General features: G+C 41.0%; 1 protein-coding gene across 1 annotated transcript; it reads left to right on the forward strand.

Annotated features, from left to right (window-relative positions):
- The first annotated feature begins 29,983 nt into the window (after nucleotides 1-29,983).
- On the forward strand, nucleotides 29,984-55,787 carry MMD (monocyte to macrophage differentiation associated). Its single transcript, XM_081317271.1, has 7 exons — nucleotides 29,984-30,230; nucleotides 40,911-40,992; nucleotides 43,439-43,599; nucleotides 47,236-47,310; nucleotides 48,437-48,538; nucleotides 50,163-50,232; nucleotides 52,801-55,787. The coding sequence occupies exons 1-7, from the start codon at nucleotides 30,202-30,204 to the stop codon at nucleotides 52,999-53,001; spliced, it is 720 nt and encodes a 239-aa protein (XP_081173397.1). The 5' UTR covers nucleotides 29,984-30,201; the 3' UTR covers nucleotides 53,002-55,787.
- Nucleotides 55,788-72,089: the final 16,302 nt, after the last annotated feature.

Genomic DNA, 72,089 nt, shown 5'->3' on the forward strand with positions numbered 1-72,089 from the left:
GTCTCACCACAACGCAAAACCAGAAGTCTTAGCATGATGAAAATTCTTTAATTTCACAACTTAAAGACACATTTAACCATAGTTTCAATTGGGAAAATGTGACAATCCTAGACCAGGTCAAATCCAAAACTGCCAGGGAATTTCTAGAAGCATGGCTCTCTGACAAATCAGCCATCAATAGACACATAGACATTAACAATGTCTGTAGACTATGCAAAAGACACAATCAACCAGCCCAAAAGAAAAAAGACTCCAGCAACTTTCCACCAGTAATCAGCACTCAGATCAGCATAGATTAACTCCAAGGTCAACTTCAGACCAACAATCAAGTAAGCAATACCCCAGACAAGAAATTGTCAAAGAGCCATCAGGAAACAGCCCAACCAAAGAATCCCTAAGACCGCCCTCACCCACCCAGACAGGTAAGACACCAGAATATAAACTGAGAGTAATCTGCGCTCCTTACTAGCACTGATGATGTTACCTAGTTAGGGTAATGAAACGTCTTCAAGAAAACAAGCAAGCTCAGAGAGCACCTCATCAATTAAGACTGTTCCTTAACCCTCAATCTCCAAAGTGTTTTTTAAAGGATAAAATGTACACATTCTGGGCCCTACGAAAAGTGAGACACGCTGCCTGAAATATTTTAGAAGTGCTAGTGAGTTAGTTTTCCATGGGTTCATCCCATGATTTGATAAAAAGGCTGACAACTACCTGGATCTTGTACAATTTCTTTCCAAGCTGTCCCTGCTGGCATCACTGGGAGTCCTTTCTTAATTGTTACACTAGATCTGTGAATCGAATAGAAACAAAAGCAGCATAACTAGTTCAATTGCACAATTCAGAAGGGTGAAAGCAGCTAGGTATTTCTTCATCCCCAAAGCATCTTCAACTCCTCGAATGTGTTTCCTTGGACCTTTAATTGCTCCCTTTGAAATGGATAATGGGGGCTGTTTTGTTACAACAAACGTTTGTATGTTATTCTCCACATATTGTTTTGTGCCACTACTGCCTTTCTAAGGCTGTAAGATAAAAGGATGGCACAATTTATCACCCTTTGCAAAGACTGTCACTGTCTTATTACATTTAAGACAACAACAACAACAACCCAAAAGTCATACTGAAATAACAAGGACCCGACAAGTCCACCATATTTCAAAGCACATTTCCTCCAGAGCAGTAATACAAACTGTAGTACAAATTTCTGTTCTTTTACAATATCCCTGTTCCCATTTTTTAATCTGCAATGGTAGTTGATGTGTGAGGCAATATCCTCTTCAATATCCAAAGGCAGGGCTTTTTTTCTCATAGAACGCTCAGAACGGAGTTCCGGCACCTTTTTTGGATGGAACCTTGTAGGGTAGGCAAGGCGGGTTATATGACATGTGTGAGTTCCGGCACCTTTTTCTTTCACAAAAAAGCACTGTCCAAAGGAACTCCTTACCAGCAAAGACAAAGAATATATATTACAGGGATAACCTAGTCACTCTGTTGAATGTGGAAAATGTTTACACATTAATTTATTAAATATGTACATCCCTTTTGGAGACAAAATAATGTTAATAGCTTGCACCGCTAACATCATTAGGTTCTTTAGAACAGGAGTCCCCAACCCCGGGTCCATGGACCAGCACCGGGCTGCAGCATGCCAGCAACCGGGCCACACAAACAATCAAAGCCCCATCCGCAGGATGCAGGGAGTACGCACAACCACACCCCCTCTGGTTCGTGGAAAAAACTTTCTGCAAGGCACCGGTCCCTGATGCCCAAAAGGTTGGGGACCTCTGCTTTAGAACTCAGATCAGTTGGGGTTAAGTGTGCCTGATTTTGTCTTGGTTTATCAGCCTTGTGAGGTAGTCCAGACAAGTAGCCCACCCAGGAGTACTAGCTTTAACTTTATTGTAAGGTTACATTTACAGAATCTTGCAAGTCTTAAAAGTACATCTCTCCGCCATTCCCCTCACTTTTACAGCTCACGAAAGTAGAGAGGATCCCTTCTAAGAAATTTGCCATGCCCTCATTTCTTCTGCGGGTTCAGCTGCCTCTTGTCTGACTATTGTCTAGTCTGTGGCTCCTCCTCCTGCCTCCCAAGGTCATTCCCTCATACCATTACAAGGTTCGTAAACTCTAATTTATTTTTTGTCAATAACAGAAATATACTGGGTCATATTAACACATGTGTGTTTTCTTTTGAGCCTTAAATGTGTCTTTAGAATGCTGGTTCTTATTCTATCTCCTTCCCTTGTCCTTTTTCTTCCCCCTGCTGAAATCTTTTTAAAGGTGCTACCAAAAAAAAGCACCTTTTCTCAGTCTCCTAGGATAGAAGAGCAATTGCTTTGCCTTCCTCCACCAGCGCTTCGAGGCTTTGTTCCCTTGTGTAATTGTTTTCACAGTCTCTGTTGTTTTGCACACTGCTGCCTAAATACTCATTTGTCCAGCTAATTAACTTAACTAGCATTTTGAAATGTGAATGAAGCCTCATTAGGGGTAAAGAACACTTGCAGAGTGAGACACAGGGCTAGATACTGTATAATCAGTGTCACTGTCTCGCACACAACTGCATTGGACTAGGAAATAATTCAACAATAGACTGAGGCTTTCATTCTGTGCACATGTTCTTGGGAATGAACCTTAACTGAATTTGATGGGACTTGCTTCTAAATAAGCAAGCATGCATAGCAGAAAGGTCCAGTCCTAAACACATTGATCTGGGAATCATCCAGCTGAAGGCAACAGAGCTTACTTCTAAATAAGCTAGGCTCAACAAATTGGATGTTTCTTGAATTATGTTGATGAGAAAGAAGCAAAATGGCTTCTTGTTTTGTTTGTTTCTTCTTTACTCTTGCACTGTTTCCTGCTCCATCCACCCTGTATTTGTGGGTTCTCACATCCTCCACAGAAACATCCCAGAGCTATTTGCTGTTCCTATTGACTGCTCAGAATCTACATGTGCATCTTTTGGGGCTATTAAGAATATGTTCTCTCTGATTTTATGGCGGTGGTTGGGATGGAGGACACATTGCTTTGGAAGGGAGCTTAAAGTAATAATTCAGAGTATATTTAAAGTCTATCCCAGTCGCCCCAAAATTATTTCCCATTCTTAATCCCAAAGTTGCTTTTTCAAGAGGCAACTGGATTTTCTTGGTGTTTTTTTTTTTGAAGATGTTTCACTTCTCATCCAAGAAGCTTCTTCAGCTCTGACTGGATGGTGAGGAATGGAAGGATTTATGCACCTTGGAGACAGCTGGTCATTTGCATTCTTTTAGAGAGTCATTGAGGTCACTTAAAGGTTTATCTGTATCCTCCAGGTCTCCTGAGTGGTGCAAATGGGTGTGGAGCCTTCTTGGAATTGCTTTCAGTTGAGTTGCCTCTTGAAAAAGTGCCTTTGCGACAACCATGACCTGGATGATTGAGAATCTCCACAGTGTCCCATCCTTAATAGACGCTTGAAGAGAGTGTACAGTCATCTATACATTTCTTGTAATAGATAGATAATAGCATTTTAAATTGCTGTCTTTGTTTATTACAAAATAGTCCATTGTGTAGATATTGATCCTGGTATGGACATGATGAGACCAATGGGGCTTGCATTTAAATTACTAGTAATCCTCAAAGCCCTGAGAAAAAGAGACGCAACTTGTGAAACTGAACAATCAAAAGGGCTGGGTGTTTACTCTCCTGTTTCATAGCTGAGGATATAGATCAAACCAGGATAATGTGGTGATGTAAGGGAACATCCAGCAATGCACACCGTTCGTTGCACTCTTCCGTTTCATTATTTATCTATAGCTCATTTCTCAACATGGATTCATGATTTGCATGAACTGCTTTGGCTTGCCATATTAAGCAGTTGTGCCAATGCCACAACTTATACAACAGTGTACACTGAGAACGTTGAAGGGGTTCCCTTTTTTTAAAAAAAAAAGGTTGAAAACGTCATGGGTACATGTTGTTTCTCTAACTGAGTAGGTCATTGGATAGATATTATGTGACAAGCTGGTGCTGAGCCAGCTTAATCTGCCTTCCCTAAATCTTGCTGTGGCTAGAGCTTTTTTTCCCCCCAGATAACCGGTTTTAAATGCCTACGTCTTTACAATTCCTAAAATGAAAGGTGTAGAGAACATCTTATTTCCAAAAGTCACTCTCTGACTTGCTTTCTTTGGCAAACTCTGCCTTGAGAACTGGACAATTGCCACGTGAGGGTAGGAGATTTCAAGGCCAAATGAGGTTTATCTCTGTCCGGTGGGGCACACCTCCAAAGGCATGGCCTCTTTGTCTCCAGTGGTTTGCCTGTTTTAGCTCTGGGAGAGATTTGGGAGAAATCCTCCAGTCCCGGTGAGAGAGGTGTTCCAAAATTGAACATCGGTGCAAAAAGGGCCCAAGGCACGACCATGACAGCCTCCTTCCTTCTTTCTACTTAGTTGGCTTCACGTGGGAATCGGGGACTTGTGGGGGAAAAAAGGAATTGGCTTTGACAGTTTTAAAGTAGTCATCAGGGACTGTGTACAGGTAGTCTTCAACTTATGACCACAACTGAGGCCAAATTTTCTGTTTCTAAGCAAGAGACAGTTGTTTTTGCCCCATTTTACAATCTCTCTTGCCACCGTTGTTTAAATGAATCACTGCAGTCGTCAAGTTAGTAACTTAGTTGTTAAGTGAATCTGGCTTCCCCACTGACTTCGCTTGTCAGAAGGTTGCAAAAAGCGATCACATGACACACACATACACACACACACACACACACACACAGAGGACACTGCAACCACGTTTGGTCAGTGGCTAAACGCCTGAATTTTGATCACGTGACCATGGGGATGCTGCAATGAGCGTTAAGTGTGAAAAATGGCCATAAGTCATTTTTTTCAGTTTCTGTTGTAACTTTGAATGGTCACTAAATGAATGGTTGGAAGTGGAGGATTACCTGTATATGGATTTTTGCAGGTACTTCCGGAGAGACCATACAGTGCTATAAAACTAATTAAATCATTTCGGTTGCCAACAAAGACTAAGGAAGAATTTTCTTTGGGATTGCATGAAATCCAGACAGCCTGGATACAAACTGCACAAATACTGTATGCCTAAAGTTCTCCCTTTTACAGTATTCTGGCCCTAGACACAGTAGTCCCAGGTACAGAGAGTATGTTAGTGTAAGCAAGATCCATGGTTGGGGAATAACCTTCTAATTGTCCTTCAGATGGCCACGTTAATCCTCTCCACAGCAGTCCTATCTCCCCTGCTGTTGAGGTCAACTATTCTGGCAGTTTTTGCAGCATCTGGCACTTCTTGATTAATTTCCATTATTATAAAACAATAAAAAAACTATAGGAGGAAGTTGAGATAGGCGTTCTCTCAGTTCCTTGATTTTGGAACAAACTGCCCTGTGCCTTTAAGGGACGACAACTACAACAAAAGAACAGCAGCCATTATAACCAGAATGACACTTGTGAGGCAGTTTGAGGTAATGGTTAGGCCATTACCTGACCAGGTCCACAAAAAGTCCAGATTCAAGCTCATCTTTAAATGTAGAAATTCACTGGGGTGACTTTTAGGCGATCTGTTTCTGTCAGCTCATCCTACCTCAAAATTATTGCTATTATCATAACAGGGATAAAACCAAAGATGGGAGTTTTACAACTTGATCTCTTGAACAAAAACTGAGACATGTGATAAATAATCAAGTTGGTTTTATCTTAGTATGTATCTAGTTGTGATTTATGATTGTTTCAATGATGTTTTTTTTTCCAGTAGCCATGCCTATGATGTCCTTGTGGATTATCTTTCTGGACTAGAGCTAGGTGGAACCATTGATTTAAGAGGACTATCATAATTTTGTATGTGTAGAAAAAACTGTGTGGGATGTCTTCTGAAAGCAGAAGATGAAATTTACCCAGAGAATGATACTACCCGGCTCAGTGTCTCTTTTTTATTCCATTCCGATGAAAGATACTTTTAAATGGTAATGGACTAATTGGCACTATAGAGTTATAAATAGCACTTATGAAAGCCCATCGTGTCTTTCCTCTCTGTGACTAGCATGACATCCAAATCTATTAGTGAAACATACTTTTATCTCTGTTACCCATATTTTTATCTCTGTTACTCTGCCAGTGATCCTAGAATTGTTAAGGAAATATGTCAATTAACCAGGTATCCTTTGTTGCCCTTATTTAACAAGTATTTTGTGTTAAGATCACAGGATAGTTGTTAAGATCTCAGGGTTGGTGGATCACACACATACACACAAAACCTTACCAAGTTCGTCCCAATAGCTGTCTGTTTTCATGGAAAATTCCTCAATCCCTTTTCTCAATGCCTAGGTTCAATGACCTTAATCTTTGTTTTGTTTCAAAATCAGTATCAAGTTCTGTGTGACATTTATGGTTGATTAGAAGCGTAGGTGTTACAAGCAATGCAGGCATTTGAAGCTGTAGCTGAATGAGTAGGCATTTTTTGGCAAGGCACTACAAGATCCAGGTCTATACCTGCCTATCTCTCCTTCTTTTGCCCTTATCTTTGTGTCTCAAGAAATACTATTAGGCCAAGTCACTTGAGACAAGGACTCTTGTCTCTATAGGAGTGTCATAGGAATCCAGTGACATTTTAAATGCATTCACTGGCCTACCTAATGTGTAATGTTAACACAATACCAGTTGGTACAAATGTAAGAAACTGCCTTATTTTATCAATATGGAGCTCTCGGCTCAACTAGCTTAGTACCGTCCATAACAGTAGTAGTTTTCAAGCTACTACTACTCTTTACAAAGAGTTTTTCCAGTTGTATTGGAAAATGCCAAGACATCCTAGAAACAACGTATGTCCTGTACTACTGAATTATGACTATGAATAAACTAAATGTGTGCATCCTGATGTGTTAACTATATACATGACTGTTCGCTGTACATGTACTGATATATTATTATTGTATATTAAATTTAATATAGCTTCCCTCCCCCAAAACAATCTCAGAGGGGGGGGGGCTTATGACATTAAATATGCAACTAGGACACTTAAACACTTAGCTAAACATAGTCCAGATAAAGAACAACCAGAACAGTCAAAAGCATGACAGGGGATGCACAAACAGACTAATCACAAGCGCAGAAACAGAGCCAGGTTTTAAGAGCCTTCCAGAAGCCTAGGAGAGTGGATATACTGTATCTCCTGGGGGAAAGTAAAGGCTGCTTCCACCTAGGAAGGGGAGGCAAACTTCCTCATCCTAATGGACCAACATTTAAATGAATGAATTTGGAACGTATCCACTCTGCTTTAACATATCAAGTGGGCAGAAATTACGAGAGATGGGAGATAACCAGGCCCTATACTATGAAGTGCTTTATATCAGTGACGACCAGTGCTTTGAATTACACTTGGAGCCTGAATAGAAACCAATACATCTTGTGTAGCTGTGATGGCTCCTGGGCCTAACAAGAAATGCCTACTATTGTCCACACATCTGCATTTTGAAACAGTTGTAGCTTCCAGATGGTTTGCAAGGGAGTGTAGAGTGCTTTGTGAAAGTCCAGTTGTGAAGTGATCTTAACAGGGTCAAAATCTAATCAAGACTACCTTGTACAACTCAGCTAAAGAACAGGTAGCTTCATAACACCTTGAATAAGCTTTGGAGTGGCGCCCTCCCATCTTTTGCTTGTAGTTTGCAACAGGGGCATCCTCAAGGTCCATCAAGAACATCAAAGCTGTGGGCATGATTAGGCACTCACAGTCCTGACCAGTGGTGGGATTCAGCCAGTGCGCACCACTTCAGCAGAACCAGTAGCTATTTTTTTGTTGCCCAGGCCCAGAATGGACTTCTGGAAGCAGCATCCACACAGAGAACCAGTTGTTCACACATTTGAATCCCACCACCGGTCCTGACCCTTATTAAGATATGTCACATGTATTTAACAGGGGAGGGTTTGGATTGCCCAGTTGAGTCTCTCTCTCTCTCTCTCTCTCTCTCTCTCTCTCTCTCTCTCTCTCTCTCTCTCTCTCACACACACACACACACACACACACACACACACACACCAAAGTTGGGCCTCATTGATGCCACTACATCAATGCCAACCCCACCATTTGCCAATATTGTTGATCACTATGTCCAAACGTCTTATCCATATACTCTCTCTAGTTCCCCTTTCCCAATAAACCTCTCTTTCCATCTAAGGAATTTCTCATCCAACTCTTCCCCCGCTCCTTGCAAAACTGTGGGGCTCCATAGGCACCTCTTGAGTTTTGGGATAGACAGAAGGTTTAAGTTATAGGCTGTATATCTGGACAGGAAGATCCATTCCTGTTTCCTTCCTTTCTCCTTTTCCTAGAGCAGGGCTGAAATCCCAGATAGACTAGCTAAGAATCTCTCAACTGGAGGGAAAGCGTGTTAGGAGAGGCAGCCAGAATAATTTACTCATTTTTAACTACTAGGGAACCTTTGGAGAGGTTTTAAATTATACATCCCTCCCAGGTTGTAGCTTACATCCATTAAGGGTGGGAAAGATAGATGTAATGGCTGTGTTTTAAGAACCCATGAGCTGGTGGTATACTTAGATACTTTAGTCCCTTTGCGTTCAGTGGTATTTGGACATATGTAGGATTGTGTTGCCACAAACAAATATACTTATGTGAAAGTCCAGGTCAACCTGGTCCTGATTAAGTTGCAATATATTAATACTAAATGAGGAAGACAATAAATAAATCTAGACAAAAATGCAGGATTCCTGCTTTGTATAAAAGGCTCCAAAAAGCAGAGTTTGTTTTCAGACTTACATGAAGCTAAGGTGGGGTTTTTGTTGTTGTGGTTCTTGTTCTTGTTTTAATTGCTTTACTGCTAAACTCTAGTTATCCCATTCAAGGAATGATGCCATGAGAAATTCTGAATGTACATTTCCCCTGTAGCTTATGGGATAATGCAGTGGTTTCAGGAAACCTCTAATTGTAGATAGGAATGAGGTGGCCTTGCTTTGTTGAGAATTGGATAAGTAAAGCTGTTTTGTAAATGTTTGTTCTCTGCTCCTTAACAGCCAGAACATGTTCTAAAAACTCCCCCAGCTAAAGCTCCATTTATGTACCACAAAGAGCTAAACAGTTAAGTGCAATTTGGCTTCCAGTACAGGTTTTCTCTTCCTCCTTCTTTATCAGAAAGAAAAAGGGTTATCAAACCAGCAGAACAGATGTTCCATGTGTTCCCTATTCTGTGTCCATCTTGGTGAACAAACATTTGCTTAAATAAAGGTCAGTGAGACTGCCCTTTGGAAAAAACAACAAATGAAGTTTGGCCTTGGAGCATTTTGAAAGGCACCAAATTCTATGCAAGGAAGAGCGAGAAGAAACGAATACTCAGGAAGTCTTGTGATACGTATGCAGTTTAAATATATAGGTGATAATTAATGAAACATTTTCATCTTCTAGCCCTTATAAAGATGAATCAACAATTGCAGAATATATTTCAGTCACAGTATACCATACCGCCAAATAATGGCAAAAACTGTAAACAGCTCTTAGAGTGAGAAGGAAGGAAGGAAGGAAGGAAGGAAGGAAGGAAGGAAGGAAGGAAGGAAGGAAGGAAGGAAGGAAGGAAGGAAGGAAGGAAGGAAGGAAGGAAGGAAGGAAGGAAGGGTTGGTGGACAGGACTGGACTGGACTGGACTGGGCAAGTAGTAAACATTAGTACTAAACATGGGCAGGGCCATGTCAAAGCCTCTATTTGATTATGGAGCTGACTGGATAACTTTGAGACACTTGGTCACCCAAAAACTTTGGATAGCGAGATGGGGAGCATCTAAATGTAATAAATAATAAAAGCATAACATGAGATCTTACTCAACATGCCATTGCAGTCTAGTTTGCAACTCTGAGCCATAAAGGGTATTTCCACATCTCACACTATTACAAATCAATAAGCAAGCCATTATACATTATTGCATCATGGTTATGTGTTAACCACCAAACTCAGCAATTGTTAGGTCTTTAACCCATCTAACTTAAGAGATTGCTATTTTGATCACAGCCTCAGGGGAGAAACTCCCACCATATGCCACCATAAGATGCTGAAGGAAATTTTGGATAGAAATGAACCAATAAATATATGTCAAATGTTGATTCTTAGTAAGCTATAACTGAGTTAATGATGCATCTCAACCCTCAATTGTAGTGTATTTCAAAACACAATTTTTTGACAGAATTAGCTATCAGATCAGAACTGGCTGATGCTTCCTCTTTTTAGAAGAGTGAGTTTAATATTTATTCTGTTAATGCATATGGAAAAGGACCTGGGAGGTGCATTTAATGGCCAGCCTAATAACCTTGCCTGTTTTACATCACCAGCCCACAGTTGGGAAACTAAAGCATTCTTCATGTCCTCACAAATGGAATAGTAAATGTTTCTTTTTATATTTGAAAGAAGTGACATCAGCCCTTGAAATATATTAATGGTGCTTTTATGTTCCTTGTCCTATGAGTAATAGAGCTATGCAAATCTTCAAAAGAGATGCTTCAGATGTGTGGATTTGAATGATTAAACTCAGTTTTATATGGCCTGGAAAAAAATGCAACTGCTTTAATGATTCAAAAATGTCTTTCATGTGCATTCTTGTGATTTTGGAGCGCCTCTATCAGAGGATTTTCACAGGGTAGTAAGAGACCAAAAGGGAGACAAATAATCTTTCTCCAAGAAAACACTTTGATCTGATGATGACTGTAGCCTAGAACAGTTGTAAGTACCAGAGGCATTTGGTATGTTGCTGATAGAGCAACGTATATTTTCTATTGTGTAGCTAGCCATAGAGAGTCTAGCATGCTTATTCAGTAACACCTAAAAACCTGAGAGAGACAGCATAATGTAGTGTTTAGGATTCTGTTCTTTGAAGAGCAAAGATATGACTTGAAATCTCTGTCAATTCAGCCATATGCTTAAAATATACGTTAAGAGTTTTTCCCTCCTAAGGCCAGAGGCTTGTCATTGTTGGGCCATAGGAATAGTTAGTATATTGGTGTTGGTCTGTGGAGGAGGTGAAGTTCAAAGAAAGTTTGGAGAATTGCAGGTCTTCTATCAGGTTGCATATCAACACAGCAGAGGTTGGTGGTAACTGCCAGAGCAAACAGCAAGCAAAACCTCTGGAATGGCCTGTTGGGCACCTCGGGAGGATGAACTACTCAGCAGCCATTAGGGAACCCAAAGCTGAGCTGGGCAGCATGACTGTCCAGTCTGGGTGATGAGCTGATGGTGAGGTGTCAGTGGTGCTGCCAATCAGCACCTGGGGCTGGCCTGGAGATGCTGCCATTCAGCTGCTGAAGATGTTGCAATGCTACAGTGGCAAAAGCTAAACTCAGGTCCCAGTCAGCAGCTCTGGCTTTCAGCTGCTGCTTCTGAATTCCAGATTGGCCTGTAACAGGACATCCCTCACCCATAGTTATATAAAGGAGGAGAAGGCATGCATCACTTGGTTAAGTATGGGAGAATTCCCCACTTAGACATAAGCCCATTAGAGCTTTCATGGTGGTCACAACTGTAGCTTTAAGTTAGGGGTGGTGGAATGGCTGTAGTCATCCAATATTGGGGGCTTTCAGAGGCACTCCCCCACAGATAACTAACTATGGGACCCTGCTGATTAGGGTCTAGGGATCAATGGGATTGCTACTATTGTCATAGTCTCTTTGCAGCCTATTGGCTTTCCTAACCAAGCTGGCAGTTAGCTTCCCCAGACTAATGGTTCAGGAGCTTTAATTTGCCTTCACTGAGTACAGAATCAGAAGCAGTTTAGGAGTTCATAGCCAGCAGGGCAACCATAGATTTGACCTGAATTTATCAAGGGCCTTGCTCACAACAGACAGCACACATTAGATCTGGGGGGTTTTGTCTCAGGACACTGGCAACGGATCTAGAATTGGGAGATGTTATGATTAATCCTTTGCCATGATCAGAATCAGAGATCACTCTTTATTAACCTTGGAGTTCTCTGCAGCTACTCCCTGCCTCAGGGAAGAAATCCTTCTTGTGGGTCTGCCCCAGGTATCTGACGGGCCCTGATGGATTTTGGAGGGAACTTGGGGTTATTTTGCTGCACAGAATATGTTATATATTTACACACACACACAACCCCCTCACAACTATAAGGAATCCCCGGCAGCCGTTGACAGCCGTCAAAAGGCTGCCGCGGCATTCCCCCCCACACACACACGCGGCAAGCGGCCGATTCTGACAGCTGTCAAACTGCCGCGCATGCGCAGTACACTGACAGCTGTCAAACCGGCCGATTCTGACAGCTGTCAAACTGCCGCGCATGCGCAGTACACTGACAGCTGTCAAACTCCAGAGAACCGCGCAAGCGCAGTTCAGCCGGAGCTGTCAAAGCTGCCAGCTGGCCCCGGCAACAAGCCGCTGACAGCCACGCCTACCTTTAGCCGGTCTCCTTCTTATTGGGCGTCCTTGTTAGGCGGGAGAACCCCGCCTGTTTATTGGTTCTTGATGTTGTTGTTGTTGTCCCTGTCCACTATAAATACGGGAGATTCCCGGCGGTGTTTCACCCGGGACCTCTGCCCAATAAACGAATTGTTTGGACCGTGCCTACTGTCTCCTGTCGTCCCTCAAGACACTCCAGAATAACTGAGGCCTTAGTCACTAACTAGTATTCTGGGAGATGAAATAGCAGAACAGAAGCTTAGAGTGCCACTGAAGGAGAATGAAGAACAAATCTGATCAAGCTAAAAGTCTTTATTAAGGATTACCTCATGACAACACGCATGGCAAAACATAATTATTGTTCTACACTCATCCTACCCACATATAACCAACTAGCAACCCTGATCAAGGTGATCCAGTTCCTCCTGACTAGGGAGGGGTTGGAGGAATCTCTTTAGGACTGCTGTGAAGACTACTGAAGGCATCTGTCGGATAAAGTCACTCGTGTCTACTCTGTGTTGAACTCTGACTGTTGAGGTTTTTTGAGATTGACCGAAGCACAGTTTGGCTTGGTTATCTGGAAACAATTCAAGTGTATTAGTCTCAAGAAAATGCCCTGGGTCCTCAGACTGTAAGCACAACCATTTTTGTGTTAATCCACATCCCACATGGCTACTTAAGGCCTCGTGGGGGGCTTTATGTAGTTGGATCCAGGAATTGCTGAATGCACCTTTGAAAGAAGAGATTTATTTTATTTTAATTCCATTTATATCCCGCCCTTCTCCGAAGACTCAGGGCGGCTTTACAAACTTAGATGTCCTGTCCTCAAGAAAATGTTGTTAGATCGAACAACATTGGACAATTGTCTCCAACTTTTTCTTTTCGGGGAAGTTTGTTGAGAAGGTGGTCAATTTGCTACTTCAAAGGAAATAAATTACCTGGGGCCATTTTCAGTTGGTTTCATACCAGGATAAAAAACTGAGATAACACTGAATGTGCTTGTAGGTAATCTCTAGAAGGATCAGGATAGGGATGGTGCATCCATTTTTGCTCTCCTTGATTTCTTAGTAACCTTCAAAACCATAAATCATGGTTTAGATTTCTGGATCAACTTTAGGGCTGGGAGGGGGAATGGTATTGTGATAGTTTCCAGTCTGGTTCAGCTGATGATGGTAGGAAGGGGCGCCTCAGGGCTCTTGACTCTCTCCATTCCTATTTAACATCTACATGAAGCAACTGATTCTATAATCATTAAGCAAATGATACTCAGTATGTGTCTGGAGGGGGAAACATCAATAACCTGCACTAAGTTGATGGCACCATTACAGTAGCTAAAATGCGGGCACAGATAAACCTCAAGGACTCTCAGAAAGACCGCTAACGACCAGATGGCTACAAGGAATAGAACTCTTTCTATTCTTCACCATTCTGTCAGAACTGAAAAGCTTCTTGGGTGAGAAGTAAAATGTCTTCAAGAAAAAACAAAGTCCAGTTGTCTTTTGAAAAAGCACTTTTGGGGCAACCATGACTTGGATGACTGAGAGTCTCCATAGACCTGAAGGAACAGTTAGAGCAGAGGTCCCAAAACGTTTTGAGCACCAAGGACTGGAGAGAGGTTTTCTTTGGATCGGAGGGGGTGTGGTTTCATGTACTGCCTGCATCCCGCAGATGGGGGCTTTGCTTGTTTGCACAGCTCGGTTTCTGGCATACAGCGGCCTGGTGCCGGTCCCCAGCCCGGGGGTTGGGGACTCCTGAGGGGGGGACAGATCATCCTGGAAAAGGATTATCTAGGTGGTTGCTAGGAATTGACACTAACTTGATGGCACCATTTTTCCCCCCAAATCACTGAAAATCTCTGCAACAAAGGGAAAGTGATGATCTTTCATGAACCCCCAAAGCACAAGGAATAGCATAGCTGACTCAGGAATTCTGGGAGTTGAAATCCATGAGACATAAAAAAGCCGAGGTTGCCTACCCCTGCTCTAGAGTAATAACTAGATCATCCTAGATTCAAACAAAATGGACCTCTGCAAGCTCAACAGCATTTGTAAATCAGCTTCACTTTGCTCCTATGACTTTTTCTATTTGTTCTTTAGATGAAGTGTTTACACTGACTCAGAGGTAAGTTACTCAGCATTTAAAACAATAGGCCGTATTCTCACAAGCTAGTTCCTGCTTAAATTATAGTTTGCTACAGATGGTTGTGAATTTCTTGATCAGTGCTCCAGTATCTGCCTTCTTATGCAAGGCCCATCAATAATGCATTTGTTTTTTTTTTCCATTTTAGGAGCCGTTATAAAGAGCTGTTAAACTGAATTCATTGCTGATCAGCTTTCCACAGCTGTCTATTTGATATCTGGGTTGCCAGGATAAATTCCTCCATGGAAATAATTTCCTATATGTGCAATTGGTCCCAGGTCACTTCCACAAATTTCCAGACAAAGGCTGGGGAAAATATTTGTCCAGACTCTCGACAGCTACTGCCAAGGGTTGTTTTGGGGTTGTTGTTTTTTTGACTACCTAGGGAAAGCCAGGATATGCCCTGAAACAGAGCGGGGTCCACCTAATACAGAGGTGTCAAACTCGCCACGTCACGTGACATGTCGCAACATATTGCAACTTTTTTTCCATTTCCGACAATGGAGTGGGTGCGGTTTCACCATGACGCATCCGGCCTGTGGGCCAGCAGTTTGACACCCCTACCACTGCTTTCTCAAAGTACACTACTGTATATCATTGCCTGCCAGTCATGTGTGGCATTTCAACATATCCTGGAAATACCTGGCTTCCATTGTTTGATTCCTTTTCCTTCGTGGCAGAACCACGGATAGTTGGTAAGAGTAGAATCTGTAGAGTTTGGAACTCAAAAGAATAACATCCAAAAATGTCCCAGCAGTCTGTACTTTTGGCCCTCGGGTTTTTACCCTTGAAGAAATATGCATTGAAGATACTACTTAATTATTTATTTGATTTCTACAGCCACCCACCTCAATAAACGGCTCTGGGTGGCTCACAGTTCAAAACACATATTACAATTAAAATTAAAAAAATATTTTAAAACAATGAAACAGTAAAAATCATTAAAACAATAAAAACATTAAAATGTCCATTTGCCATCACAAAAAAGTTGTTACCATGCTGTGGCCCTAAGACAGCAATGCAGAGGAATTCATGACTGAAGAATAAGGACTCCAAAACAGGTATTGATTAAATGATACATTTGCTGATTTAAATATACCAGCCAGAATTCTACAACCAGGTCTTTGCCACATGATGAACGAAGTGAGGTGGAAGTAAGTTGGCCAAATACTGAGTTTGGGAAATGTAAGCTTTCAGAAAGCAGATGGGTTTATAGTGCTCCCCTAGGCGTTTGTTTAAAAAATCAAACGCTACCAAAACAATAATGGGGCTTCCATAATATGTTAGTTTTGAAATGGGACCTGCCAATTGCGATGTGCCACTTGACTGAACCAGCATTTCATTATACTGCTGTAATAGGACTGCTTTGTAAACTATATAGGGTATTCCTAATGGTGGGATTGAGATTCAAAGATAGTGGTTTTCCTAGTAGAATCCATGTAATAGCAGCAATGAGATGCAAATTGCATCTTCTTAGTTCAGAGCCCAGTTTCCTTGCTACTTTAGTATTTTTATTAATGACCCTTGCCATGAAAACCTTTTCAAGTGCAGTATTTTGTCAATACAGAGTTGGACTAAAAGATGTGTAGCCCTACATCAGACACAGCAAGAGACTAGGATGGTGCCTCCTACAGCTTTAAAATACGGACAGAGCTGATTCGCTTGCTTGATTAAACCTGGCCTTGAAGACTGTTGGAAGAGATGAAGGCTTGTCACACAGAAGGACGAGTCATCTTATTTTCTATTGCCTCAGGGAATGCAGGGTGGATAGGGATAAAACTGTTGATTTAAAACTTCAAGGAAGTGGATTCAGGATAGACATCAGAAGGAACTCACTAATTGTGTAAGATGTCAGCCAGTGGAACAGGCTGCTGCATGATATGCTGAGATTTCCTTTGCTTGAAGTCTTTCAAAAGAGGCTGGATGGTTATCTGTCAGAGATGCAGAGAACGGGTTTGAATTAGATACACTGTGGATTCTCTTCAAGTTAATTTTAGATCAGCTCAAGCTTAAACAGGGGACAAAAATAACTTGCTCGGATGCTGCTGTTGATGCTCTCAGACTTAAGAAGAAACAGGTGAATAGGAAACAGAAGCAAACGGGAGCCTCAGCAGATGCAAGAGGCTCTAAGAACTGGCAGTCAGAAATTTGCTATTCCGTAGCCATCCTGACCCAGTTATCCCTGTTGCATCTGCTCCTGAATGATATGTTCTGATTATGCATATGATAGGCAAAGGATGCTCATCATGTAAGAATGCCCATGACTGCTTTAATTATCTGGTCTTATTAACCTCTCTTTTTGATAGGACATTGACCATCAGGGAAAACATTAAACAACCATGCAATTTCAGCAGGAATGGGATGGCATTAACACCAGGACCCTGGTTGGGTGTCTCTAGCCGGCATCGTCTGCTCTTCCTCCTCCATCCCATTCTGCCTTGACGCAGGTTGGATGAAGTGAGGAAAAAAGGGATTGAGGAAGGAATGCAATCTCCAGGAGCAGATCTTTAAGGAAGAACATTTTTTATTTAAGATTGCTCCCCAGTTGACTTTTCCTTATCTTAGATAGCCCACCAATTCTGATTCGTAAATTTCTCTGTATTGGGCTTAAAACACTAGGGTTAGCCCTTTCATTTCCCTGTGGACATATGTCAGCCTTGAGCAAAAGCCAACACTCCCAGGTCGAGTGGCCTTATGCAAGTCTGATGAAGCCAGCAGAGCCAGTGGAATCACCAGCTAAGGGAGAGGGGGCAGTAAAGAGGAGAGCCAGCATAGAGTTGCTCCATGGAAGGAAGTGACATAGACCAGACTAGTAAAGCCCTTATCTACTGGTTCCCAAGGTAATGCAACCAGTCTGATGAAATTCTTGTAAATAGATGATCAACAATTTTTTTAAAAAAACCTGCGTTGGCTTATTCACTGCATTGTTCTGGTTCCTTACACTTGACCTCTGGGCTGGAACAGTTTTTTCATTAGGCAACAGCAGAAAGGTAGAAGGAGAGGCTCCCTAAGAACTAGAGGGAGACCATCCAGATCATCCTGAAACAGCCGATAAATATCTCTCTTTACACGGGTGGTCACCTCAGTATAGATCAGGGGAGTCAAACTGCCGGCCTGCGAGCTGGATGCATCATAGCAAAAACGCGCCCGCCCCATTGCCGGCAATGGCAAAAAAGTCACGATTTATTGCGACACGTCACATGACATTGCGAGTTTGACACCCCTGGTATAGACCTACGCATGCAAAGCATAACATCCTTTGTGCAACTTAAGACTGACGGTAGATATTGTTGAAGCAAGGGGACTTCAGTGCCATCAGAACTTAGGATGGCTTAACATGGACTTGGGGGCTGGGATCAGGGTGACAGTAATATCATGGGAACAAGGCAAAAAGAAAAGATGTTTGTTACATGGCTAGGTACAAATGATGTTCCAGCCACTATTGGAGCTTCCTCTAAACCTTTCGTGACATAATTGTCTCTATATTTGAGCAAGGCTGTAATTCATGAAAGTGCATCGAGGACATAAAAAAAGAACGCAAGAAGAGGCACACGGTGTGATTTTAAGATGGCCATATACGTACACCAAAAAACAAAGTATGTGCCAAAAAAGAGGCATATAAACATTTAGGAACTGACTCAACATTTACATTGTTTTTTATTTGTCTCTGGCAGTGACTTGACTGTTAATATGTCTTATTTATAATAGACTCGTGAAGTGTGCGGTCAGTGTCTGGAAATATGACAAGCAGCTGAGTAGATGGGCACCTGTCAGTCTCAGCACCTACCAATTTTTAACACCTGATCTCCTCCTCCATTGCTAGATCCCCAATTCTGCTGCTTCCTGCTTGCTCTTGGCTGCCGTCTCACCGCCTGCTCTTCAGTTGTGCAACTGCGGCAATCCTTACAGTCATAATTCTCTCACTTTTGGAAAAGTTGTTCCTCCTTTTCCAGGTTTCACAGGTAATGGTTGCCCACATGGACAAACCTGGGTCTATTACTGAGTAATTGCTTTCAGGTCTCTTTAAACTGGCCATTCCTTAAAGTAAAACATGTTGGTTGCAAGCCAAACAAATAGCTCTGAAATCAGGATAAGAATTAAATTAATAACTGTGGGTATTAAAATAAGCCATGCTATCTATATTTAACTATCATTAAAAAAAGCCCTCAGGTCAATATCAGCTTGTGACTATACATGCTCTTCTACTTAGTTTTCTTCAGACATGTCTTCTTCCAGGACGTGCAGGCTGTCCTCAGACTATGGCCGCAAGTGGTGATGGCCCTTAAGCGACACAGCCTTGCTTAATGACTCCCCCTCTTTGCTCTCCCTGATGCAATCATTAGCAATAGCAATAGCACTTAGACTTATATACCGCTTCACAGTGCTTTGCAGCCCTCTCTAAGCGGTTTCCAGAATCAACATACTGTCCCCAACAATCTGGGTCCTCATTTTACCGACCTTGGAAGGATGAAAGGCTGAGTCAACCTTGAGCTGCTCAGGATCCAACTGCTGGCAGTGAGCAGAATTAGCCTGCAATACTGTATTCTAACCACTCCGCCAGCAGGGCTCAATGCAGGTAGGTTGTTAGGTGGAGCATGGGGTGCCTCAATTGGTGGGAGAAGCCCAGGGAGGCCTAGCGCAGGCCCAGGCCCTCCTGCCCTGGGGCTCCCAAGGGCCTCCCCCCAACCTTGGTCCACCCCCTGAGACAGTGACAGCCGGGTGGATTGGGGGAGAGGGGTGGGTGGGGTGCTGCAGCACTTCTGCAAACAGTCACAAGGGCAAAAGGCCATGGGGGTGCTGCAGTGGCCGTAACTTTGAAATGGGGTCATCAGTAGCTTTTGGAGGGTCTGTCATAACTTTGAACGGGTGCTAAGTGACCAGTCGTTAAGCAAGGACTATCTGTACTGTATTTCAACTTTCCAGAGTATACTACAGCCCTGAATTTTCTTGGGTTTTCCATGCAATTTATTAACAAAGCCTAAGCTTGGTTACCCAGCCTACACAAGACTATGTCAGGCGTGTTAGGCATGCCTGGGCAGTACTGAGCACAGAGGAATTGTCTTGGGCCGCATATAAAATATATAATACAGTTAATGTATATAAATCACATTATAATGTTAAGTGTTTACAATCTTGTGGGGCCGCATTATTAGCTGTCTAGAGCCGTGGGCTGGACAAGCCTGTACTAGGTGTTGTTATCTTCTGAGACCATAACTTATGAAATGAATGGCTGGTATCTGTCTTAACAGAGGAGACGGCAGTGGTGACAGGAGGGAGAGCTGCAAGGCAATAATAGCTTTGCATATCCACATCTGGGTTGGGAAAATTTGCATTGCAAAGAAGCATGTAATGCTGGGAGGGTGCCAGTTCCAAGGGATTTCCTGCAGTTCTCAGGGCTAAACATAAAAGGAGGAGGCAGAAAGGAAAAGGCCAGGATCTAGTTGGGTAAAAACCTGAAGGCATTCTGAAGATAAATGAAAATATACACGAGTCCTCTATTTTGGGATAAAGTCCTCCCGTGTTATTACAAAACTGATAACTCAGTCAGGAGACCGAAAGCATGCCTTTAAACAGCAACGGAGTTTTTTTTTTATTTAAATGGCAGCATTGAAATACTGCAATATTTTAAAGTTTTATTATTTGACTCAGCATTTTGACAGAGCTACCTTTACATATGAAATTACAGTCTCTCTCTTCCTCACCCCCCCACCCCGTGATACCCACATTGCTATTTGAAATTCAAGACTATTCACAGACAATGGAATAGAAAGTAAAACATGTAGGAAAAACAACTTCTGTGCCCAGAAGGTATCTGTATCATGTTGCTATTCCAGAAATCCCCCTAAGGTTTTAATTCTAGTCAAACTTGTGCAAATCTATGATGATAAGCACATGTAGTTCTGTTTGTCTCAATGATGAAGCCCCAAAGGACTTTCAAAAGAGGGCACATTTGACCTCATGACCTTTCCTTGCTGAAAATAAATACAGGTAGTCCTCAACTTGCAGCCACAATTGAGTCCAAAATTTCTGTTGCTAAGTGAGACAGTTGTTAAGTCAGTTTTGCCCCATTTTATGACCTTTCTCGTCACCGTTGTTTAAATGAATTGCTGCAGTTGTTAAGTTAGTAACACGATTGTTAAATGAATCTGCCCCCCCCCCGAGTTGACTTTGCTTGTCAGAAGGTTGCAAAAGGGGATCATGTGACTCTGGGACACTGCAACTGTCATAAATACGAGTCAGTTGCCAAGTGTCCGAATGTTGATCCCATGAACATGGGAATGCTGCAATGGGCGTGTGGAAAACAGTCATAACTCACTTCTGTTGGTGCCGTTGTAACTTCAAAGTAACTTCGAACAGTCACTAAGCAAATGACTGCAAGTCAAGGACTATCAGTATAAGTAACTCAAGGCAGCAAACATGCCTAATATTTCTTCCTCCTCCCATTTTCCTCACAACTACAACCCTGTAAGGTGAGTTGGGCTGAGAGAGAGTGACAGGCTCAAAGTCACCTAGCCGGCTTTCATGCCTAAAGTGGGACTAGGATTCACAGTCTCCTGGTTTCTAGCCTGGTGCCTTAAACTCTAGACCAGGGGTCTTCAAACGTGGCCCTTTTATGACTTGTGGACTTCAACTTTCAGCGTGCCTGGCTGAGGAATTCTGGTAGCTGAAGTCCACAAGTCATAAAAGGGCCACGTTTGAAGACCCCTGCTCTAGACCAAACTGGCTTCTGCTGCATAAGCCTCCCCCCCCCCGTCCCCCCCATCCCATGAGTCAAGTCATATGGACCAGAACATTTGTCTTCTCTGGGGTCCTGGGGCCTTATGCAACATCCTGCCCTCCTCTCAATGTAATGTCGCCCTCCCCTTTTAAAATTCAGGAGGGAACTGAAAACAATCCACTTTCAGTGGTTTTAGAGTCTAATTTATAGTCCTGCTCTTGCAGCCATGTGTTACTGGCTAGATTTATTATCTTTTTATTCTTTCGCTTAAGGTTTTGTGGTTTAAGGGTTTGTTTGTTTTTGTTCACCCTCAGCCCTCTATGATTGGGGCAGTACTGAAATGCTGTAGAATAAATAAAAATATATGCATACTCCACATGCACTAATACAATTTTCTTAAACATTTTTTTTCTTCTCAGGAGCCCTTCCTACTGTTAAAAACTATGAAGGATCACAAAAGAGGTTTTATTTCTACGGGTTATATTTATTGAAATTTATCATATTAAAAAATAATATTGACACGTTTGTTGCTTGCTACCGCTTCTCGCAATTGTTTGATGGAATTTTAATATTATATTATTTTTCAATATAGGCTGGCAGATAATTTTGATTTTGAGGACTTCTGAGAGGGTCTTGAGCAGGGCTTTTCAACCAGTGGTACGGGTACCACCTGTGGTACATTGGCACCTAGCAGGTGGTACGCGACCATCCTAGAAAAGTGGTAGCGGGGGAGGGGAATGAGCTGAACCGGTAGTAGCACCGCACAAGCCTGAGCGAGAGATGGCTGGAGCTGCAGGGCTGCCAGGGCTCAATGGAAGCACCAGGATCAGTGCCAGGCTCCAGATGGAGGTCGGCACTGATCCTGGCGCTTCTGCTGAGCCCAGAAGAAGTGCTGATCAGCTGGAATGTTGCAGCATCCCCAGGGTCTTCTGAAGCATCTTTACATTCAGATGCTTGACAAGTGATTCATATTTATGATGGTCACAGTGTCCCAGGGTCATGTGAAGTGACCAAAAACTGCTGCAACCACCCAGCAGAGTGGGAGGGAATAAAAACCAAACACCCCCCAGCCCACCACCACGACCAATCCTCAACAGAAAAGCTCACAACAATGAAAACCTCGGACAGGAGGAAGAGCGCCACCAGGCAGGCAGGCAGGTGACTTGCTCGGCTGTGGCTTGGGGGGCACTTTTTTCAGTGCCATTGTAACTTCAAACAGTCATTAAGCAAACTGTTGTAAGTCGAGGACTACCTTTACTTCATCACTTTTTTCCTTTTTTTTTTTGCCATCAAGTTTTTGACACCTTGCTAGGTGACTGGTGGTACTCGGATGTTGCCATATCCTAAAAGTGGTACAATGGGTAAAAAAGTTGAAGAGCCCTGGTCTTGAGGACACCCAGGAGTTGTTGGATCACATCCTGAGAAACACTACTAATACAGAGATGGAGCAACTAATAAAAGACAATATTTTGCTAAGCTAATGAGCTCATGAATTTGTTGTTAATTTTAAAGCCTTAATGTTATATAGAGGGGGGAAAGGTCAATCAGCAATCACCTTTGCTCCCCAGGACATTTCTAGCACAACTTTGAAAAGCAAAGTTCTTTCTTAAATGCTCCAAGCTTTCTTTTCCCAGATAATTACCTACCAGAACAGTCACGTGGGTGTTACTCATCTCTTGCTTCACACTCTTACGGTGGGTGAACTAGTTTTTAAGCCTGTCAGTGTTCATGTTTGCTTTTCTTTTTCAAGAGGACTAAACAAGGTCAATCGGTGTAGGTCAGGCAGGAGAAGGCAAGGATTCCTACCTGAGTGTGTTGCTCTTGCTTGGGAAAGACCCTGCACTACGACCACCTTTTTTCCTGTGAAATGGCTGGCTGCTCTTGTGACAGAAAAAGGAATATCCGGAGTACCAAGGATCTATGTGAAAACACAGAAAAACTGGAAAAGTGAGTATTCTTGAGAGCATGGTAGCCTTTCTACCTAATATCTGGACCAGCATTTAAATAAGCACTCGAGCTGATTGCTGTTATGAAAAGTTGTTATCTTATCTCCTCTCTTCTTGTTCAGTCCCAAACTTGAAAATGTTTTGCCCCGGTTTTTGTTTTCATTTGAAGAATGTCTCTGTGTGGGTGATGATGGCACACCATCCTGCCCTGATGAAATGATTGTGGGAGTTGTGAATGCACCACCTCCTTGGAAGCTTTTGTGTGAAATGTGTAAATATCTACTGTTGTCACCAGGCTTCCTACCGGAGCTTAGTTACTACTGGTACTCAACTCATTTAGAATTGCTGTGCAGCATTGGCTTATCACATAGCAGTGTGTCTTTTCCTGCCTTTCGTCCTTGATCTTCCTTTCATCAGACTTCAGCAATATATTGGAAAGATGTTGAGTTGACTACAAAGTGAAGGCTGAAAAGTTAGCTATTGAAGGAACTGCTAGAACCTTGCCTCTGATCCTATTTCTATATATACTTGTCCCTCCAAGAATATTCATCTTTTTTTTTTTAAAAAAAAAAAGGACACATACATACATAATTCAGAGTGACTGAGATATGTTTGAAAATAAAAATCCCGACAGGTAAAACTTTGATGTGCTATAACACTGAATAATTGAAAAGATTTTTTTCCTTTGTATTTTTTCTATGTCAAGATTTCCCCACGGTTAGATATTTCAGGGGAAATAATGATGGGAACAGCATTCTGTAATTCCTTTGCCTAGAACATACGTGAAGCTGATTTGTAATCTTCTGTATTCACTCCCTCCATCCCTTTTTAAAGTTGGGATTACACTGGTTGTTTTCCTGTCCTTGGGAACAAAATGTAAGAGTTGTCACGAGGAAAAAAAAATTAGGATAATTCTATTTAATTTATATGTCTACCTATCTCAAATCCATGACTCAGGGCAACCACAATTAAAAACCATATTAAAAACACAAAACATTTCAAAATGTTTCATTTATGCAAACACTGCAAAAATACAATCAGTAGCCAAGATTAAAAAAAAAACAAATTAGCCCAACCCCTACATGGGCTCTGCCATATCTGGATCCCCAAACCAGTGACAAAACCCTGCCTTTAGAACCTTACAAAAAGCCAGCAGGTTCAGAACCAATCTAATGGGGGATAATGTTCCAAAGGGCAGGAGCCACCATAGAGAAGACTGTCTTCCAGAGCCCCACCATGACAGGACCCAGAGCATGCCTCTCTTGTCAGACTTAATGAGACAAGTGGACATTATCAGGGAAGGCAGTCCCTCAAATAACTCCACCCCACTGAACCTGGAAGCATTCAGATAACCAGTGCAGCTCATGGAGCAGAGGTACAAAATGCACTGATGAAGGAGCACACGTACTTGCTTGTGCTACTACTACTGCATTCTGTACCAGCTGTAGCTTCCAAGTGGTCTTCAAGGGCAACCTTATGCAAATCACATTCCAGTAGTCCATTCAGAAGGTGATTAGGAATGAGTGACCATGAGTAAGGATTTGCAGTCCAAGAACAGGCAGTACTGGTACGTACCTTCCTTGGAGCTGTGAGTCCAGAAGAACTCCCAAATTGTGCATAGGTTCTGTTTGGGATAGTTCAGTTCCATTCAAAATTAGTGATGGGAACTCCCCGGAACCATGGGGCCCTAATAATTAAAACCACTGAGTCTTGCTAGAATTGACCTGAAGCCTGTTGTTCCCCATATTGCCTCCAGACACTGAGACAGAACCTCTGCATCATCATTTGGGTGGTCAGGGGTGGAGATATAAAGCTGGGTATCATTGGCATATTGATGGTACGGTGCCATCAGGTGACCCCACACCCAGGGGTTTCATGTAGATGTTAAACAGGGGAAGAGAGACAACCAAACCCCAAGGAACCCAGCAAAGAATGGGCAGAGGATTGGACTTCCCCACCATCAACACTTACTACAACCAGCCCAGGAAGAAGAAAGACAACTAGCCAATACAACGCCACACACTCTCCAGAACCATTACAGAATACCTCGTCTGATGCTACTGAAGGCCACCAAGAAGTCAAAAAGAGCAAGGATGAATCCACCACCCCTCCTGCACTCACCAGATGTTATCCACAAGAAATGCTGTTTTGGTCCCATATCCAAGACTGAAACCTGACTGAAATGTCTCCAGATAACCTGCTTCTTCCGGAATTCTCTGTAGCTATTGTATGTCTACCTTCTCTACAACCTGCTCTAAAAAATTAAGGTTGGAAACTGGATAAAAATTGCCCAGCAACTATGATTTCTTAAGAAGGGATGAATCACTGCCTCTAAGAGTCACCTCCAGAGGATCTCTCCAAGGTTGGAGTCCAACTTGGAACAAATCTGAAGGACTTTGTCTGACATACAGTATGCCCAGTACATTCCTCACAATTTTGTCTTATATGTATCCATTTTACAGTGCTATCCATATTCAGTCTGTTCCAAGAGCTTTTAAACAAATCCTGCATTAGTTAAACTTTTTGTAAATACATTTTTCTTTATCAAGGCATGCTAACCCTCACAGATTGATCTCATTGTCAGTTCTGTATGAGAGGTAACACTGATTTCTTTTAAAATATATTTTCACACAAATATCTATTTCTCATTTCACAGTCTATTATAAATCAGTTTTTCAGCATGGCTAAAGTTTATTTTCTTTAAAAGGAATTTTGTTAGATTTCAGTTGCAAACATATCCCATAAAATAGTCTATTCTTAGACTTTTTCACCCATGTGAAAAATAAAATGTTTTCAATCAGAAATAAATAAAAAAATGCATTTGCAATTTTCACTTGGATATTTCTTTTTTAAAGGAACACTTTCTACATCAATTTATTCAAAAATTCAAAAAACTGAAATATTACAATTAGACGCGGTGGCTCAGTGGGTTAGGACGCTGAGCTTGTCGATCAGAAGGTCGGCAGTTTGGCGGGTCGAATCCCGAGTGCCGCGTAACAGAGTGAGCGCCTGTTACTCGTCCCAGCTTCTGCCCACCTAGCAGTTCGAAAGCACGTAAAAATGCAAGTAGAAAAATAGGGACCACTATGGTGGGAAGGTAACAGCGTTCCGTGCACCTTTGGTGTCTAGTCATGCCGGCCACATGACCACGGAGACGTCCTCGGACAAACGCTGGCTCTTCGGCTATGAAACGGAGATGAGCACCGGCCCCTAGAGTCGGAAACGACTAGCACGCATGTGCGGGGGAACCTTTACCTTTACCTTTTTAGAAGCAGTATACTTCTAAGTTACTCTCTCACAGCTAGAAATGAATAAATTTGTCACATTGATAAGCTCTTATTCCATGGATCTTCCAAACACAATGGCCCATGTTTCCCTCACTTTACTGGATGATTGGAAAAAAATATCCCAATTATCCAACAGGATAGAAAAGCTGTGGTATTTGTTCCAAAAAAGCAGTGTGTCTGAAATTGACATAGCAGAAAAGCAAGTACATTTCAGTCCATTAGGATACATAAAGGAAAGGTTGCTACATGTGTAAGAGCAGTCTAGACTTATCAGAATATATAACAGGTAATCAGCAGATTGGTTGAAAGAATGAATGGATAGAAATGGATAGAAAAGATATATAGAACAGTTACAAAAAAACCCCTTCTATTTAAAGAAAAAATCTTTGGATCCAAGTCAACATTTATTTTAAGCATTATAATTTATTCTACTTTCTATATCATTTCCTCAAATGGTTCACCTTAAAAAAAGGTCTTCATTCTGTTGAGAAGACAAGTAAAAAAATTGAAATCGGATGGTTATTTTCAACTCAAAGGCCAGGCAGATACTGCAGGTTATTTTTATTTTCTAGTTATCCTAGATGCTTTTCCTACTTTTCTCTTTAGAAGGCAATCTTTTGACTGTATGTTTGCAAAATTTTATTCAAACCTATTTTAATTTTATTCATATCTTCAATAGGTGAGAATATATGTAGCTCAGGGTTGAATTGCTGCTAAGTTGGTTCTTTGCCCACAGATGTTTCATTACCTGACTAGATAACATCAGCAGTGCTTAGTGAGTGTGGGATTTGCTCCCTGTTTATATACAGTTGCTTGCCCTGCCAGTGTTGAGTGGGAGTGTGGTTTCCTCCTTGGTAGTTCCTTAGTATCTTGTTTTCTGCTTGATTGTATCTCTGGTCTACATCCTGCTTATATAGATGTAGGCTACTGGAGAGGATGTGTTCTGGTCTTTTTGTTTCCTTGTTGGTTTTTCCCTCTTTTGAATGGTGTGTAAATTTGATTCATTTCTGTTTTTATTGATGGCTGATTTGTCTAAATGCAAATCTTCCAGGAATACTCTAGCATTTTTTGCATTTAGCTTGGTCTAGGAGGCTGTTTCCCAATTGAAACTATGGCTGAGTCAGTCCATGTGTTGTGAGATTAAGGAATTTTCATTGTGCCTTTGATTGCTACTGGGTTTATGGTCTTTTGCTAGTCTTCTGCCTATTTGTCCTACATAGTGATTTTTACAGTCCTCATACTGTTTATTATAGATAATACCTTTTTTTCTTCTTGCGATACAGGGTCTTTTGGTTTAGTTAAGAGGTTTTGGAGGCTTTAGTTGGTTTTTGTACTATAGTAATGTTGTGGGGGTTATAACACTGTTGGTTGTTTCTGAGATGTTTTTGGAATATTGTTCTGTTATCCTTTCCATACCTTGTTTTGGTTGTACTATAGTGGGTTGGGTGATCATGTATTTTTTTTGAAAAAGTTGTAGAGAACTCATTTTGTTGGGAGATGTTGTTTATTAGCATTCTGGTTTGTAAGATGTTGGCAGTCTGTTTCTTTTTTCTGGTGTTCCTGGTTGCTGCACCGTTTGTATTCATCTGAATAATGTTGTTACATAGCTCTTCTAGTGGAAGGTTGGGTGTTACTTTGGCAACAGAGAACTCAGTATCGGTTTTTAGGAGAACCGAGTTTCTAATGTGCCAAAATTTCCTGTTCAGATGAGGCTATCTAGGAAGAGTCGTATGTATGCTTTCTTCTTCCTTCATGAATTTTATTCCTTTGAAGATAATGTTGATTGTTCCATGTAGCTTCTCTAGTTGTTGCTTTTTTATTACAATGGTGTCTACAAAACAGATCCATACTTTTCTGTGTATGTGGAGAAGTGCCAGTTTCTAGACGCTGCAGTCTCTGCGATGAGTCCTGAGAGAGCAAATCCCTTGGGTGTTCCTCTGATTTGTTGGTATATTTGCCCTTCAAACTGAAAATAGGTAGTGAGGCAGAGGTTGATTCTAGGTATTTTGATCTTAGTGCATTTGTTTAGATTGGGGTGTTGTGAATATGGCTACCGTGGATTTTTGAATGAAACTGAAATTGAATGAAACCATAATTTCATCTTCTATTTTTAGGTCTTTAATTTTCTTGAGGTACTGTAGTGAGAGGTTGATAGAATATTTGCTCAATCTTGTGAGATATCCAAACTTTTGTTGTGGGTTCTCTGACTATGCGGTATGTTGGGTGATATGAGTGGATGAAGAAATTGTCAGGCTTGTGTATTTTTAGTATTCGTAAAAGCATGGGAGGATGGGTCCATTGTTTTTCACCCAACACTGTTCTTTTGTGATTTATATTGTAAGACTGTTATGCTTATTTTAAAACAAACAACTATGGTAAATTTGCAAATTTCAGAAATTTATCACAGAGCACATTTCTCCAGCAGTTAAAGCAGTAGCTGTTTCTTTTAATACTAAGAAGCAGGTTCACACACACAAAATGCTCATATACAGACACCCAGGACCAAGGGCAGATATTGGAGCATGTTCTATTTGTTTCTGATTTAGTCAATTTCAATAGCGATGAAACAGTTGAACTGGAACGGTGGAACATCACTGGATGATGTTGGGCTAGTCAGTCTCTCAGCCCAACTTACCTCACAGGCTTAGTTAGAGTTGAGAAGGAAAATTTTGGAAGATGAATTGCTAAGCACAATGGAGGTGCTTTGAAGTAAAGGCAAGCCATAAATCAAACAAAAGCAATATTTTTCTAACCAGATGAAACCAGGGCAACAGATCGTGCAGAGATGCAACAGGCCCATCTACTTCACGGGTGGGGTGTTAAAACATCCAGCGAAACATCCCCTCATGTTTCTTAAGCAAGCAAGCTTCCTCTCTGGGCGAATGACCAGCGGAGTGGCTGGGATGGCGAAGGGGGATTTTTGAGGCCCCAGCAACCGTTTTTACTATGAAAAGAAAGGGCGCCCCACAGCAGACGCGCCTCCAGCGAGCACACTTTAAATCGTGGCGCCTTTTTCGATGACAAAGGCGGAGCCGGCTCGTTCCCCCGTCGGGTCTGCACTGGAGGGACGCCACGCAACCCTCCGGCAGCAATTCGGTAGGCCCCGGCGAATCTGCCCGTTATCTGGGAGAAGCGATTCTCCTTTCCAGAGGTGGCGGAGCGGGAAAGATGAGTGGCTCCCGTGACCCACGCCTCACCGCTTTCGCCTCGACGTCCAGGGAAAAGTGAGCCTCTCGCGCGCATCAGCCGGTCCCACGTCGGCCGGTTTCCCTAGGAGGGAGGGAGGGAGGGCGCGCGCGCGCGCTTGCCTCGCGGCTCTTCCCTTTCGCGCCCCTTCCCCGCCCGGCCGCCCCTCGCGCGCTCCAGCCTATTGTTCTCCCGCCGCTTCTTTTCCCCCCTCGCCTTCCCCCCTCCCCCGCCGCCGTCTCGAAAGTGGGCGGGGTTTTACCCGGCCTCGACTGACACTTCGGGGCGGGCCGGAGCCGGTGAAAACGGGAGGCTGGAGCCGGCTGCCCGGCGGGAGAAGAGTCGGCAGCGGCCACGGCGCTGCTGCTGCTGCTGGAGGCAGCTCTGGGCCTGCTGTGCGGCGCTTCGCCTCCGCGGCGCGGGCTGGCAAGCCAATGAAGGCCCGGATTCCGGCCCTCGCTGCCTCGGGAGCCGCCGGGAGCCCCCCGTGCCGACCGCCGGCCCGACTAGGGGCGGGTCGACTGGCCCCCCCATGCGGCGGCTCCAGGAGAAATTCAGGAGGTGAGGCATGGCGGGAGGCTTCTTTTGGGGGCGGGAGGGGGGAGGGCGAGGTACTCCGTTAGCAGGCTTAAGGGTCGGCGGCAATTCTTCCTCTCTAGGAGGAAGGCAGCTTCCCGCTCATAGGTGCCTTCGCCCTCCGATGCTTTCTTTTCCTCTGGGCAGATTCCGCATCCTTCTCGTTGCCAGATCTTCTTTTTCCACCGTTCCGCCTCGAGAATAAGCGACCTCTTAAAATAAAACGTTCTTTTTTAAAAAAAAACAAAACAAAATAAAAAAAACAACCCCACGTGTCTTTCTTTAAATCCTCCCTTCTCCGGTTGGAGTTAGCGACTGAAACGTGGGGGCTCCGCTATCCCTTTCCCCCTCCGTTTCATGGCATGCTTTTTTTTGGGGGGGGGGGAGGGAATTTTAATTTGCCGATTTTAATTTTGGGGGGTGAGAGAGGTGGTGGGGGAGCGGTGTAGGAGAGAGAGCGAATATCAAGGTAGCTTAATCAGGTTCCCTTCGTCCAGTGTGTTCCCACAGGGAGGGTCTTCTCAGGGTGCCACCGGTAAAAGATTGCCGGCGGATAACACCCAGGGGTAGGGCCTTCTCAGTGGGTGCACCTGCCCTCTGGAACCAGCTGCCCGTGGAGCTCAGGACTGCCCCTGACCTGCGTTCATTCCGCCGAGACCTGAAGACTTGGCTCTTTGAGCTCTCTGGCCCAGGCTGAGAATTTTAACTGGGGTTTTATTTTCAGGGATAATTTAATCTTTTAATTCTCTTTTTAACTTTGTATTTTATATTGATGTGATTTTAAAATGCCCTGTAAACCGCCCTGAGTCCTTCGGGAAAGGGTGGTATATAAATCTTAATAAAATCTAAATTCTAAATCTTAATTTGAGTTGGCACGATAACCTGCGGTGGTCGTGTGGAGGGTCAAGTGAAAATAGATTTAAGGGCGCGAGTCGTGGATCGTGATTGATTAAAGCAGAATACAAAGGATGTAGATGCGGTTGTGGGTATACCGTATATCTCAGTCAGGCATATGTGTAAATCGTTGCCTCTTTTCTAAAAGACTGGAAACCTATAAGAGGAGCTGCGGTCTTGACTTACTGCCAGGAGGCTTTTACAAGTGCTTATGGATTTAATCTCTCCGCACTCAATTTTGAATGCCGTGAAGGTTGTTTGTCTAAAAAGAGTTCAATGTGCATATCTCAGCACAGGTGGAATTCGGGAGGTACTGATGGTTGATAGCAGGAAGATGGGAAGAGATATCACTTGAGGATGAGTTCCATAAAGTGATGTAAAAAAAAATGCACGTATAGTCATTGTAAAGCCGTATTTGGGAATAGTGAACTTTTTCAACTGCTTTTTTTTCCAGGTGAGATTTATTTTGGCATACATCATTTATTTTGGGGGTTTTTTTATCGGTAAGCTAATTTTTGCTTCTAATACTAGACCTTTGCTGTATCTCTGTTGATGGAATACAACCTTTTTGCTTAGAGTTTATAAAAGGTGCATAATGACATTTTGTGTATGATAAAATTAATTTTGTTTCTGAAAGTAAGTTCATAATGACATTTCTCTGCTGTCCAAAATCACATATAGGAATGTTAGTCCGTGCATCTGATTTTGGAAGTGGTTTTGTGAAGTACAGAAAAATTGAGAGAAAGAGTATTTATATGCAAGTTAGTTTTGTTTTAACACACTTCACTAGACATTAATTTGATCCAAGCTGTTTATAAGCATATTGCCATTGCTTTTTTTCTACATCACATTTAATTTTACCTCCTTTTTCTCCCCTGCACCATCTATTTATATTCTCTGACATTCTTCCTGTAAATACAGCTATTTTTCTAAGGAATGCAAACATTACTGGCCTGAATGACAGATGACAGAAGGTCATCTGAAATTCAAACTCTTGGATTCCTTTCCCTTCCCTTCCTTGTTCTTTTCTCCTGGTGCATCAATGCACTTTGTGATTTCCTCTCTTCCACTATAACTCCAAGTGAGAGAAGGGGGTTTATTTCTATAAATCACCTAGAATTATCGTGAGCAGCCATATACATTTCCTTAATAAATAAAAATGAATCTGTACATTGTTTGAAACTGACAACTGAGACAGCTGAAGTTACAGGGAATGTGAGTATTTGGTATTGCATATACTTGCTGTTGACAGATTCTTAAATTTATACATATATGAAAGAAGAAGGAAGTGGCTATTGTCTCTGCTGCTTGAGAAAAACTGAATAGGCATCTGCTGATGGATGAGAGTACAGTAGACGTGATTATAGTTCTTTTTTTTCAGAAAGGAAATAGATCATAGTCAGATGAAGTTTCTCATCTTCTACTAGTGGGTGAAAGTTCATGTATCCGGTGTTTGTCTTGTTCATCTTATTTGAACTTCATTTCTCTTTCATGTATAGCATATTAGAAAGCTTTTCCATTTCCCCCTTTTTATTTTTCAGAATCATTCATATAGTTGTGGGACAGATTCATCAGATTGAGGGGCAAAGAAAGGATTAAAATCAGTTTGGGAACAATATACTGAAGTAATATGGAAAATATTGTATGTTAATAGAGTCTGTAAAAATGAGTCAAGTATGTGTTAGGTCAGAAACAATAGGGCTAAAATAATAATGCAAATGTTTGTGTCTTTTTAAACAATATGTGATAAAGGGGTCAAAGTCACATCTGTTGTATTTTTTGCTACAGATATCTTGATGCTTGGAAAATGTATCAGATTTCTTCTGTAAAAATCTCAGGAATAATTGGAGTGTGATGTGATAGAGACAAGAATAGTTTAATTTGAAGCATGACTGGACCTGCCTCTATATATGATCCAACTCCACATGGCAACACATGCCTCTATTATTTACATTGGATGGATATGCTAAAGCATTGGCTTTCTTCTTTTTTATATTATCATTTTTACTTTGAAAAAGATGTAAAACATTTTTTTTCTTTTTCACATATGAGTCAAGAACAATTATTTGGGAGCAAGTTTTTACACAGTTAAAAATAGACAGCTAAAGGAGACAGATAATGAGAGTAGGACCGTTGTAAATTTTGGATCCATCCTTTAATTAAGGGAAAGTCCTTAGGTCAAACTGTAGTAGGTAGCAGTAACTTGCCAGTCTTGGCTGATCTAGAAAGCTAAGGAGACTTAGTCTGGTTTAGTATTTGGATGAGACCATCTGGGAATTGCAGAAGTGAGAGGTAAAGATGGGTGGGTGGGAAATCCCAAAAGAAGCTAGTGACAAACATATTTTTTATTACAGTATTACCAAGAATACAATATAGGAGTGTTATGAAATCTATGAGAGTCAGTCGTGAAGGAGATTTAACCTTTTAGCTTTCTTACATCAAAATAACCAAAATATTTCCAGGTGATTCAGCTCTATATTTTCAAAATCAAAATGTTGGAATGATTTTTTTAATTGTGATATGAACTTTTTATTAACCTTACAATTTTTGTACACACCAACCATTACTGTAACCATTGATTTTTTTAAAAAAAACTTACCGGTATTTCATTTTGAAAATAAATATGTAGCAGCCTGATTACCAAAGTCCCTTTTTTTAGAGATCTGGCTTGAATATCAGAGGGCACTTACCAGTTTTCCAGTCCTTGTCTCTTATCATTGAAGAGACTTGCAGCTCAGTTAATTGTCTGGAAGGATTGTTTCATACCAGCAAGATAGTGAGGTGAATTTTAACTTGTATCACAAAAACTGGTATCTTAATTATCCCAAGGTGTGTGTTTGTGTTTGTGCCTTGGAATCAGTTTTGACTTTTGGAGGCTACGTTAAAAGATGTAAGCTAGAAGTCAGCAAGCTTTGAGTTCAAATTTTGGTTTAGGCAGAGAAGCTGACTGGATGACTATGGCCCCCCTCATTGTATGTCAACTCTAGGAAGAAGACAATGGCAAATCACTTCCAACTTTGTTGCCAAGAAAATTGTGCGGATTGTCTGTCAAGTTGCCAATAAATATTAAGAGAACAAGATTAGAATATGATGTATGTTCTTTTTTATTCCTTTCAGATTTACCCTTTAAAAACTAGGCAGCATTGATCTGTGTGTTTATTAGTTTAAGATTCATTTGAATCAATTTTTTTAAAAATCCAGTCATTTCTTCTGATAAGATAATTCAAGACTGCAGTATGAGTTTTTAGTCATTTAAATAATCATATACAAATTTGACCCAATTAGGCATCTTTAGCACAGCATTGTAGAAGTGCCAGTAGGTGCATTTTAAGCTTTCAAAAATAATTAATTAAAATGCAGAAATTAAATAAATTGAAGATAGCCATATGCTAATAAGATTGCCTTGTAGACATAGCCTAAAGATAACCTTATTTTTTTAAAAAACTTTTATTGAACTCTCACTTTTATTAGTCTCTCTCTCTCTCTCTCTTTCCTCCCTCCCTCCCTCCCTCCCTCCATCTCACAAGGTTCTTGTGGGGAAAACAGAAGGAGGAAGAAATATTAAATATGTTCACCACCATAAGTGATCTATTAAAATAATAAAGGTGGGATATTAATTAACAAGTCTGCATAAGCATTTCAATAGATTTCATCATAAATGTCCATAGCTGCTCTACATTCCATTAGCTGCCACTGAAACTTAATAATATAAAGGGGGAATACAATTGCTCACAACTGTGAATAGTTGCAAAACAATCTTAGGTTAACAAGAGGAAGGCTAATAAGCTAATTTTGGGGAGCAAACTGCAATGTGGCTTCTGATAGCTATGGATCAAACAACCTGTATTAAAAGGATTGTTTCAATCTAATTTTGATTGCCCTTCAGAGCTATTTTATATTAGTGGTTACCATAAGTAACCAAGAATTACTTGCAAGCTAAGACTTGGGGTTCCATGCTTGTATTTTCATGCATATAAATGAATGGGCTGAGCAGAAGAGATGGAACACTTTACTTCTGTTCTGTAATAACTCAATATAGCTAAACTTTTTGGCTTGTTTTTAAGCCAACTCTGCTTTTAAAGGAAATATTCAAGTCATATTGTTTTGGTGAGACAGAAGAAAAGGGAGGATGGGAATATCTTATCTCAAATAGGGGGGAAAATCCACGTTCCTATTATATTTGTAAGTCGGTGTCTTGTCACCTGCATGGATTTCTGCTTTTAAATTACATGAATGCTGTTTAATACTGTAAATTATTCTACTGTGATGCAAACTAGTCGCAGTTTTCTTGACTTTTTTTTAAAAAAGAGCAAAACCATTATATGGGAAGAGTCATAAAGCGAATGATATAGAAAAAGCTTTAGAGCAGAGGTCCCCAACCCCTGGGCTGCAGCCCATGTGAGTGGTGGGCCAGCGCACACACAGCTTGACTTGCACGAGTGGCGGGCCAGCATGCTTGAATCCAGTTGTGCACACGTGCACACCAGCCCGCCACTCACACGGGTTGAGCGTGTGCTAGCCTACCGCTTGCGCAGCCCTCTTCCCCTCCAGCCCACCGCCAAGTTGCAAAGTTTGGGGACCACTGCTTTAGAGGTAGTTCAGTATAACAGATACTGAGCCCTGATACAGAAGGATTTATGACATCAAGCTAGTTATTCTTTAAAGAAATGTGTAGAGATTCACAACAGAAAATAGCAATAAAATGCATGGCTTAAGGAAATGGTGTAGCTTGGTTCTGAAACATATTGCTAAGAAACCTTGGGTTAATTATAAAATCACTGGAGTATGTGTAGGAATCTATACAGCCAAATATCTGTTGGCAAGCTCTGGTGAACCTTTTCCCTAAGAGTGCTAAATCCCTCCACACAACAGTGCCCCAGATTTATTTACAAACCTTCAGCTGACTTTATCCTGGGAAAGGGCCAGGAAGGAGAGCAGCGCACTAGTTGTGCACTATTGATTCAATGTGCCATACTTCAGTCTCCTTCTGCTAGTAGTATACTGTATTCTACTTCTCCAGCCCTTCTAAAGGAAAGAGAAGATGCCGAGTATACACTCAGAGGATATTACAAGGATACACTTAGGACACCCAAGCAGATCTACTTGTGCCCCCTCCAACTTTCCCATGTCTGTTCATTCAGAGTTTCTGGGTCATGTAAGTACTGGACAAATTTAAACTTTCCACCGAGTTTTACATTGGGAAGGCGTATTGTGTATTGTGTATAATTGCTGATATTTTCCATATTCTCACCTGTCCATAAACTTCAGAGATTACGGTAATTACTATTTTGTTATATTTGCTGCAGGATGATGCCATGGTAAGAAGAATTATTGAAATTGTTCTATTTGGAGTTATGGTTATTAAAGCCCTAAGCCTTTCTTACCATTTGCAACTTGTAGATTGACATATAGAGTAGATTATAAATAGGACTAGCATTTTTTTTACAGTGAAGGAATGGTTGCAGGGAGATGCCTGTTATGGATTACAATATTAGGCTCCGTAGTAATGATAAATCTTTCAAAATAATATGTAGCACACTTTAAAAGATACATAGGAAACAAAGAAGTAGGAATTATCTGCCTCTGAGTCTCCGCCTCTCATAAGAAGCCATCTTTGGAATTAAATGCATGTTCCTTGTGCAGAAGAGGTTTATGCATGCAAGGAATTCTAGTTTGTTGTATATCGAACCTGTAAGCTGTGCAAAGTGAGTATGAAACTTGCAAATTGAGATCGAGAATCCACTTGTATAAGGAAAATTAATGACATAGAAGAGAAACTATTCAGCAAAGCTAAATCTTGCACTTGTTTTAAAAAGTGTAGCATGAACTTGTGGAAACTCTTAAATGGCTTTTCAATTCAATGTAATAGATTTTGTGTGAACACCATTTTCGCTATTCTGAACGCTCCTCCTCATTCTCTACATTTTATGACTCATCCTCACGTTCCCCCTGACTGAAAAATTATTGTCCCAGTACAGTAACTGCTTTTCGTGCCATGTCCTCCTGGTGCTGAGCCTGCAGTGAGATACCTTAAATTAATTTTTAGCTGTTTTCACTTTTAAACAGTGTTTTTCCCTCTTCTTCCAAACACAGTTTTTGCCATGGTTACAATATCATCAACTGTGTGGTTGCTGGTACAGTCCTGGGTGGGATCTATCTAACCCTAGTTCACCTTTTATGATTACCATGGCATACTGCCTCCCTTCTTGTTCCCTGCTGGGAGCTGGAGGGACTGGGGGAAGATAGGCAGGGTAGCCCTGTAGCATCCCTGTGGTCGGTTAAGTGACCGTGGAAGTGCTGCAGTGGCTGTAACTTCGGGTCCACCATAACATCAAACAGTCGCTAAGTGACCAGTCATTAAGACACCTGTACTATGGCAGTATATACTGTAGATTGACAATTGGTGTAGCAGAGTTTTGGCCAGCAAACTTCTACAAAGACTTAAGGTGACAGTATTTTAAGGTGGCTGTGCTTGTTATGTGTGGATTGCCTATGAACATAAACTTTGGACTAATGTCATGAAATATGGGACTCATTTATACAAAATACAATAAGTTTAAAAGAAAGCATGACAACTGCATAAGTAATAAAATACATACAGTTGATATTAAAATCTACACGTCCCTGTTAAAATGCTTTTGAGATGTTTTAAAAAAAGACCAAGGTAAAATCAAATCAGATTTTTTCCACTTTAACATAACGTATAAGCTGTACAATTTAATTGAAAAAATGTAATATTTTGAGAGAAAAGTAACAACAAAAATGTACAGTAAAGTGGTTGCATAAATGTGTGCATCCTCTTATAAGTTGGGATGTGGCTTTGTTCAGAATTTAACCAATCACATCCAAGCTAATATTAAATGGTAGCCAGTGCACCCTTGCCATTAATTTAAAATGACTCTGATTGAGCCCAGGTAATGTTCAGCTGTTTTAGTAGAGTTTTTCTGACATTTACTCAGTTGCCTCTTACAGCAAAAGTCGTGATCTGCAAAGAGCTTATAGAGCATTGCCATGGAACACAGCGAGGACAGTCATCCACAAGTGGAGAAAATACGGTACAAGAGTGACATTCCGGAGAACTGGATGTCCCTCCAATATTGATGAATAAAACAAGAAGAAAACTCATCTGAGAGGTTGCCAAGAGACTTATATCTACATTATCTGAGGGAACACCTGCTGCCGGCATCAAGCTCCCTTTGTCCTGTGCGCTCCCACAGGGCGGGTCTTCTCAGGGTCAAGATGGAAGGAATTATGAATAGTTCCAAATATCAGTCAATTTTAGCATAAAATCTCCAGGCCTCTGCTGAAATGCTGAAGGTGAAGAGGAATTTCACCTTAAGTAACACCAGCTGCCTGCAATTAGTGCAGGTTCGCATCCCACCAGGCTCAAGGTTGACAGCCTTCCATCCTTCCGAGGTAGGTAAAATGAGGACCCAGATTGTTGGGGGCAATAAGCTGACTTTGGAATAATGCCGCTTGGGGGGGGGGCAAAAGCCCTAATAAGCAGGCATATACATAGAATGAAGGCTATTGCTAAGCACATTGATTTGTGCTTTAGATTGTAAGCCGCCCTGAGTCTTCGGAGAAGGGCGGGATATAAATGCGATTTAAAAAAAACAAACATGACAACAACCCAAAAGCATGCCTCCAAATCAACAACAGAATGGCTTCACCAAAAGAAGATCAAAAGTTTGGAATGGCTCAGCCAGAGTTCAGACCTGAATCAAATTGAACATCTCTGGGGTGACCTAAAGAGGGCTGTGCACAGGGGATGACCTCCCAATCTGGCAGATTTGGAGCACTTTTGCAGGAAGAGTTGGCAGATTTTCCCAAAGTTGGCAAAGATTTCCAAAGATTCAGTCTTTTGGGCTCCTACACTTGTGCAGCCATGTTATTTATGCTTTTTATTTTTATTTCTCCCCCCTAAAATATTTCAGTTTGTTTTTCAATTGAATTGTACAGCTTATATGGTGGCAAGGTGGAAAAAATTCTGAAGTGAAATATCTTGGTCTGATTTTTTTTACATCTCAAAATTTTGGCATTTTGACAGGGATGTGTAGACTTTTGTATCCACTGTATATTAGGTAAGTATATAAAGAATTGAAATTTTACTTTCATAACTTACATTTTTTTAAAAGAAATTCTTTTTAAATTCTTTTTTAAAGCAATTATGTTTTTTTTATTTTGAACGTGTGTGTGTGTGTGTGTGTATCATAATATCTTTGTATTTTTTGTTCCTTTTTCTTTTTCTATTACCGGTACTTTAAAAGCAATGAATGTAAATTTTAAAGGCTGACTATGCTCCTAGATTAAAAGTTTGTGAATGTAGAATGTATGTGTGGAATAGAAAGAAAGTTTGTACCTTCCATTCTTTTTACATTTTGAACAGAAAAGCAATATTTCCATATTGAAGGCAGAACTCCTATGCAGTATTTAAAACAGATTTATGAATTATCTAACTTACTAAAATTAAATGTTTAGTAATCTAACATTTTACTAGTAATTAAATGGCTTTAAGCACAATTGGACTTACAAATACCTCTATATCAGGGAGTGTGCAGAAGGCAGACACTCGCAAAATATTACTTTTATTACCACCTAGCACCCTGAGAGTGTATTGCTGATTTGGTACTAAATGGCTACATTTCAGTGATATGATTTGGGGAATCATTTCGTTGGGGAATATAGCGACTTTATAAAGGTAAGGAGAGTAGCTGCACAAGAAAATGAGTTTTTTCCCCCAGTTGAACTAGTCTGCTTGACACTAGCTGAAGTTTGAAAGACTGATTTATACATTCAGAATCTGTATTTTTTATTTCATGTTCCAAACAGATTTGACTCTATAATACTTTATTCAAATTTTAGGAAGAGTGAAACGGAATGAAAGTTGTGATTTGTTTCTCTTAGTACAAAGCACAACTTAATCCCATGTGGTTTTGAAAAGGAGCCAGGAAACATTTTATAGTCTTATAGTGATATATATTTTGGAGCTTTAGTTATTGGAATGAAAATTGGTGTGCACATTCAGGGTTAGTGATAAGTATAACATCATCAACATGCTCTGTTTTTATTAAGATTTGGAGCTATATGTTATAACTTTTTGGCAAATGTTTTGGTTCTTTTTTTACAGGATACTCTCTAGTTGAATCTCTGAATCAGTTAATTGGAAGGAAGCACTGATAAGCACAGTTTATTCCACTTGCTGAATGAATATATAAAACCCTGATGTAGATTTCTTGAATTGTAAGATTTAGAGATGAGTTTTTAAATTATGGAGATTTGTTGATGTTTTTAAAAAAGCAGAAATTAGGAAATAGAATCCTAAAAGAAGTTGCTTAGGTTTATTTATCATAATTTCAAAAAATATTGCTGTCTTTTCTACTATGAAAGAGAAATAAGTTAGAATAATATTTCCAAATCATGCCTTTATTACCCAAGCTCTTAATAGTTTTGTTTCAGGGTGTAGATGCCTATTGCCATGGGTTTCTTTCCCAAAAATAATGTTGCAGTAAAATGGATGTACTATGCATTAATGCATTTATAGTTGTTTTATGTTACTTTTAAATTCTAAGTGCTTTGTTGTGCCAAGTGAGATTTAAAGTGTGGAGAAAAGCACTTTTAATGAAATTCCAAATTGTCATTGTATTTATTTAATGCTCAGTATCAAAACACATTAAAATATGAATTAATTTAAGTCAATAAATAAATGCATTCCTTTACATTCTTGCAATATTAATCTGCCTCAGCCTAATGTATTAATTATCTCAACAGATTCATGAATCATCCAGCTCCAGCAAACAGTCGTTACAAACCTACTTGCTATGAGCATGCTGCTAACTGTTACACTCATGCGGTAAGTAGATTTCTTGGAAGTCAATTCATATGATAGTCAAAATAATTCTGATTCCTGCCTGCCGTATATGCTAGTGCATAAGCCCGTCCACGAATTAAGCAGACCCTCAATTTTTTAACCAAGATACAGTGAAAAATGCACCATCTGCAGATAAATCAATTGTGGAAATTAATACATCAAAATATTGTGAGTGTCAGCTTATCTGTGTGTGTGTGGGGGGGGGCAAAACGTCTTAAGAAGGCAGTAGCAAACCACTTGCATGTTATTGTCAGGAGAACTGGATGCTCATATCTACTCATAAGAGTCAAATTCATTTCAAAGCATTTTAAAAGGCAGAATGCACTAATTCTTATTAAGCTTCCATACATGATCTCCCAAGATAATATAGTGTTATTACATTAAATTGCTTGGGCACAGTTAGTGGCAAGGCACAAAGGTAAATACATTATTATTAGTTCTTGGTGCTAAATTGATAATTTATTAGATCAGGGGACCTTCCTTTTGTTATGCGTTGCTTTAATTCATTTATCTGGTTGTGGGTTTTTTTGGGTTTTTGTACAGTTTTGGCACTTTATACTAAAGTGAGGGTTCAACCAAAGCCTTGTAGATTCTTTTCCATTGTTTTCCTTTCATGGGACATGAAATTCATTAAATATATTTATTATAGTAAATATAATATAGTAATCTAATTCAGTATTATATCAGGTTTTGAGTCCTTCACCCTTTTCTCCCCAAATTATCATGACAGTAAACTGAAATAGTAAGATTTTAATAAACTTAGCAGGAAATAATATTTTCCTCCCTTCCCTTTAGCAAAATGTGTTACAATTATTAAAATGCTGATCAACAAGTAGCCTGCCTCTTATTTGGTCTGTGTCAGCTAAATCGTTCTTCTGTTATTTCTGTATATCTTCCTCTTATTTCAAATTTTCCTTTTATATTAGGTTGACCAGCAATTATAGATTAGATAGTTAGTGTAAAAGTTAACATAGTTGCAATAGTCTAGTTGAGAAATCTTTTAAATAACATGATACGTATGGTATTTTTTAACTGTTAAGAGAATTGGGTATGATTTTTAATTTTTGGTTAAAGGACAGTGGTTTCATATAACAAGTGTGTTTGTAAACTGGAACTAAGGAGGCATCTGAAAATAAATTGATTATTTATATACTGTATGTATTGGCTGGTACCACAATACTGTATAGAAAGTATTTGCTTATGTCATGCATCTTGGACTACATAAACATTTTCATAGTATTTAATGCATATAAGTGAATAAAATGTCTAGGGTGCTTATCATCATAGAAACAAGTGCATTTTAAGCAAGCTGTGAAAATATTTTAGACATCTTTATATTTTAAAGACAACCACTTACAACAAATATGTTAACAGAAAATTTGGTTGGTTTAGCCCTGTTTTTGAGCAAGGTATAGTAGCCTGGTTCACAACTTGTTCTAAGCTTAAAGTATGGTTTATAATGGGTAGTTTATAGTTTTTACTGAACCAGCAATTAAAATCCAGCAATTTTAAAGACAGTAATCAAGATTCTCTGTATCTAAAGCAAACACATTAGATATTTTGTAAACATTCTGGCTTTTTTTTTCACTTGCACAGTGAATTTAATTTCAGCTTATTTTGATCTAAAACACAACATGTTGCCTGACAGTTTGGTGCTACTTTGTCCCTTGACATGGTGTGTCTTTGTGACACAGCAATTTTATACAATAACAGAAGTTGCTATTCAAGATAACTGAGTGATTTTGAGATTAAATGCTGGAGGAAATTAGGAAAATTGTTCCTCCTTTCCATGATAAAAATGGAGATTAAAAATATATGTATTTGTTGTATACTAGGATGATCTAGTTGAATCCTGAAGTTGAAACTCAAATACTTTGGCCACCTAATGAGAAGAAAGGACTCACTGGAGAAGAGCCTAATGCTGGGAAAGGTTGAGGGCAAGAGAAGAAGGGGACGACAGAGAATGAGGTGGCTGGATGGAGTCACTGAAGCAGCAGGCGTGAGCCTAAATGGACTCCAGAAGATGGTAGAGGACAGGAAGGCCTGGAGAAACGTTGTCCATGGGGTCGCGAGGGGTCAGACACGACTTCGGAACTAACAACAACAAGGATAATTTAATTTTGTTTTAAAACCCCATTTATTTTCACTTCATTTGAATCAAAGGCCAGAGGAAAAAATGTGACTATCAGGGCTTTGACAGCTATCCAAGATAAAATGTCTTCTGGGCCAGCCTCTTATGTGCCCAGGAGATCTTGAGAAGGTTTCAGACGATTCATTGTTTTATGTAGGGCTGCTTTGTTCGTGTGCCAAATGCCTTATTGAAGTATTGGCATAGTAATGTAAGGTGAAGAGGGCAAAATTATAAGTGGCGCAAAATACAGAGGAGGGACACAGCAAGTAATACATTGTGTTGTGTTTTTTGGCCTAGTTTCTTATTTTCCCAGCCATTGTGGGTAGTGCCCTCCTTCATCGACACTCTGAGGATCAGTGGGAAAAGATAACAGCATGGATATATGGAGTTGGTTTATGTGCACTTTTCATCGTTTCAACAGTGTTTCATATAATTTCTTGGAAGAAGAGTCATCTAAGGTATAGATTTGTGGCACTTTCTTCCTACATTCTGTAATCTGTTTCTAAGAGTGCTTTTAAGTAAGTCTTTTATGTTGTTATGTTTCGGAGCAAAATGGATTTGTTACAATGGTTCTTCTTGATATAATTTATCCTTTGTAGTTTTAAATATTCCCTTATAGCTAGACCACAAAATGTCCTGAAAAGTAAGCTACCAGGAGCAAATGTTGACTTCGTTAGCACTGATCATAGGACTTAGTCCCACTTTGCAGGAATATAAACTCTTTAAAATATTCACTTATTACATTTTTGCAATCAAATAATCTAGAGACATTTTTTTAGTTAGTACCTCGAAATTCATTAGCAAACATGGAACTTCAGGATGAAGAAACTACAACATAAAGGCTTAACTTCCGTAGAATTATGGTCTTTTGCAACAGTTGCTTATGTAAGAAAACCAAATCTTACCCTCAACATTTGCATCCCTTTTTCTAATTTTAGGAAGAAAACTAAGAGCCAGTTAGCTTATGTTCTTCCTCAGTTTCATCACACAGTCTAGAACACAAGTCTGCAACCCGCGGCTCCGGAGCCACATGCGGCTCTTTCAGCCATCTCCTGCGGCTCCCAGTCCTCTGCCATGTGCAGTCCCCCCCCCAAAAAAGTGGGACTAAAAAAGTTCAACCGATCAATTCAAATATGCAGGGTAGGTGCATATCTCACCTTGGCTCCACTCTTCAGTCAAACCCTGTTCTGCGCATGCGCGCACGTACGCACATGTGCACACATTTTTTGCGGCTCCCAGTTTTTCCTTTTGTGAGGGAACCGGTTCCGAGTGGCTCTTTCACTGTTTCAGGTTGCTGACCCCTGGTCTAGAAGAACCTATTCCATTTTTTCAGTCCCTGTTTGACATATTAAAAATGGTTTTTACATTCACAACAATTTAGGGTCAATGGTACAGGTAATCCATGATTTAGGACCATTCATTTAATGCCAGTTCAGAGTTATGACAGTATTGGAAAAAGTGACTTACTCACCTATGACGTCACAGCCTACGGTCATCACATCCTTGCAGTCATGTGATCTCAACTGGGCACTTGGCAATCAGTTTGCATTTATGACTGACTGCAGCATTACACAATAGCAATTTGCAAACTTTTATGCCAGTAAGCTGAATTTGCTTAATGACCATGTGGCTCTCTTAATAACCTCAGTAATTTGCTTAATGACTGCTGTAAAAATTGTCATAAAATTAGATCCAACTTGACTTACAATTGCAACAACTTACAACAGAAATTCCAGTCCCAACTGTAGTCATAAGTCAAGGACTAACTTCTATCTCAGTCTGCCCACAGTGCTCCATTGCAGTTTAAGATGCCTATATTTAAATATTATTTTAAAAACACAACTGACACATTCATAATTACAAATAATTCCAGTGCTGTCCTTCCAAAGATAAACTTCTGAATCCCAGCAGATTTATAAGGAAGAATTCTCAGAATTACCACATTTTGGAATAGGTATCACTTAATTCCATCTCACTTAATTATGTATAGTACTGGCAAGTTATCTGTGCATCTATAAAGTAGTCTATTTGCATTGTCATTACTAATGGTAAGCTAACTTGAGTCTCATATTGTGTCCTACACAAGTCATCTTCCTTTTTATTGAATGCTTACTGGTCTCTAAAATACAAAAGCATTGCCCTATCTTTATCTGCTTCTAGCTTTTTCTACAGAATACGTAGTTCTAGGATTTATTCATTTGGACACATATGGGGTATGATCAAACACTATTTTTTTTAAAAAAAAGACAGAAAATCTAAAGACATCTTAAAGCATAAACATTAATTAGGGGAGTAAAATAACAAATCATCAGCCTGGTCAAAAAAACTCACTTCAGTTAACTTATTTTTAAAGCACCCAAACATTCAGAATCAAATACTTTATTTGGTCAAGCGTGATTAGAGACCACAAGGAATTTGTCGCCAACGCAGAAGTTCTCAGTGTACATGCAAAGCATCAGAGCAGTAATAATCATAATAATGATACCAATAACGGGGGGGTAGTAGAGAAGATGAGAAAGACAGTAATAATACTACAGCCATAGCACATGGGTAAAAATACTTAGGTATAAGACAGTATTATGGGAATTGGATGTTCAATAGAGTGATGGCACTAGCAGGAAAAAACTGCCTCTGTATCCAGTTGTTTTGGCCTGCAGTGCCCTGTAAGTGGTGTCCCGAGAGGAGGAGTTGAGACTGGATGTCAGGCGTTTGTAGTCAGCCCTCCTTCTGACCCATGCCAATATACAGGCCCTCTTGTGGGAGGCAGGCTGGTTGCAATTGTTCTTTCTGCAGTTCTAACTATGGTTGGGAGTCTGTACCTGTCTTGCTTGGTTGCTGTACCAGAGCAGTCAGTTGTAAAAGTATAAACGACAGACTCAATAATTCCTCTGGGGCAATGCTGAACTTTCTGGACTGAGGCAGGAAGAATATTCTTTGTCGTGCCTTTTTAACGATGGTTCTAGTGTAAGTTATCCACTTCGAAATCCAGGCTGTATTTTTAAAAAATGCTTTGATGACCACCCACCCTATTTTTGATCAATTGAGCGTGCAATAGAAAGATGGAAATGTCACGGAACGAGTAAAATGTCAATCTTTAGCCTAAATATATACTAGAATGGGAATTGGCTGCATGTGCTTCAGGGAGCGCGCTCATCCCTCAACTGCTGGGAAGCCTTAACGTGTGATGGAAGCTCCCCAAATGGGATATTAGACTCTTCTCTCCAGCAGCCTCCTCCTCAGCAGATCAGCAAGCTGTCAGGAAGCATAGAGAAAATGTAAATGGCTTCCCGGTGCCAAACATTGTTGAAAGGTCACAATGAGGAAGGAGGAAGCCTTGTTGCTTCCTTCCAGCAATTTTAGTAAGTGGGGTGGGGGAGGAAGTAGAGGGGAAGCAAAATTCCCTAAAATTAAAGGCATTCTTGCTGCCACTATAAGCCAGTTTGCAAGTGACTGAAGATTTCATTACACACAAGAACCATTTTGGCACTTAGCTTTAATTGTCAAACAAGTATGATAAATGAAGTCTTTTAATAGCATCCGTTTAAACAATGTTAATACACAATCATAGAAGTAAACTGCGGTGAAAGGCTGATCTGGTCTGGTCTGCCCCAAATATATATATATGAAAAACACAGACCTTTTTTCCTTCTCCAGGTACCAAAACCCTAAGCTGAATTGCAAAGTAAATTCAAGAATTCTTTTCTCCAGAATTTAAGCAGCAGAATGACTTGGAACTTTCTGTTCTTCAATATTTTTGCTAAAATATTTATTAAAGAAAAAACAAAGCCTCATAGGACAGATGAATAAAATCTTTGAACCGAAGACTCTAATATTGCTCAATTTTACATTTCTAAAATACAATCAAAATATGATTTTGGAAAGAAAGAACAGAAAAACAAATTTGGATACTTGTTTGATTTAGATGCCTTGCAGATTCCCCCCCCCCCAAAGGCTAGAGAAAACAAGCAACTTTTAACTGATCTTTCTATTTGACTAGTGTAGTTTTCTCTGTCTGCTTAGTTCTTTTTGGGTGGAATTCCAGGGTAATAATTTAATGGCACTTTTTTCTGAATTTTTCCCTGTTTGCAATTTAGGGCAATGGAGCACTGTTTTCATATGTGTGACCGAATGGTGATCTATATCTTCATTGCAGCATCATATGCACCTTGGTAAGGATTAAAATATATGCTCTTGGGTAGAAAACAAATGTAATGCCATATTACCATCATTTGAAGGATTAGTTAAATAATTGCTCCTAATCTGATGAGGCTAGAAACAATAAAAGTAAAATTTGTTTTCCATCTGATAGATTAAGTTGGGTGGTGGTGGGGAATTGTCGGGGTTTTTTTTTGTCTTTTCATTTTCAACTTAGTTGACCTGATCCCACAAGATTAATACAGAATCAGATTTTATGTTTATTGAGGACCGTCCCCCAAATAATGTACCGCAGCTCTAACTTTAAATGTGAGGCAACAATATTCCGTGATGCTGCACTTAACACTCTACTCTCTTCAGAAAACTGAAATAACTTTAATCAAATTATATTGTTATAAGAAGCTACGGTGTACATTTTTATGAAACTGTGAGCTAATTTTAGGTTCCAGTGTAATAGGGATTAATAAATTAAAATGTACAGGTAGTCCTCAACTTACAACCACAATTGAGCCAAAAATTTATATTGCTAAGCAAGATATTTGTTAAGTAAGTTTTGCCCCATTTTACGACCTTCCTTACCACAATGGTTAAGTGAATCACTGCAGTTTATAAATTAGTAACATGGTTCTTAAGTGAATCTGACCTTCTCTATTGACTTTGCTTGTCGGAAGGTCGCAAAAGCTGATCTCGTGACCCCCGGACACCGCAACCGTCACAAATATGAACCAGTCGCTAAGCATCCAAATTTTGATCACATGACCAAGGGGATTCTGCAACAGTCATAAGTGCTGAGCGTTTTTCAGTGCTGTTGTAACTTTGAATGGTCATAAAATGAACTGTTGTAAGTTGAGGACTTCCTGTAATTTTCTGTCAAAACTTAAGTTTTTCCATTCATTATTTAATGCCAGTAATATGAATGTTCTAAATAAGCTTAAACATTATGCGTTTGCACAGCTACATTTTAACTTTTTTCTCGTTTTTTTTTAAAACTAAAACCATATTAATTACAAAAAGGATGCGTTCCTCCCTTTGAGAACTCCTGACTAGATTTTTTTTTTAACATCTGGGAAAAAAAATATTTTGTCTTTAATATACCATTCTTTTATTAGTTCAGAAAGTCATTTAAATATATTCCTTCAGGTTAAATCTTCGTGAACTTGGACCTCTGGCATCTCATATGCGTTGGTTTATCTGGCTAATGGCTGCTGGAGGAGCTTTTTATGTATTTCTCTACCATGAAAAGTAAGGATTATCATGATTTAGTCTTGAAATGATCTCTTTCTCTTTCTCAATTTAGAGATACATCTCTTTGATAAGTGTTTATATGTGGTATTTTTACATTAAAAAAACCATTGGAACAGAGTGCCAGTCAACTGCATTTTCGGGATAAAACAGACCATTTTCATTTAATCACACTCTTTTATTCTGCTATAATTGCATTCTGTATTATTAATTTTCTTCTCGTAGGACATCATGAGGACATTATCAACCTATTAAAAAATCACTTGTCTCGCTTTTAAGATTTCTTTTTGATAAATAATTAAAGCAGCACTTAATATTCTGCTTGATGAGAACAGCTTGGATTTATATGGGGGGGAAAAATAGAATATGTGGCTGCGAGCCATTTTTTATTCCACTCTATATACCCAGACTGTACTCTTAATATTAAAATTCTAGAGAATATATTTTCTAATACAGCAATAGACAGAAGGTAGATCAGGATTTATGGCTGACTGAGTTCATTCAGGTGCAGAAGATCAATTAGTAGGCTCTGAATACTCTCAATGGAACTCTCTTAATTCTAAATTCACATATTTTGTTTCTGGCTGGGAGAGTTGAAGTAAAAAAAACTAAACTAGGCTCTGAAAGTTTTCATTATGCTTATTGTTACGCTAGTAAGTGTGACTGACCTTTTAGAGGAGCTTAGCCCAATGGTTTGCCTCCAGATGTGTTGTTTGAAGTATCTTTTCACATGCTTTGTGGAGACAGTTGGTTTAAAACAGGGGTCTCCAAATTTGGCAGCTTGTGGACTTCAACTCCCATGGCTGGCTGAGGAATTCTGGGAGTTGAAGTCCACAAGTCTTAAAGTTGCCAAGTTTGGAGACCCCCCCCCCCCTGCTTTAAAGGATTGCTGTGGAGCACGGGTGCCAGACTTACAGTCTGTGGACCACACAGCATTTCTTTTGAGCATGTAAGGCCAAAAAAAAAAAAAATCAAGGTTTTTAGTGTTTGTTTTCTTCAACTTGGGGATGGATTGGGGCAAATTTTAAAAGAAAATATCAGTGCCTTTATTCTTACGAAGTTTGAGGACCTGTTTCATTTTTTAGAAACTCTTAAATCCACCACAAATCAGAACTATTTTAGTTCTGGCCCAACACCGCTCGACCTTCCACATACTCCATGAAGTCTTATGCAGATCTTGAGCCACTATCAAGGGTGTGCTCTTGCTGAAGTCTGTTATGCTGGGCTGCACAAGATACTTTTTCACAAGTGCTTGGGGGTGTGTGCATCTTTTTCTGTCCCTTACTTAGGAACGCATCCACCCAGAGTAAGGAAAAGTATTCATTCCGAATACTGGTGAGAGAAGGCAAGAGAGTGATACACACTCACATGCTTACAGATGCTGTTTATTTCTCTACCAGTCATGGAAACTAAACCAACAAGAAACTCTTCCCATTTTGTGGGCTGCTTCACATATAATTAACAAATCTACCATTAGATATTTGCTGAAGTTTACTTCCATCTTCTGTCCACAAACAACAGGAATTTATAGCTGACACTGAAGCAAATATACATTGTGTTTCTGAAGCAAGAAAGCACAGTTTTCATAACTGCAGGCTAATGTACCTTTTGTTTTCGTACATAGGTATAAAATTGTGGAGCTCTTCTTCTATTTAGCAATGGGATTTTCTCCTGCTCTAGTTGTAACTTCCATGGTAAGGAATGCATATTCGCTAAATAGTTGCATTTTTTAAAAAAAAAACTTGTGCAATCACTGATATACTTCTAATTTAAAAGAGCACTAAGAAGCTGACTTTATTTTTTGCTCCCTTTTTCTTTTTTCTTTTTAGTATTGAAACAACACAAATGTAAAAAAGAGGCAACTTCTTAAGATCTTCAGTGTGGTGTTGTGGTTAGGGGTTGTACTAACTAAGAGATAGGAGACTTAAGTTCTAGATCCCCAGCAGCCAGAAACTCACTGGTGATTTTATTTATTGATTTTATTTATTTAATTAGATTTATATACCGCCCTATTCCCGAAGGACTCAGGGCGGTTTACAGGGCAGCATAAAATACAATATAAAAGATAATATAATTAAATTAAATTAATTAAGCCCAACAATTAAAACAATATTTAAAAAGCTAAAACCCCTTCAGTCCAGGCCTGATAGATCGAAAAGCCAGGTTTTCAGGTCCTGGCGAAATGAACGCAGATCGGGGGTGGTCCGGAGTTCCACAGGTAAATCATTCCAAAGGGCAGGCGCGCCCACAGAGAACGCTCTTCCCCTGGGAATAACCCGCCGGCATTCCTTAACCGGCGGTATCCTGAGAAGGCCCTCCCTGTGGGAGCGCACGGGACGAAGGGAGCTTGATGCCGGCAGCAGGTGTTCCCTCAGATAACCCGGACCCAAGGCATTAAGGGCTTTATAGGTCATCACCAGCACCTTGAATCTCACCCGAAGGGCAACCGGAAGCCAATGCAGCTCGCAGAGTAGAGGTGTTACATTTTGAGCCAGTCACTCGCTCTCGCTCAACCCAAAGTTCCTCACAGGGTTGTTCTTATTTGTCCTGTTTATATAGCTGCCCATTTCACAAAACAAACGATTCTAGGTGGCGTGCTTCAAAGCTAGAGCAAACAATAAATGCCAAAATCAGTTATCATTGTTAAAAAAAAACACAAAAACTGGGGGGGGGGGAACCCTATAAAAACAAAGCTAAGAAGTAGTGAGTGAAAGGGTGTTAACTTTTTTTGTAGGGAAGAAGATAGGAGAGGGAGCATTCCTTACGGTCTCTGTGAGCTCCTGTGTAAAAGGCAGTACAGTATATCAATCAGATAAACAGATGAATAATAGCCTGGTCATTGTCTAATTTCTGAAGACTTTTTAGTAATATTAAATTAACGGGAAAGTTATAATTTTAATGGATGTACACAAACAGTGTTGACCCACTGGTGTTGGGTGCATTCTGTTAATAGGGATTGCATTCCTTTGCTGAATCAAAGTCCAGCATCCTGGAAACTATTTCCTAGCACTGCATGGGCAGACAACAGAGCATTTCCTCACGCTCTAAAAGGAAATGGTGGTCAGTAGTATAAAAGCCTGTGGGGAGAGAGACGGCACGCATCTCTCCAATTGAGATTATCCAAAAGAGGGACTGAGGGCTTGTTATTGTGCCAGATCATGTCTGAACCCAGATGAAAGGGATGTAGATAATTACTTGTAAGAATCATTTGGGGTTGCAGCGCTACTGCCTTTGTCATTAGTTTGGCTGTATAGAGAGGTGGTAGGAATTGGTTGGGTTCAGAAATATTTCCTTAGGCAAGGGTTTTGTTATTGCTTTCCCTAAGGGACGGGAGCACCGAGCCTTAGTTATCATCTAGAATTTAATCAGATCCATTGGCTTTTGAGGGGAATCCGAACTAATGCACATCATCCATGAAATCATGAACTTCCTTGACTTCAGCGTGGAAGTTAAATTTGGAAACCTTCACATCTCTATATTTAAGGCTATCTGTATCTGCTCAGTCAAGGTTTCCACTAGGTAATGAAGTAGCCAGCATATATCCTTAAAGGTAGCCCCCCCCCCCAAAAAAAAACCCAGGGAGAAGAGTGGTGGAAATTGAAGATGTTGAGTGTTACAACGCCTTATCCCTAGCCCAAAGTCTGAGTCTCTTTACTGTGAAGTACTAGGTTGGCAGAAGGTGAACCTATACAAGTTGCTATTACCCATTTAGTTAACTCTTTGATTTATTATAATGCCATGAACATTAACATTTATTATTAGAGACCAACCTGGTGTTCATTGGAAGTAGTATCAAGGTCTGTGGCTGTTCCATCTGACTGTCCAACTTACTTCCACAAGCAGAGGCACAGGAATGGATCATTAGGCCTGAATAGTTTTACCTCTCCCCATAGATCTGTCTCCCCCTTCTCCTCTTCTACCATATCTCCCTATTATACTTATTATAGCAAAACCAGTAGCTACTGGAGAGGATTGTAAATACTGTCCTAGGTCACAATAATCCTCCCTCCATTAAAGCAATGAATATATTGCTGGTCACTGCAGAAGCCAGGATGCTGTACTACAGAGCCTTTTGGTTTTAAGCCAGCAGCTATTGTTTATGTCAATACCTGTTGAATAGGTTTTTTTGTTTTTTTTTACCTTTACCTTGTCTGTGTATAGTCTGAACAGAAATTGCACTGTCTTCCTTTAGTGTTAATGACTGTTCTCTTACATGCACTCGGGTTAAAAATAAACTTGTTCCCTTTTCTGTTCATCTACAGAACAACACGGATGGCCTTCAAGAACTTGCCTGGGGAGGGGTAATTTATTGTATGGGAGTGATCTTCTTCAAGAGTGATGGAATAATTCCATTTGCCCATGCCATCTGGCATCTGTTTGTTGCCACAGCAGCTGCAGTTCATTATTACGCTATTTGGAAGTACCTTTACAGAAGTCCTGCAGATATCATGCTTCAGCTATGATATGAAAGACGAAGACAGAGACATCTTCAACAACAATATGCCTTTGACTCAGTATTACTTGGGGGAAAGAAATTCTCGGGAAATGTGGGGAGGGGGATTGTAGAGGAAATAATGCACTGACTCTGATCGTTTTCAGCTTTACTGTGAACTCAAGTGACAAAAATCTTTCGTAGAATTACAGTTCGCATAGCATGTGCTGGAGCACCTTGTTCTCTAAGTTAGAGTCCTAGGAGAGCCCAAGTTGAAATAAATAGGACTTGGGCAAGAATATGGCACTCCTATTCATTTCAGTGTGGCCTTCACAGAAGCCTGTCCTTTTCATGTTGCATCCACCATGAAGATGTGTAGGCTACATCTAACCGGTGAATTTTAGGTGGGGCATTTAAATCCATTTAAACCCAGGTTGGGATTATGGTTCAAGCCAACATGCTGCATTATGAAAAATCCATTCCACATTAACAAGCTACGACGATGTGAAAAATGGGTGGTGGTATGTTTACAAATTCTTTTTTAATGTCTATCATAAGTTTAAATTCTGCATCTTTAAACGATGTAAACTTATGAATTATAGAAATAGCGAATCCACATTTTTAAAATTGCTTCTATCACTTTTCACAAATAATTTCATAAAATACAAATCATGGACCGATAGGGTTTAGCTCTTCCCTCCTAAACCTGATAAACCAATGTGACTTATAAATTATTATTTTTTTTAAAAAAAAAAGTTAAAGAAATAACTTTTTTTTTGCAAAAACCAAAAACAAACCTGGCTACATTCCACATATTGGTACATAATCTCTCTACCAGGGTTTTCTTTTTTTAAAAAAATGTGACTGATTATAATTTCTAAAATTGGCTTTGCCAAACTAACCTGAAAACCTTCCACCCGCTGTGGTAAACTGAATTGCCACTGTGGGGTGTATTTCAGAATACAACTAATGCTACCTAATACAGTGCCATTTCTAGAAGAATTTGTAGGTATCTGTGTGAAAGCATTCTGAACATTTTAGTTAGAAATGTGACCAGCAGTTAACATCTGTAACATTTGAATGACTCTAAAGCATCAGTAATTTTGTAGACTCGTAAGACACTTGGTGCTCAAACAGAGGTTCTAATGCAACTTTATGCCTGTTTACTCAGAAGTAAATCTCTTGGTATTAATGAGGTTTACCCCCTAGTGATTTTAGGGCTGCGTCCTTACAGTATTCAAGATTATTAGTTGGGGCCAATTTGCTCCCATTGGGTGTAACCTTACTAGAGTACTTTTGCCATTTCTGAAAACAAGAATTGCTGATAAATTTTTGAATATTAATAGTGAGTGGTTCACTATAACACCCAAATGGCCTTTATGGAAGGGAAGCTTAAAAGACTTGTGATATCTTCTCCGTCTGGGACTTAAAGTCGCAAAACTGCAAGCCTATGTTGTTCTTAGTAGTTGGGATAATAAAGAACGGCAGCAGTTTGGTTGTCCGATGTGTTTATTAAATGACAAGGTTTGAATCTTCATTGTGATGGTTAGTGTCAAGTTACTGTATACGTCCGACTGTACTATGAATGTCTTATATTAAGATTGAATTTATGCTTTTTGTAACTTGCTCTTTTTCATGTAAGTGTTTAAAAAAAAACCCTAAAATGAAACATGTTGCCTTTTTCAGATTTTACTCTGGAAATTTTACCTGTGAAACAAGAGAACAAAACTATAAAAATGTTGGGGCAGGGTTGCTCACCGCCCACCGCCCAGGAGTATGTAACCTCTTCAACATTTGCCAGTTGGTTATAATTTAGCTTCTAGAGTTGGATGCCTTTGCTTTAGGCAGAGAGGCTGCTCAGAAAAAAATCTGGTTTCAATGCAGTATTAGCTAATGACTATAAAATTGTGAAGGGACGCGGTGGCTCAGTGGGTTAGGACGCTGAGCTTGTCTATCAGAAGGTCGGCAGTTTGGCAGGTCGAATCCCGAGTGCCGCGTAACAGTGAGCGCCTGTTACTCATCCCAGCTTCTGCCAACCTAGCAGTTCGAAAGCACGTAAAAATGCAAGTAGAAGAATAGGGACCACTACGGTGGGAAGGTAACAGCGTTCCGTGCACCTTTGGTGTCTAGTCATGCCGGCCACATCACCACGGAGACATCCTCGGACAAGCGCTGGCTCTTCGGCTTTGAAATGGATATGAGCACCGGCCCCTAGAGTTGGAAACGACTAGCACGCATGTGTGGGGGAACCTTTACCTTTACCTTTATAAAATTGTATCTTATCAGACTCACTTTCAAAGCTGTTCAGAGTGTGAAGGTGTCTATAAATGTCTGACTAAACGGTAGTAGTTTCACTCTTTTTCTTAGCATGTCAACATTATAGAGATAGGGTGGCAAAAGAATGGAAGAGCCTTACAAGAAATTCCCATCTAGCTATTGGAATCCAAGAGGTGGAGAACTTGTTTAACTTTCTGAGTAGAATGTTAGGGGAAAAAATCAAAACGTTTACTGTGTCCATTCTGGAATATCTGAATGACACAACTCTGTTTTTTATTTACTTAACTGATGTATCTGATTCTAAATATTTTCACTTTGTGAGTTTTCTCAATCACGTGTAGTGCTGTTAAAACCACTAAAATGTTTTTAAAGCTCTGTTTTTGTTAAAACTAGTTCTAAATAACACTGCTACCTTCATGGTAACCTCTTGTGGTATTTATAATGTTGCATCTTTTAAGGATGAAAAGTGTTAAGGTTGAAAACAACTGAACATGTCCTCCCCCTAATTTAATCCAGTTCCTGAAGGTTAAATGTACTAGATTAATGCAAATAAACATTTTGTGCAATTTGGAAATTCTGTTGCACTTATTGTGGTCTGGGTTGTACAAGATTATTAATGGTTAATTTCTAATAATAAATATTGTGGCCTTAAGCAAGGCACACTGTGGGCATGCACAAATACCAGAGTGGTCACTGACGAACTCTTACGCATCTTTCAGACTCTGCAGCACAAGAGAATACTGACATCTGGCCCTATACATATATGTTTGAAAGGAGACTCGGCTTCTCTTTCTATATGTTTCTTTTACTTGAGAGAAATTACAGATAGTCCTCGACTTAAGACCACAACTGAGCCCAAAATTTATGTGAGACATTTGTTAAGTGTGTCTTGCCGCAGTTTATGACCTTTCTTGCCCCAGTTGTTAATCAGTGCACTTGTTAAGTTAGTAACATAGTTGTTAAGTGAATCTGGCTTCCCCCTTTGACTTTGCTTGTCAGAAAGTCACAAAAAGTGATCACATGACCCTGGGACACTCCAGCCATCATAAATATGAGTCAGTTGCTCAGCATCTTAATTTTGATGACGTGACCATGAGGATGCTTCAATGGTCGTAAATGTGAAAAACGGTCAGAAGTCACTTTTTTTCAGTGCCGTTATAACTTACAACAGTCACAGTCTAGGACAGACATGTAAAACTCGCGACGTTACGTGACATCGCGCAACAAGGGGACGATTTTGCCATTGCCGGGAATGGGGTGGGCGTGGCTTCCGCATGGCGCATCTGGCCCGCAGGCCAGCAGTTTGACACCCCTGGTCTAGGACTACCTTGTTGTATAAGAATAGAAAGAGATTGACTCTGTAGAGTGGGGAGTGTTGTCTTTGACATTTTGCTGTGCTCTTTTAAAGGATGTGCAGCGCTTTAATATCTGCCCATTTTTATTGTAGTAATGGAGAAAGGGCTACTCTGAAATCACTGAAAACAAGCAACAGTTCTAACCCCCCAGGTCTGGGGACTGGAAGGGGCTAGAATGAAGCAAAGCCCCTCACGACCAGTTGAGTAATTTGTCTACAGCAGGGGTGTCCAACTGCCGGCCCGTGGGCCGGACGCATCATGGTGAAACCATTACTACAATAAAAATGGGCAGATATTAAAGCGCTGCACGTCCTTTAAAAGAGCACAGCAAAATGTCAAAGACAACACTCCCCACTCTACAGAGTCAATCTCTTTCTATTCTTATACATGCCACTGACAGCAATGGAAAAAGGCATGATACGTTGCGACGCGTCATGTGACGTTGCAAGTTTGACACCCAGGGATATCTCATTTGTGCTGGGGCCCCCAAGTGAAATGTTGCAAGCTCAAGCGGAAGATGAGTTTGGACCAGCTGATTCTAAGGCCTTTTCTTTCCCTCAAGATGTGCTAGAATAGTCCCTCCCCGAGTTTGCATCCATATTTTCCTTCCCAGTGAGACAGAGAGAAGGAGTGAGAAAATGAAGAAAAACGTGACCATTGACTTGCTGCTTTGTCCCGCTTGAGTGGTGGGCTTTGAAATAGCTGGGCAGCCCCTCATTCTCAATACTGCTTAAGAATGCATTGTCCTAATAATGGATTTCATCACCAGATGAAAAAAAACAATCTTGAAGCATGCAGATATTAACTTCAAGTTTGAGGGCTGACATTTGAAAGGGAACTGTCAACTCTTTGGGCTGAGAAATCTCCCAACAAGTCTGTGAAGCCTCCAACAGAAGTGTAAAATAACAGCAGCAATTAGAAAACAAGCCTGGATATCTGCAGTCAAATCTATTCTGTGGAGCATCTTAAAAACTAGTGTGTGAATTTTCACCATATTGGAATTAGTTGGGCAGTTTACCTGGGTGTGACAGTGTGCCCAACTTACATACTTCAATGGATACTCTGAATTTATATTTTAGTGTAATTTGGCTTATTTAGAACTGTTTATACATCAGCATAGTATTTCCATTATTAGGTCCTATGTCATTTGGGGAAGTCTGTGATAGCTTTGAAAGGCTGCTAAAAAAAACAATGGGCCAACATACAACACTGATGTATGTTGATGTAATGTTGGAAGACAAAGGTTTAGAAATCCATATTTCTAGTTGGTCTTTTCAGCTTCACAAAGATCCACAGACTTGTAGGGGGCCTTAAGTCCCCTAGAACAGGGGTGTCAGACTGCTGGCCTGTGGGCTGGTTTCATCATATGGAGGCTGCGCCCACCCAGCAATGCAAAAAAAGTCACAATACGTCGCGACACATCACGTGATGTGGTGAGTTTGACATCCGTGCCCCAGAAGATCATTTCCTGGTCCCAGGATGCATGGCCTTTCCCTTCCATGCCTTGTTGTAATTTTAATATTATTCATGTATATTAGCATGAATAATTCCCTCTCTCCCCAAATAACATACATTCAAAAGCAACAGAAAATGCCATCGAGTAGGCTGACTGCAAAACAAAAAGGGAAGCTTGTAAGAAATGTTTCTGAGTAGTATTCTCATTATATTAATTGGTTGTCTAGGAGCTTCAGGATTTTTAAAACTTAAAAAGTTTTCTCTGTTGAGGAGCCCCAAGGGCTTTCCCAATTACTTCTAAAAGATGTCCCCAGAATCCTATTTTTTGCTGGCATAGACTATCAAGCTTCTCCACCTACATAATTTAAAACAGTTGATTGTTCTTATTGTTCCTGAAGGATTTCTTTTAATGTTTCCAAAATCTTTATCAATTTTACTGCAGTTTATTTATTTATTTATTTATTTTAATTCCATTTATATCCCGCCCTTCTCCGAAGACTCAGGGCGGCTTACAAGCTTAGCAGTAGCCTTCATTCTATGTATATGCCTGCTTATTAGGGCTTTCATACACCCCCCCAAGCGGCATTATTACAAAGTCAGCTTAATTGCCCCCAACAATCTGGGTCCTCATTTTACCTACCTCAGAAGGATGGAAGGCTGAGTCAACCTTGAGCCTGGTGGGACTCGAACCTGCACTAATTGCAGGCATCTGGTGTTACTTAAGGAGGCATTAGCCCACTGCTCCACCAAGGCTCACCAAGTTTGGAAGGCAATTAGCAATGGAGTTTAGTGCAGTGCATTGCAGTGTAGTAGTTATAATACTATATTTGATCATGGTCAAATGACTTTGGGACATATAATCTTAGCCTGACCCAGCTTACCAAATTGTGGAATAAGATATGGAAACACCCCATGTTCATTGCCTCGAGTTCTCAAACAAAAACCGGGATATCTATGAAAGAAAATAAATTCAGCATAGACTTGCAGCACACCTACTCTTGTGACTTTTGACGGAAAACAAGAAAGCAAAGAACGTGTTCCAAGTTCCCAATTTTTTTCTGTAACTCTAATACTGAAACATTTTGAATGTTGTTTCATGACAACACGACGAACCTGAAATACTTTGAATTGAGCTGTCTCATTCTGAGCTTGAAACAAACCACATTTTCAGTCTTGTGCATATCCCTAGAGGTAATAGTGTATTTAAGATTTCCATTCTGCTTTAAAGGGTCTTACAAATCTAACGTAAATAAAAGCACCTTGGGCTGATTTGTGTAAAAGTAGGAGAAACCCCTATTTGTGAGGCTACCCAAATGCTCATCATTTCGAATGAGACCTTTTTATATCCTAACCAGGGAGGGTGACTACAGGCCAAATTTTCTATTTGCTCTGCTAAGTCTTATTATTAGCAGGCTTTACATTAGAAGAAGCTCATTGTTAAGTTGGTTTCATTCTGAAAGCTCTGTTGCATTTGTGCTCTGAATACCAGCGAGAGTTGTCTTGGGAGTTTCCCGGTACTCCCATGTTACACCTTTGCTCCGCGAGCTGCATTGGTTACCAGTTGTCTTTCAGGTGAGGTTCAAGGTTTTGGTTACGATCTTTAAGTCCCTACATGGCATGGGTCCGGGGTACCTCAGGGACCACCTGCTGCCGGCATCAACTCCCCTCCGCCCTGTGCGTTCCCACAGAGAGGGCCTCCTCAGGGTGCCGCCAGTCAAGGAATGCCGACTGGTGGCCCCCAGGGGGAGGGCCTTCTCTGTGGGCGCTCCGGCATTATGGAACCAACTGCCGGTAGAGCTCCGGACGGCATCAGACCTCCGAACTTTCCGTCGTGGCCTGAAGACCCACCTATTTGAAATGGCTGGTCTGGCCTGACGGGGGATTATGGGTTTTAATTTGTCGTTTTAGATTTGTATTACTGTTTTAACTGGGCATGGGTTTAATCTTTTTTAATTTTTGTATTGTCTTTTTTATATATGCCCTGTGAACCGCCCTGAGTCCCTACCAAGGAGAAGGGCGGTATACAAATTAAATAAAACTTAAACTTAAACTTAAACCATTGTGATTTCTGAAGCTGCAGTTGAAAGAGGTGGATGTTTACAGTAGCACTGTATCTCTTATGAATTTTAGTCATCAAATCTTTTAAACCTGAACTAAATGTACAGTAAGACAGGAACAAGGTTTTCTTCAGTCTGAAAGACAAAGGAAGTACGGAATACAGAGGAAGTGCAAAGTCATTAACGAAACAGTGAAGCTGCAATAACATATTCTTAAAATAGCTTGCCAAGTTTCAGTTGCTCTTGAGTTGGTTCACGCTAAGAGTGTGCTTCATCATAACACAACACAGTATTTGATTAGGTTCTGGTTTGTCTCCCATTAATGGGAGCAGGAGATCAGTGATCGGATATTAATAGTAGAGAACTCCTATAAATTCACTATCGTTGAATTTATATTGAATATATAATTCCGTTATGTATTCAAGATGGACAGTATTTAATATTTTATTGTTATGTATATGTAGGGATGTGGGTCTATACATATGTTGTATGTAGTATGTTTTAGGTTTGTCATGTATGTTTCACTGAGAGCGGGCAACTAAATTTCATTTTTGATGTGTGCCGTTGTGCCCACAGTAAAAAAGGACAGTAAAGATTATCTTATCATTGTCTTTCAGTTAAGTACGTAAAAGGGAGAAGATAACTTTTGAGAATCTTCCTTATGATGAATCCAATCAATATCCAAACCATCCGTTTTAGCATGATTAGGGACAATGTTCAAGCAATTCTTAGTCGTACATTCCCCCCTCCTGTTATCTGGGCAAGATTTTATTAAGTCATGATACATCTAACAGTAGAACAAAAAACAAGGTTACCAGAAAGTTTTATAAACCCTCTTTTAGGTGATGCAATTGCACAAGTAATAAAGTTCTCCGCTCTTCTGTGCTAAATTAGTTTTATTTTTAATGGAGAGTTTGTCATTTAATGCCCTGATATTTATGGGGGGGGGGAAATCTCTTTCAAGTAAGTACAGTATTTTTCTAAGTTTTAAAAAAAAAGCTAAGAGAAACTTGAGAATCTCTGCCTTGGTAGATTCAAGCTACTTTTTTCTATAGATCAAGCAGTGTCCATTTTATTTCCCTTTTAGGAAATCCACGTATTAGGACAGATGGTGAATTGATTTGCCAGAGGAAGATAAAAGAATCTTCAAACTCTTGGATGTTTATGAAGATTCTTGATCATCCAGGTCATGGTTATCCCAAAGGTGCTTTTTCAAAAGGCAACGGGACTTTCTTAGCTCTTGGGTGCCCTCTTGCGTGAAGAGTTGGTGTTTTTCTATTAGTAAATTGATTTTTGTTTCCACTTGTATCATTTTCTTTCAGCTGATTCCTCTAACCACAGGTTTGATCAAGTATCTGAGGACAGGCTACTAGCATCCCTAAGCTTGAAGTATGTAGTTCTTGGAAGAAGTTCTAATTTCTAACCATAAAACAGAAATCACCTAGCTTCTATACAAACAATAGAAAATTTAAAATCTGGCTATTTATTTGAAATAACGTACAACCCAAGTTTTTAAAAATATCGGCTCCTACAATGAACAACCTCTATAATTTCTCCTGTGGGTTGCTCTGCCAGTTCTTGTGAATAGAGCTCTGTTTTGAAGCTTCTATATCAGGGGTGTCAAACTCAATTTCATTGAGGGCCGCATCAGCATTGCGGTTGCCCTCAGGGGGCCGGGTGGGTGTGCCCTGGGTGGGCGTGGCCTACTGGGTGGGCGTGGCTAGAGTGCGTATGGCCTACTGGGTGGGCGTGGCCAGCTCTACATCGTTCGCATCAAGGGTGCCTATGGGGGCCTGGGCAGGAGTGGGACAGATCTGAGGGTCTCTGGTAGGAGGAGGGTCTCTGGGTCAGGGCCAAGTCAGTGGTGGCCGTTCCCTTACTGCTTCCAGGATGGCTTTGCGGGCCGGATCTGGGCCCCGGGCCTTGTGTTTGACATGTCTGTTCTATATAATGTTACAGTAAAATCTTACTAGTTTGTGAAAAAGTCCATAGTTTTGTTTTTCAAAGATATTAAGGAGGTTCAATACTTCTAAGGTTTTTTTTAGGTTTAGCTTCTGTACGGTCTAAACTCCTAGACCATATAGACTCTCCATCTATATCAAAATGCACAAACTTTGAGTTCAACTTTTTTTTAGCATTTCCTGAACATTCTATTTCTTGCCAGTATTTTTCAAGGTTTTTTTTTACGTTCCATATCTTCATTCCATGACTACAGCAACTAACGGCCACAACTGAGCCCAAAATTTCTGTTGTTAAGTGAGATATTTCTTAAGTGAGCTTTGCCCCATTTTACGACCTTTCTTGCCACAGTTGTTAAGTGAATCACTGCTGTTGTTAGGTTAGTAACAATGGTTTCCCCATTGACCTTGCTGGTCGGAAGGTCACAAAAGGGGATCACATGATCCTGGGACACTGCGACCGTCATAAATGTGAGTCAGTTGCCAAGTGTCTGAATGTTTATCATATGACCATGGGGATGCTGCAACGGTCATGTAAAAACAGTCATAAGTCACTTTTTTCAGTGCTGTTGTAACTGAGCGGACATTAAATGAACTGTTGTAAGTCAAGGACTTACATTCCAGACTGTGGCACAGCTAGTGAATCATCTCAAGCTAATAGAAAGGCCCTAAGACCACCCACTTGGGTCTATAATGGTCTTGCCTGCATTCTTCAAGGATGAAGTGACACAACAGTTTGGTATATATAAATATATGTATTATATGTACTCATGGACGTGTCCATCTCTTCATCAGAGAGTTATTATCTTGTCAAAGAACAAGATCAAGACAGAAGCAACCTGTGGAAGCCTTTATCTGTAGCTTTCAGTTTCTTACATGGAAATATCCAAACAATTCTCATCCAGGCTTTAAGCCACTGTTACAGTCCATAACCAATCCAAATTTAGCATATCTTGCAGCTGACCAGGACCAAGAGTCGATGACAGAATAATATTGCTAAGCACATTGATTTGTGCTTTAGATTGTAAGCCGCCCTGAGTCTTCAGAGAAGGGCGGGATATAAATGGGATTAAAAAAAATAGAGTTGGAAGGGACCTTGGGAGTCTTCTAGTTCAGGGCTTTTCAACCGGTGGTACTTTGGCACCTGGCAGGTGGTACGCAACCATCCTAGAGAAGTGGTAGCAGGGGACGGGGGAGAGAAATGAGCTGAAGTGGTGGCAGCACCACACAAGCCTGAGGGAGAGACAGCTGGAGCTGCAGGACTGTCGAGGCTCGGCAGAAGCCCCAGGATCTCTGCTGGGCTCCAGCTGATTGGCACTTCCAAAAGCAGCGCATAGCTGGAGGTGCACAGAAAAGGAAGGGGGGAGAGGAAAGGATGTAAAAAGAGGAGGTTTTGGTGGGAAAGGGCCAGAGAGGGGCTGCCTACACCCTGCTCCCTGGGCGTGTGCACGGGGTGGCGAGCATCTGACGTCCCTGCTGACCATCCCTACTGACCATTCAGAAAGGAAAGAGGCCGACTTACAAGCTCATAGCTACCATCAAAGCAGAACGCGCTCAGCCTTAGTTCCACAGGGCAGCCCTGGAACCAGCGACGGGCCGCCTCAGCCCGCCCCCCCCGCGTCCCCTGGGCATGCGCGCAGGAGGCAGTGAGCAGGGGCCTGGCATCCCTGCGGGCCGCTCTCTGAGTATTTTGCAGATTCATTTTTTAAGCTGCCCGAGGCTCCAGACAGGAGGCTTCCCATTTGGACCCTTCCCCCCCCATCGTTGCCTCTGTGCCTGAAGGGCCTCTGTGTGGCTCTCAGCTCACCTCTCCCAGACCCGGGCACGTATTTGAGTATTTTTTTTATTATTATTATTTTATTTGGATTTATATACCGCCCCTCTCCGAAGGGACTCGAGGCGGTGTACAGGGCAATTAAAACACTATAAACAACACATAATGTATAAAAATTAAAATGAAATTGAATCAAATAGCCCTAAACAATAAACACATTCTAAAATTTAATTTTTTTTAAATTTAAGATCTAAAATCCCAGTCCCTCAGTCCAGGCCGGCAAGTTCAAATAGCCAAGTCTTCAGGTCGCGGCGAAACGAGCGAAGGTCGGGAGCCATCTGGAGCTCAACCGGAAGCTGATTCCAGAGGGCAGGCGCGCCCACAGAGAATGCTCTCCCCCTGGGGGCCGCCAGTCGACATTCCCTGACCGACGGCACCCTGAGGAGGCCCTCTCTGTGGGAGCGCACAGGGCGATGGGAAGTTAACGCCGGCAAAAGGTGCTCCCATAAATAACCCGGACCCATGCCATTTAGGGCTTTATAGGTCATTACCAGCACCTTGAATCTCACCCGGAAGACAACTGGAAGCCAATGCAGCTCGTGGAGCAGAGGTGTTACATGGGAGTATCGGGAGACCCCCATCACAACTCGCGCGGCCGCATTCTGCACCAGCTGGAGCCTCCGAGTGGTATTCAAGGGCAGCCCCATGTAGAGAGCGTTGCAGTAGTCTATCCGAGAGGTCACGAGCGCATGAGTGTCTGTGCGTAGGGCATCTCGGTCCAAATGTTTACAGTAGAGTATGTGTGTGTGCACGCACTTGCGCATGCATGGGGGGGGTCTCACCCCTTGCAGCCCCTCATTGTGAGGAGGGGGAGGAATAGAATGGGAGAGACAAGAGAAGCTGTGATGGGAGCTTCTTGCAGCCTTCCACAGGGCTGGGGCAGGAGCTGAGGGGGGGCAGGGCATGATGAGATCAGCTGCACATTGAGAAAAAGAAACAAGTATTCCAAAAAAGCAGCTTTCATTAGTTTGCAGCCTGCCACCTCAGAAGGTCTCTGTTGAGGGTGAGGGGCTGCAAGGGGTGCACACATACACACACACACACACACGCATGGGTCTGGGAGAGGTGAGCTGACAGCCACGCAGAGGCAATGACAGGGGGAGGGGTCAAAATGGGAAGCCTCTGTTCACCGCTGCCTGCCTGTTGCCACCTCTGCCTGGAGCCTCAGGCAGCTCAAAAAAAGAAGGAAGGAAGGAAGGAAGGAAGGAAGGAAGGAAGGAAGGAAGGAAGGAAGGAAGGAAGGAAGGAAGGAAGGAAGGAAGGAGAGGCAACTTGATTCCCCAGTTTGAAGGAGAAAGCAATTTTGTGTTCTTTTTTTGTCACAGACAGGACTTCATTGGCAATCCAAGTTAACATTGGTATTCTTGAATTGTGAGTTCTTAGGAAAGCATCCCACCCTTGTGTGTTGCTAACAGCCATTTTCAGTAGGGAAAACAGGATAAAGCAGAGTGGGGGAAAAATATTTTCCTTTGCTATATTTCCATTCTGAATTAGACCAAGGCAGGGTCTCTACAAGAGAGCCCTTTTAAGGATTATGTATTTATAGAAAAGCAACTAAGCTACCTCTGTTCCTAAACGCTAAAGCTGTTGCACGTAAAAAACAGAGGAGCTCTGATCAACTATCACAGCCACCATTTTGACAATTTTGCTGTACTGTTGTCTGTGGATGCCCCCAACTAAATGCAAGCATGGGATAAACTGGTTTTTCTCAGTCTTTTAAGTGGCCACAAACTACTAGCAAAAGTGGCATTTGATCACAAGTCAAGGAAGCATCGAGAAATGTTTTCCCTTTTGCATTTGAGCATCCAAGAAGGGACAGGAAAGGAGAAAGGGAAAGAGGAAAGACAAAGAAAAAGAAGGAAAGAGGGGAAGAGAGCAAGGAAGGAAAAAGAAGGAAAGAAGGGAAGGAAGAAAGAAAGAATGAAGAGGGAAGTAAAAAAAAGAAAAGGGAAGAAGGAGGGAGGGAGGGAAGGAAGGAAGGAAGGAAGGAGATTATAAAATGAGAGGAAGGGAGGCTCTGAGGGAAGTCCTGCCCTAGAACTTGGCCACCAGCAGCCCTGCTGCCTTTTTGCTGCTCTTTCACCATCCCCTTGCCCCCTCATCCTGGCCTAACCTGGTGGTCTCCCATCCTATTGCGAAGGACGCTTTGGTTACAAAGCCGGGTCTCCTTGCATGGAGAGGGAGTGGGCCTCCCTCTGACCCACACATTTTGCCCTCCTGCACCCACCTTGAGCAACCTGGCCAAGGAGAGGGAGCACAGCAGCATCAGCCTCAAGGAGGAGGTAAGCGCAGCTGGGTGCCCCGTCAGGCAAGTGGGGCTGGACTGGATTGAACTGCAGGGTTCTGGTGCCCTAGGAGCTTGAGGGCCGGGCTGGGCACTTGCCCTCCACTGCCCAGGGCTATGGGTGACCCGCGCCACCCTCCAGGAGACCCCCTTGTGGCCCAAGAGGAACGGTGAGGCTCTTGTGGTGGACCATGCCCCGGTGCCCATCCCAGTCCCACCTCCCTCCACTGGAGACCCCTGGATCCCCCCACAGCCTCCCCACAAAGAAGTGCCCGCCCGACCTGAGCGACGTTGAGCTGGCCATGTCCCCCAGCCATTGCTTGTCAAAAGGTTGCAAAAGGGGATCACATGACCCTGGTAGACTGCGGCCATCAGAAATAAGAGTCAGTTGCCAAGCATCCAAAATATAAATCAGGTGACCCTGGGGAATGCTGCAACGATCATAAGTGTGAAAATGGCCATAAGTCACATTTTTCAGTGCCGTTGTAACTTCAGTCACTAAGCGAACTGTTGTAAGTCAAGGACTGCCTGTACTTTATCACTTTGTTCCTTTTTTTTTTTTGGGCATCAGGTTTTTGACACCTTGCTAGGCGACTGGTGGTTCTCGAATATTGCCTTACCCTAAAAGTGGTACAATGGGTGAAACGGTTGAAAAACCCTGTTCTAGTTCAACCCCCTGGTCAAGCAGGAGCCCCAACCATTCTGGACAAATGGCCATCCCATCTCTTCTTAAAAGAGAGAAGCTCTCGTCTTCTCTTGTTCTCCAAATGGCCAGTTAGGAAGGAGTAAGAGAGGATGAGCTACTTTATAATTTTGTCTTTTCTGTATTATTTCTTCCCTCAGAGCCTAAATCCCCTCGAGGCATTCAAAGCATCACCAACGTTGATTAGAAACTTCAGAAGCCATCAAAAGACCTGTCCTGGCTCCTGGAAAAGCCTGATAAAGTCAAACCTGCCACGATGCTGTCTTCTACTCCCACAATTTTGAGTGTCAGTTTCTCAAAGTCTTTGCTTCTTTTCCATTTCTTTTTTTTATTAAAGAGTTTTACAAAAACAAGATTTTACAATATATCCCCAAATCCCCCCCACCCCAAACCCGCCCACTTGCCCCCCCACTTCCCAGAGCTAAATACAGGATTATAGTTATAATAATCATATTCTAAATAAAAAATTATGCATAATATACAATTAACCAAATTCATAATGTGCTTTAACTCCCCTTTAACATAACTACAAACAAAGTACCAATAACAATATCCCACTAAAATCTCCTCATAAGCTAAATGGAACTTTTTAGTCCCATATTTATTCTGAATATAATCTATCCATCTCCTCCAAACTGAAATATATCTTTCCTGTGAATGATCTTTCAAATAGGCAGAAATCTTAGACATTTCTGCAAGATTCGAAACTTTAGACACCCATTCTTCTACAGTGGGCAAACTATCCTTCTTCCAATATTGTCCCACCAATAACCGTGCTGCCGTTATCATGTTCAACATCAAATTGGTTTCTTTAACATCACAATCTACAACCTTTTCCATTTCTATATTTCCTCTGCCACCCTATTTTCAGTCAGATCTTTGATTCCTCCTTGAATTTTAGCAGTATCAGTTCCTTGGGCTTCTGTTCTCTGTGCAAGGGGAAAAAAGGAAGGGCAAACTGGCAGAGGAAGAGAAGGGAGCAAAAAACATCAAGATTGTGCTAGGAAAGAAATTAAAGAATGATATGAGTTGGTGAAATTACTATTTCAGTGGCACATTGGTGCCTTTAGGGGCCCAATGAAACTCACCATTCCATGACATACGGTATATCTTTCTATTTTCCCCCTTTTGATTTTACATCCCCCTGGTATTGTCACATTACAAAAATTACTCTTTTCAATTAGTATTATATCCAGTATGTTGTATTATAGATGTTGGTCATTATTATTTTCTGGACTTTCAGAAGAAAGGTCATTTCCAAAATTGTTGCTGCTGTTCCGGTGTAGTAATAACCATCCACACACACAGAACAAAACACCATGGGGGCAGTGCAGAACTACACCATTCCAAAGTAAGGAAGCTTGGAAGTGCAAAATGTGAGGGAAGTAGATAAAACATTTTTCAAAGGCGTGCACAAAGGTGCGCGCCTAAAAAGCAGAGCGGATGGTTCAGAAAAAGATGCATGGCAAAATGTTTGCCACAAGAGGGCACCACACACAAAAACAGAATAAATGTTGACATGAAAAGCAAAGAATTAGCTGGAGTTACCTGAAATTGCCTTCTCCTCAATACCCTATGGTAGAATGAAAAAGACAAGAACAAATGAGAATCATGATGGATAGAATTCTAGGCTCCAACCCCCCCCTCCTCCCCCCAGATTCATGCCTATAAATAGCGCAGGAAGAGGCAATTTGATAATGTTTGGCGCATTCTTCCCGTAATACCTGACTTCATTCCCTCAGAAATTCATGGAAGTTATACAGATAGTTCTCGACTTATCATCACAGTTGAGCCCAACATTTATGTTGCTAAGCAAGACGGTTGCCGAATAGGTTTTTCCCGATTCTGTGGCCTTTCTTCACCACATTTGTTAAGTGAACCACTGCAGTTGTTCAGTTAGTAGCACAGTTCAGTGAATCTGGCTATCCCGCTGATTTTGTTTGTCAGAAGGTTGTAAAAGGTGAATGCCTGCCCTCAGGACACTGCACTGTCCTGTGGCCAAGAGCACGTGACCGTGAGGATGTTGCAACTGTCGTAAGTAGGAAAAACAGTCATAAGTCACTTTTCCATGGTAACTTTGAACGGCCACTAAACAAATGGCTGTCAGTCCAGAGCTACTTGTAATTCCAAATAAACGAAACACAGTCGCTGGCTTGCAAGTGGGCAATTCAGTCATCTCCATGCAATTCCCATGTAATCCCAGAAGCCTCAGAGTGTCTTGTGTGCAATAAGAGAGAGAGAGAGAGAGAGAGAGAGAGAGAGAGAGAGAGAATGGTTCTGCGAGAAGCTGGCTGGCTGGGCATTCAGGAGTACTCTCAGCCCCCTGTACATTGACGGCATGGAGCATGTACACTTCAGGTGGGGAAAACTGCCAGATGTTGCTGAACGAGATCCTGGTGCAATCCCAATTCACAAGGAGCTGCAATTGGCACCACTGAGAAGGTCACAGACCACCTATCCTTGATCCAGGCTTGCAGAGTTATCCTCATGTAATATTGGGAGGGAACAAGAGCCAGTCTGATAAAACCATAGCAATGGATAAACAAATTGCCCTCCTGACACCTCGGGGGCAACAATTTCAGAAAGGCTGTCACCATTTTTGAATGAATCATGAATTTCAGGAGGTGAGTTCTGGAAAGCTGGCACAGAGCATCCGTTTATACCAGGGCCCGTATTGGAAATATTTGAATGAAAGAAGGATGGCTTCCTACATATCAGAAAAAAGATCAACCGCACCGACCTCATCGGTGTATTTGGACATTTCCTGGTCCAAATACATCATTCAAACTTGGCATACATCTGAGGATAGATTTATTCATCTCCGCTGAAGTGGCACCACCTGAAACTGCAGGAAAGAGGAGGAGTCTAACCATCATATGCTCTCCATGCTAAAAATCCTGCAATTAAGCAAACCTAATTTCTATTAAAGGTGGAAAAAAATAAGTAGATGGGGAATAAAGGACATTTCACAATCGGGGGGCCACCACCAAAAAGTCTCATTAACGTGCTGATGGATCTTTCGTGGTGGACAAGGGAACAAGGCCTCTATGCCTGATTGTAAGACTTGGAAAGATTTATACAGGCACAGTCTTTCCAAGAACCTGGTTCATCCACCCACCCACCCACCCCTGTAAAAGTTGGCACCGGAATGGACAATCCACTTTCCTCAACTGGGCCCCTGGCTCCAGCCCAGCTTTGGGACCCCTAACTTGTTAACGGAGAGAGCTCCCTCCGTGTGAGTTGGACAACTTCTCTTTTCACCAATTGAGATCTGAAACACCTGAAGCAAAACCCAGGGTCCTTCCTGAAAAAGAAGAGCAAGAACGTGTGGGATCCTAACAGATAATTGACTTAAAACCTGCAAGTGACCCTGGCTGTTAGGAGGCTTTCTCTGCTCATATTCAATCAAGTCATTCCAGGTTTGGTTGATTAAATTCGGTCAAAAGCTCTTGGGAGAAAGAAGGGAAGTGAGACTTTAAAAGGACTATTGATCTGTTTCAATCAATGATGGGCGGTGTAGGCTAGCAACGTTGGGCAGGGGAGTGAAGAAAGGATTGATCCCTGTTGTTTGTTTCTAAGAAAACAGTTGGCTGGCTTAATTTCTTCTCTTTGTTGCCAGATGCTGTCTCAAGTGGATTTATGGCTGTTTATAACAAAATACAGTGGCAATACCTAGCTGACTTTGGCTGATCTCACAAAGCTAAGCACAAGAGACCCGTCCATGTTAACTGATGGAAATTTGGTAAAACAAATTAGAGATCAAGGTCAAGCACATATAAGAAGGATATATAATGCACTGATAGAAATTGACTCAGAAACGGAACTTGTTAAAGATTGTATGATAAAGTGGGCCCAGAATTTTCAGGAGGTTATAACAATGGATACTTGGGAAAAGATATGGGTCAGAAATGTAAAATTTACACAGGCTCAAAATTTAAGAGAGAATTTTTATAAAATGTTTTATAGATGGCATTTAGATCCTAAAAAAATTAGCAAGTATGTATCCGAACTGCCAGCCCAAATGTTGGAGGTGTGGTTGTGAGGATGCAACGTATTATCATATATGGTGGACTTGTAAAAAAGTTAAAGCTTTTTGCATTAAAGTTTGGTGGAACATGCAAAAGATATTTAAGAAAAAGATAAGGTTTTCTCCACAGTTATTTCTGTTGGGTATTATTACAGATTGTACTGTCATAGACACTAAATTGATGTTGAATTTAATTACGGCAGCAGGACTTTTAGTAGCGCAATATTGGAAGAAGGAGGAACTGCCTACTATAGAAGAGTGGACTTTGAAAGTTTCAAACCTGGCGGAAATGGCAAAGATTTCAGCATATTTGAAAGAACAATCGCAACAGAGATATATTGTGGAATGGAGAAGATGGATCGAATATATTCAGAATAAATATGGGACTAAAAGTTTCATTTAGCATTTGAATAAGTATTAGTTTTACATGATGTATTATCAGTTATTCATTATTGGTTAGTAATTTAGTTATGTTTAAGGGGAGTTAAAGCGCGATAGAATTTCATATGTTTTTTTTAGTTAGGTAGCATATTTTAGCTTAAGTTTGTAAAGTTAATACCCTGTATTCGGCTCTGGGAAGTCGGGGGGGAGGGTTAGGGAGGGCAAAGGGGAGGGGAGGGAGAGGGAGGGAGTTTATGTTATTAAAAAATGTATTTTAAAACTTTTCAATAAAAAAGAGGCCTGTCCATGTAAGACCACCAGGAAATGCTAATCTGTACACCATTCTGGAAATGCTAATCTGTACACCATTCTGGTTTTGGTTTTAAACCACATTCTGCAAGAGGGCGACTGCTAACTCCTTCTATAGCCTTCCCAAGAGCAAGACGGTCATGTTCCTGAAGTCATCTGGAGTTTGCTTCAACTGAGGGAGTATTTTTTATAACTCATATGAGATTGAAGCTGTTAATCAGCTACGAGGAAATGGCAGCAACTTTGGTCACTGTGTTAGTAAAATTCAGCAAATTGTTAGGTCTCGACACCATGACCTTCAGGGTGATACTTTTATGTGGACAATATCTGGGCTGTAAAAATCTGGATGGCTGTTAGATGGTTTCGGGTTTCTTCACCTCTTCACTGCCACCTACCAGCCCTAATCTGGAAAGCCTTGGGGACATTTTTCAGTGAATCACTTTAGGGCAGGGCACCCTTTTCCAGGTTGTAAGCATTCT

Source organism: Vipera berus (assembly GCF_964194415.1).
Source record: "Vipera berus genome assembly, chromosome: 2".
Lineage (NCBI taxonomy): Eukaryota > Metazoa > Chordata > Lepidosauria > Squamata > Viperidae > Vipera > Vipera berus.

Coding starts and splice junctions, on each gene's coding strand:
- MMD (XM_081317271.1), top strand. CDS start 30,202: ATGCGGCGGCTCCAGGAGAAATTCAGGAG. Junction 43,600..47,235: donor TGGAAGAAGAGTCATCTAAG/GTATAGATTTGT, acceptor TTTGCAATTTAG/GGCAATGGAGCACTGTTTTC. Junction 48,539..50,162: donor GTATTTCTCTACCATGAAAA/GTAAGGATTATC, acceptor TTTCGTACATAG/GTATAAAATTGTGGAGCTCT.